Consider the following 72,089-nt stretch of genomic DNA (forward strand, 5'->3'; position numbering starts at 1 on the left):
CCGGATGGCAGTAGCTGGAGCAGTTTGTAGTTGGTGTGACTTGGGTCCCCAATGATCCTTCGGGCCCTATTTGTAAATGTCCTGAATAGTGGGAAGTTCACAACTGCAGATGTGCTGGGCTGTCCGCACCACCTGTGACCTGTGATTGAGGGAAGTACAGTTCCCATACCAGGTAGTGATAGAGCCAGTCAGGATGCTCTCACTTGTACCCCATGGAAAGTCCTTAGGATTTGGGGACTGATGCCAAACTTCTTCAATCATCTGAGGTGAAAGAGGTGCTGTTGTGCTTTTTTCACCACGCAGCTGGTATGTACAGACCAAGTGAGATCCTCGGTGATGTGTATACTGAGGAACTTGAAGCTGTTCACCCTCTCAGTCCTACCATTCACTGTGTTCTTGCCCTGGATTGTCCTGCCAAAGTGCAACACTGTACACCCATTGGCATTATTCCCCTCTGCCGTTATCCAGTCCATCTTCCCACTGGTTCAGACCATGCTGCAATCTTGCTGCATTGGTTTATTTTGATTGTACTGGTGCTTACCAGAAGCTCCCAAATAATTCTTATCAGTGCTCCGTTATCCTTCCAGAATTCTGAGATCTATCAGGTCCCCAGTGAATTGTTTTGAGCAACCTGTCATCTTTCTTTCCAGACCAGATGAAGGGTCTCTGCCCAAAATGTCGACTGTTTACTCTTTTCCATAGATGCTGCCTGACCTGCTGGGTTCCTCCAGCATTTCGTCTGTGTTGCTTTGGATTCCCAGCATCTGCTGTATTTCTCTCGTTTGTGATGCTGCAATCTTTGTTAGCCTCCCCTACTACTTTCCCGTACTTGACCTCTTCTTCAAATTTGCTCATGCAGTTTACCACATCATCTAAACAGATGATGATGAACAACAGATCCAATGCCTACCCCTGCAGCACACCCCTTGTCACAGCCCTCCAGTCAGAGAGACTTGTGTACTTCCACTCTGTCTTCTCCCGCTAAGACAATTTACTACTGCAACTTGAACACCAAGTGACTTAATCTTCAGGACGAGCCCCCTATGTGGTACTCTGTCAAAGGCCTTGCTAGAGTCCATGTAAACAAGGTTTTTCCTTCATCAACCTGCTCGGTTCTACAGACTTACCATGGGGAACATCCTGACAGGCTGTACCACTGTCTGATATGGGTGGTGGCAGGGGCACTACTGCACAGAAGTTGCAGTAAGTTGTAAAATTAGTCAGTGCCATCTCGGGTACCACCCTCCGTAGTATCCAAGACATCTTCAAGGAGTGGTGCCTCAGAAAGGAGCCATCATTAAGGATATCACTGAGGACATGCCCCCTTCTCATTGTTACCGTCAGGAACGAGGTACAGAAACCTGAAGGCACACACACAGTGATTCAGGAACAATTTCTTTCCCTGTCATCTGATTTCTGAATGGACATTGAACCCATGAACATTACTTCACTACTTTTTTATATTATTTCTGTTTTGCACTTTTAAAATCTATTTAATACACATGAAACACTCCGGTTCCGTCGGCTGTGTAAGCCTAGGGAAGACAATCTAAACGTGTGAGATTGAACCGCAAGCCCCTCAAATCCCTCTGTGTGGATGCTGCGTGATTCGTACCCCGTTACAAATAAGTACCAGAAAATAACAGACAGTACACCCCATATAATTAAATGATTTAGCTTTATAATTCTTAATTTGACTAAAGGGTTAGTAAAGAAAAAGCAAAAAGAAAAGAAATGGGCCCATTTTAATGAAATAGTCCAATGTGCACAAGTTGGAGCTCATGGTTTCCCCTTCGCTGATCCTCTTTTGATCTTCCTGGGCTATGTCGGATCAAGGCTCCGCTCTGGGTCGAGTCCTACGACCTCTTCTCTCCGGCATCTTCTCCCTTCATCTCCCGCTGAACAAAAGACCCAGCTCACACTGGTGTCAGGCACACAACACGAAAACGCACTCCCTTCATTGGACATCTCACATTCCAAAGCACCCGTTATCTCTAATCATAACCCAAACACTGCTTCTACAGAAAGACCATTATGAAACATTTCCCAGGGTGTTACACATAGGTATACTTTAATTGATTTACTTATTTATTTTTTTCTTTCTATATCATCATGTATTGCATTGTACTGCTGCTGCAAAGTTAACAAATTTCACGACACATGCCAATAGACAATAAACAAAAGGTGCAGGAGTAGGCCATTCAGCCCTTTGAGCCAGTGCCCCCATTCACTGTGATCATGGCTGATCATCCACAATCAGTACCCTTTTCCTGCCTTCTCCCCATATCCCTTGACTCCGCTATTTTTAAGAGCTCCATCTAACTCTTTCTTGAAAGAGTCCAGAGAATTGTCCTCCACTGCCTTCTGAGGCAGAGCATTCCACAGAACCACAACCCTCTGTGTGAAAAAGTATTTCCTCAAATCCATTCTAAATGGTCTACCCCTTATTCTTAAACTGTGGCCTCTAGTTCTGGACTCCCCCACCATCCTGAGCATGTTTCCTGCCTCCAGCGTGTCCAATCCCTTAATAATCTTATATGTTTCAATCAGATACTAAACCAGTGATAATAAACCTGATTCTAATTCTGATTCTGGTAATGTCCTCAAAAAACTCTTTAAGATCGGTTCAACACAGTGTACCACGCACAATGCATGTTGACTGTCCCTAACCAGGCCCTGACTATCCGGATGCTTATACATCCTGTTCAGTAGAATACCTTCCAATAATTTACCCACAATTAATATCAGACTCACTGGCCCCTAGTTGCCTGGCTTGTTCTCAGAGCCTGTCTTGAACAATGGAACAGCATTCGGTATCCTCCAGTCCTCCGGCACATTGCCCGTGGTTAAGAATGTTTTAAGTAACTCTGTCACGGCTGCTGTGGTTTCTGGACTTGTCTCCCATGAGGACCAAAGGGACACCTTGTCAAGCTCTGGGGATTTTTCCACCCCAACTTCCCTCAAGTAAACACCCCTTCATCTGTTATCTGGATACAGTCCATGGCCCCACTATTGTTTTTCCTCAGTTCTATAGAGTTTGTGTCTGTCTGCTGAGAAAGTACAGATGCAGAGAATTCATTTGAGATCTCATCCATCTTTTCCTGTTCCACACACAGATGACCATGCTGATCTTCAAGAGAAGCAATTCTGCCCATTACTATCCTTTTGCTCTTAACATATTGATGAAATCCCCTGGGATTTTCTTTCACCTTGTCTGTCAGAGCAACATCATGTCTCGTTTTAGTTCTCCTGATTTCTGTCTTACATGTTCTTTTGCGTTTCTCATACTGAAGTGCCGCATTTGATCCTAACTCCCCATGCGTAATCTTCACCTCCTCCTTCTTCACAAGTGCCCCAATACCCTGAAAAACTAAGCTTCCCTAAATCTTTTAGCTGTGCCTTTATTCCTAGCAGGAACATACAGATCCTGGACATTCAATCTTTTTCTTTTGAAGACCTCCCACTAACCAAGTATCCCTTTGCAGGAAACCAACCTATCCCAGTCCATGTCTGCCTGATCTCTTCTGATGCCATCAAAATTGGCCTTCCTCCTGTTTTCAATGTCCACTCGAGGACCAATCCTGTCCTTCTCCATAATTATCCTGAAAACGATCAGTAGAGCAAAACAGTTTTCGCCTGCACACACGTCTGTCACCTGCCCTGTCTCGTTCCCTGAGGAGATCCACTATCCTGACCTCTGCATTTTGATTAAAGAATCTTTTAAGAACACATCTGACAAACTCTATCACATGCATCGCATTTAGAGTAGGCACAGTGTCTGTATTCCTTCCACATCCGTCCCCACTCCATGGCAGCATATTACCTTCCTCCCGTACCCCCTTCAGGCCCTGCCCCTCCTCAGAATAACGACAAACCATGCAGATGGTAAAAACTATCATGGATCAGGTTACACTGATCAGGTTACACTGTGCTCTTTTGCTAGGGTTGCTTGAGCTGTTGGGGAGCATCTAAAATAACTTGCCAGGGAGATGGGAACTCGAGTGACAGGGCCGAGGATGGGGTAGTTGGTGTCCAACTAGATCCCGTGTGTGATGAGACTGTGAGGAAGGACAGGCAGATAGCAGGGCAAAATTGCATTCAGAATCAGGTTTATTATCACCAGCAGGTGTCGTGAAATTGGTTAATTTAACAGCAGCAATTCAATGCAATACGTGATAATACAGAAAAAAATAAGCAGATCAATCAAAGTAAATATATATATATTTATAAAATAGTGCAAAACAAAAATGATATTAAAATAGTGTGGTATTGTTCATGGGTTCAATACCAATTTTAAAATCGGTTGTCAGAGGAGAAGAAGCTGATCCTGAATCACTGAATGTGTGCCTTCAGACTTCTGTACCTCCTTCCCAACGGTAACAGTGAGAAATGAGATGAGTTAAAGTGAAACGGGGCAAAATCGAAAAGGGTGATGAATACAGGAGTGAAGGTGTTATATTTGAATGCACTCACAGTTTACAGAATAAAGGCTGATGGTCTTGTAGGACAATTAGAGATTGGCAGATACACTGTTGTGGGCATCGCTGAGTCATGGCTGGAAGGTGATAATAGTTGGGAGCTTAGCATCCAAGGATACACATGGTATTGAAAGGACAGGCAGGTAGGCAGAGGGTTGGAGTGGCTCTGTTGGTAAAAAAATGAAATTAAATCCCTAGAAAGAGGTCATGTGGGACTGGAAGATAAGACCATAAGACACAGGAGCATAATTAGGCTATTTAGCCCATTGACTCTTCTCTGCCATTTCACCATGGCTGATTTATTTTCCATCTCAGCCCCAATCTCCTGCCTTCTCTCCATATCCCTTCATGCCCTAATGAATCAAGAATTTATCAAACTCTTCCTTAAGTATACCCAAGGACTTACACATACACTCCAGGATATGGGCATGGGGAGCCTCCACTGGATCTGGTCCCAAGTCATCACCTGTTCCTGGATCATTTCCCCAGTATCTGATTCAGTGCCATGCCCCCTCACGACCTGCTCTGCACTCCAGGTTATGGGCACAGGGAATCTCCTCCAATACGTGATCTTGGGTACAGTCTCTAAAGTCTGCTCCATATATATTTTCCCAAATGTCTGAACGTGGTGCATTTCTGAGATGTGGGGTTGGGAATCTAATTCTCTGATTCTTCCAAATAACTGATTTTAAATTGTTTCCCTAAGATCAGTCGTGCATTCCCAAGCTCTGTCGTATTCCCTTATGAACGAGGTTGAGAATTAACCACAATTTCTGGTTCTGTGGAGGGGTATTTTTCCCATTGTCTGATCTTTCATAGTTTTCCTCAATGCCTATTCCTAGGGTATATTCTTTCAATATCTGGTCCTGTGTCTACCTCCAATGTCCGTCCCTTGGACTTACTCTGCTCAAATTAGGTGCTGGCTGTTGTATTCTATTCCCTTCTTGGTTTGTATTAATCTAGTACCTGTTTATGTTTTCTACTCCTGGTGTGTTTTCCTCAGTATCTGTTGTATTTTCCTGCATTGGCATATTTTCTCAAAATGTTCTCATTAAAATTGTAATGGTCGCTATCTAGTTCTGAGTCTTCTGTACTTGTACCATCACCTCCACACTCTGTGATGGGGGATGCTACAGGATGCACAAAGTTTCCTTCAGCTAAACACCGAGCAGGCCAAAAGCTTTGGTCCCTGCAGTGAGTTCTGTTCCAGAGCACTGATGCTGTTGTCCCTTTTCACTGACCTGAGAACAAAAATTCTGGCTGGTGTTGCTGTTCACGGTAGCAGACTCCCCATTAGCACTTATTGTGGGGTCCTTGTGTTTCAATAATGATTCGTCTCGTAGTGTCACTCAGCCAAGACATTGATGTTCTGTTGGAATTCCTATGGATAAACACTTGTTTCTGTCTCTGCATGAGATTCACTCGTTCTTCCGCTCCTGATTCAGTTGTCTGTCAGTGCATACTGTGTCAGTAGGACCCGAACATAAATGGACCCAGCAGAGGTTCAACAGCAGCTTGGACATCGGTCGGTCAGAGACAAGGGTGCCTGCTATTCTCATTGATTGTCCAGAGGCTACGTTCCAAATTTCTCACTGCAATGTTCTGAGTTTCTCTAGTGTATGTTCTGAGCTTCTCTGGTTTATGTTCAAGGTCTCCCATGGCCCTTCAGGTTTCCAAGGACTATTCCAGGTTTCTGAGTTTACCAGCCCTGTCTCGGGTTCTCCACAGCTCCCTGGCTGCCTTCGGGATGGAGGTACTGTCATGTCCCCTGTGGGCCTGTGCAACATATTTGTTAATTGCGAAGTCCTTGTGCATTCTGTTTAGTCTTGTCAAGTGTATTTTGACTGGCACTGGTTTTCCTCATACTGTGATTATTTAAAGCAGACTCCCGATTGCTGGTTATCAAGGGATCCTTGTGCTTCAAGAATGATTTATCTCACTGTGTTGCTTAGTCAATTCACTGATGTTCTGTTGGGATTCCTGGGAATAAACTCTTATTTCTGTCTTTGCATGGAGTTCAGTCAGTTCTCTGCACTGGGTTCAGTCATCTGTCAGCGCACCCTCGTAACTCCTCTGTTAACTCCCTTCCATAGATATTGGGTTTACTGTGTCCATAGTTCCCAACATTTTATTTGTAGCCCTTCTCAAATAAAGGAACAGGTCACTGATCTCCCAGAACGTATCTGAAATGTCCACAGAACTGAATTCTTGCTCCTAGTGCAAGGTTTCAGCAATGCATTAATCTACAACATCCTCCAATTTTTAACCTCACCAGCACATGGCATTGGGAATAATCCAGAGATTACCACTGTTGGGGTTTTACATTTTAACCTCTTTTCTAACTCCCTATATTCACTCCACAGCAGCACATCCATTTTTCTGCCAATTGTCATTTGAGCCAATGTGTGCAACCATTTCTATCTGCTCACCTTCCCCACTGAGAATATTCTGCAATCGCTCTGAGACATCCTCATCTGAATAATACTCTATCTGCAATTGCTCAGCCCACCCACCCAGCTGATCAAGATCCCACTGTAATTGTTGCTAACCTTCTTCACTCCCCACAATACCGTCTATTTTAGTGTCACCTGTCATCTAATACTCAGGAATATGGGATAAATTCCCATCAATGAGAGGACTCCTTCATCCAGGTATCAGCAGTCATTTGGACCAGAATAACATTCAAAGGACCAATTCTCAGTCCGTCTCCAGGGAAATGCTCCCTAATTCAGTGTTGTGTGAAAACATACTTGGATCAGATTTTGGAGACACATAGTGGGGGAAATAACGCAGGGTGCAGAGCAGGAAGTGAAGAGCATGGCCCGGATTTGGATATTGGTCCAGTAACCTGGCCTTCGAGGTGGCAGAGACTCCTTCCTTTCTCCTTCTTTCCCTCTTACTCTACGATTTCCATGTGATGTATTTGCATGGATAGAGAATTGGTTAATTAATAGAAAACAGAGTCGGGATACGTGGATGTTACTCTGGTTGGCAATCAGTAGTGAGTGATGTACCACAGGGGTCGGTGCTGGGCCTGCAACTGTTCACGATATACATTAATGATCTGGAAGAGGGGACAGAGTGTAGTGTATCTAAGTTTGCTGATGACACTAAATTGAGTGGAAAAGCAAATTGTGCAGAAGTTACAGAGTCTGCAGAGAGATATAGATAGGTTAAGTGAGTGGGCCAGAGTCTGGCAGATGGAGTACAATGTTGGTAAATGTGAGGTCATCCACTTTGGAAGGAAAAATGAAAGAGCAGATTATTACTTAAGTGGTGAAAATTGCATCATGCTGCTGTGCAGAGGGACTTGGAAGTGCTTGTGTGTGAATCACAAAAGGTTGGTTTGCAGGTGCAGCAGGCTATCAAGAAGGCAAATGGAGTGTTGGCCTTCATTGCTAGAGGGATTGAATTTAAGAACAGGGAGGTTATGCTGCAACTATACAGGGTATTGGTGAGGCCGCACCTGGAGTACTGTGTGCAGTTCTCGTCTCCTCACTTGAGGAAGGATATACTGGCTTTGGAGGTGGTGCGGCGGAGGTTCACCAGGTTGATTTCACTGTTGAGGAGAGATTGAGTCGCCTGGGACTGTACTCACTGGAATTCATAAGAATGACAGGAGATGCTATAGAAACATTTAAAATTATGAAAGGAATAGGCAGAGGCAGGAAAGTTGTTTCCACTGGTGGGTGAGACTAGAACTAGGGGACATAGCCTCTAGACTCAGGGGAGTAGATTTAGGACGGAGATGAGGAGGAACTGTTTTTCCCAGAGAGTGGTGAATCCGTGGAATTCTCTGCCCAATGAAGCAGTGGAGGCTCCCTCAGTAAGTATATTTAACACAAGGCTGGATATGTGTTTGCATAGTAGGGGAATTAAGGGTTCTGGGGAAAAGGCAGGTGGGTGGTGGTGAGTCCATGGCCAGATCAGCCATGATCTTATTGAATGGTGGAGCAGGGTTGCTGGGCTGGATGGCCGACTCCTGCTCCTATTTCTTGTGTTCTTACCTCTCCCTCCTTGCCCTTCCTCGCTTCTCTCTTTCTCTCTATCTGTCCGCCCCCCTCTCTTTCCGCCTTCTCTAAGCTCATTTCAGACCTTTAAATCTCCAATTTGCTCCCTTATTTCTCTCTGCTACCCCACAGAACACGGGGTCAGAAGCTGGCTCTGACAAGCTGCCTGCACTTTGTACAATCAGACTGTTGCAGCCATTAGCTCTGTGTGTGTGTGTGTGGGGGGGGGGGGGGCAAGAGAGAGAGAGAGGGAGGGAGGGGAGAGAGAGAGAGAGAGAGAGAAAATAAAAAGAATATTGTGAGCAGTGAAGAGTGTAAAATATACCGGAGGACTGGCAGCACGTACTCACTGAGGGAAGGAAGGAGGGAGCAAGCCAGTGTCGAAAGCTGACATTCCCAGAGGGGAGCAGAGGCCAGTGGCAGGGTAAGGTCCTCAGTTGTTGCACATCCTTGATTTCTAGTTGGCTGAAATGCAAGAGTGAGAGTTAGTCTGGCTGCTGGGCAACAGGTATTACTTATTGGCACAAAGGAAGTTGCCATGGTGGGGTGGAGGGAGGGGGAGTGGGGTGGGGGGGGTGGAGAGGAGAGGGGGAGAAGCTGCATTGACAAACTGGAAAGAAGGAATAAAGCTACTGAAGGAGGAATGGTGTTAAAATGTCAAGGGCAGAGGAATCAGATGAAAGTTGTGTGTACAAGCTGGGGAAAGAGGTTTCACGAGGGGGTAGATTGAATGAATGTGTTGGAGAATGGCAGAGTGTGTGAGTGAGATGGTTATTGTGGGTGGAAATAAACACTGGACTGTCATTGTTAATCTCTCTGTAATATGAAGCAGTACGGGCACATACAGACACAGTTTATATTACTGAGAGTTTAATTGAGAAGCTGGGTTTGTGACGTAGATATGTGAGTTCAGATCACATCACGGCAGCAGGGATGTGTAATTAAAGTCCTGGGTCAGTGACCGTGCCTTAGAGAAATGGATTGGTGTCTAAATGCATGACTGACGTGTTTCAGGGAAGGGAATCTGCTGACTTTACCTGGTCTGGCCTGTATATGTCTCCAGGCCCTCAGTAAAGTAACTGACCTTTAACTGCACTGTGAAATGGCCCAGTAATCCACCCAGTTCAAGAGCAGTTGGGATGGTAAAGAAATGTTGTTCTGCTCACATCCCGCGAATGAATAACTAAAAGTTATCCACGGTTATGTTGTATCATGACCGATCCATCATTGTTTTGTTTTTAGATCTACCTACATGATTGGGATTGATTTTTAATTACTTCGCAATGTAATTAATTCATTATTAAGAATATTTGCCCTTCCCTTGGACAACATTGGTGTCATGGAGAGGGGGGACTTGCAGCATGGGCAACTGCTGGTCTTCCATACAACCTTGCCCAGGCCTGCGCCCCGGAGAATGAAGACTTTCCAGGCGCAGGTCCATGGTCTTGCAAGACTAACGGATGCCTTTACTTTAATAATATTTAGAAGGGGGAGAAGATGGCAGCGCGACGTAGCGCGCGCAGCCGCTACGGAATGATATCTGTATTTGTTAAGTAGGGTACCATGCACAATTCTGATTTGATGGAGACAGACGTGAGAAGCACGGAGGAACATCTGGAGAAACTTCTGAAATGCCCGCTTCGCTGCCGCTGCTACTGTGCGATTGAGAATCTCCAGAGGGGAAGGCCCCAAATCCTCGGCTTTGCCTGTTGCTTAGCAGCCGGGGCCGGGGTCGAAGCACTCGGCAGAGATGGTGCTTGGTGCTCGGTGTTGGAGGCTCGAAGTTTTCGGACGGACCCAAGAGTCGGCTGTGGTCGGGTGCTTCCAGGGTGCTGCATTGGCAAGTTTGCGGCGCTGGAGGTTCATGGCAGGGAGAGTTTTTCTTCCTTCTACCGTCTGCGTGAGATGATGGGACTTTCGAGAGACTTTGAGACTTTTTTTTACTGTGCCCATAGTCTGTTCTTTACCAAATTGCGGTATTGCCTTGCACTGTTGTAACTATATGTTATAATTATGTGGTTTCTGTCAGTTTTTCAGTCTTGGTCTGTCTTGTGTTTCTGTGATATCATACTGGAGGAACATTGTATCATTTCTTAATGCATGCATTACTAAATGATAATAAAAGAGGACTGCGTGTCCTCACAATCATATTTCATGCCTGATTACTCTTTATTATTTTAGATTGTTATATCATGATAATGTAGTGAATTGTTTCCATGGAAATTCCATGGATAAGTTGTTTCTTTTTATAAAACTGTGTGTGATAGAATTCCCTCAGAGACGGCACTGGGAATGACTCTGCCAAAATTCTATTGGTCAGACTTGCCATTACATGTGACAGGTAATCTCCATAGAATCTGGTCGCAGTTATCACCGGTTCCTGCAATTACATCCCCCAGTACCTGAGTCAGTGCCATGTCCCTCACAACCTGCTCTACATTCCAGATTATGGGTGCAGGAGTCCCTTCCACTACGTGATTTTGGTTCCAGTCTCCAAACACAGTTCCATATATATTTTCCAAATGGACTGAAGGTGGAGCATTCCCTGAGAATCTAATCCTCAAATCCTTACAAATAAGAGAATTTCTTGTATAAATTGTTTCTCATACATGGGAATCACAACCTTCCGGAAGATCAATTGTGCATTCCCAAGCTCTGTTGTATTCCCTCAGGAACAATGTTGAGAATTAACCACAATTTCTGGTCCTGAGAAGGGGTATTGTCTGGTCTTTCATAGTTTTCCCCAATGTCTATTTCCATATAACCATATAACAATTACAGCACGGAAACAGGCTATCTCGGCCCTTCTAGTCCGTGCCGAACTCTTACTCTCACCTAGTCCCACTGACCTGCACTCAGTCCATAACCCTCCATTCCTTTCCTGTCCATATAGCTGTCCAATTTAACTTTAAATGACGACTTCATACCTGCCTCAACCACTTCTGCTGGAAGCTCGTTCCACACAGCTACCACTCTCTGAGTAAAGAAGTTCCCCCTCATGTTATTCCTAAACTTTTGTCCTTTAACTCTCAACTCATGTCCTCTTGTTTGAATCTTCCCCTCTCTCAATGGAAAAAGCCTATCCACGTCAACTCTATCAATCCCCCTCATAATTTTAAACACTTCTATCAAGTCCCCCCTCAACCTTCTACGCTCCAAAGAATAAACCTAACTTGTTCAACCTTTCTCTGTAACTTAGGAGATGAAACCCAGGCAACATTTTAGTAAACCTCCTCTGTACTCTCTCAATTTTATTGACATCTTTCCTATAATTTTGTGACCAGAACTGTACACAATACTCCAAATTTGGCCTTACCAGTGCCTTATACAATTTCAACATTACATCCCAACTCCTATACTCAATGCTCTGATTAATAAAGGCCAGCAAACCGAAAGCTTTCTTCACCACCTTATCCACATGAGATTCCATTGTAATGGAATTCCACATCAAGCATTTTTATGATTTATAATGGACATAAATAATCATCACAAACATCAGTAACAACAGCTTACAAATGGCTTAAGTTCCAAGAGTCAGAACTCAGCTTTCACAGGTGCTGAACTCAATCAAATTAATATATTAAAGGACGACTTTTGATGGCTTCACTCAGTGGCCACTTTATTAGGTACACTTGCTCTTTTCTGTAAATATTAAATCAGCCAATCATGTGGCATCAACTCAATGCATAAAAGCATTCAGACGTGTTTGTTGTTCAGACCAAACATCAGAATGATGAAGAAGTGTGATCCAAGTGATTTTGACTGTAGAAAGGTTATTGAGGCCAGATGGGGTGGTTTGAATATCTCAGAAACTGCTGGTCTTCTGGGATTTTCACACACAACAGTCTCCAGAGTTCATGGAGAATGGAGCAAAAAACAAAAAAAAAAAAATCAATGAACGTCAGTTCTGTGGGTGAAAATGCCCTGTTAACGAGAGAGGTCAGAGGCTGATGGCCAATATATACCCATTTCAGGGGTATATTCCTTCAATATCTGGTCCTGTGTGCATTCTTCCAATGTCTGTCCCTTGGAGTTACTCTGCTCAAATCAGGTGCTGTTGTCCATCAATGTATTCTATTCAATTCTTGGTTTGCATTAATCTAGTACCTGTTTATGTTTTCTACTCCTGGTGTGTTTTACCCCAGTATCTGGCGTGTTTTCCTGCACTGGTATATTTTCTTAAAAATGCTTTCTCTTGCTGTCATCACATTAAAAAATGTACATGGTCAATATCCAGTTCTGTGTCACCTGTACTGGTACCAACACCTCCACACTCTCTGATGGGGGATGCTGCAGGATGCACAAAGTTTCCTTCAGATAAACACTGCGAAGACCAAAAGCTTTGGTCCCCACAGTGAGTTCTGTTCCAGGGCACTGATGCTGTTCAGTCGATTTTCAGTGACCTGAGAACAAAAATTCAGACTGACTTGACTGTTCACTGTAGTACAGAGGGACAGAGGTGCCGCCTTTCGGCTGAGACATTGAAGGGAGGTTGTGTGTGCAATGGAGAAGCTCCTGTCCCCACAGCTTTATGCAACGTGGAGTGTGGAGAATTCGGATAATGTGTTGAAATATGGATTGAGACAGTCATTATGAAACATTCAATCAATATCTGTTTGTGGGATGTGTAACAGGATTTTGAGAAACTCTTCCAATGAGCCTTTGTGTTTTCCTGAATATCTTTCTCGGGGTGCAGCACCCCAGTGTTCCCACTGTGAGAAATCCCTTATGAACATGAGCAGTACGTGTGGAGCTACACTCATATATCACAGGCTGGGAATCTCTCCGATATTTGTCCCGGGATGCATTACCCACTCGTACGTGGAGGCAGATGGAATCTCTGCAGTGATGAGGGAACTAAGATGGGCTGAATGGCTTCCCTCAGTTTTATCAACTCCAGTCACTTCATTTTCTCCTTTTCTTTGTTTTTAATTAATACAATTTCAAATCATGACATGACATAAACTCCAGTGGAAAACTGGAAGAAAAGTTATAAGCAATGATTTCCAGAACATCTGATTTACAAAATTTGACTGAGCAAGATCCCAAACCCACTTTCCACCACATCCCCCTCCCCATGTCACCTTCTTGCTCCATAACAATAATAACCACTTCCTCACCTCCCCCCTCTCCATCACAAACTACACCTCCATCCCCTGCTCCCCATTCCCAAGCCTTAACCTTGCCATCCTCTCCCTTCCTGCCTACCCCCTCCAGTGTCACATATCCTGCCATTTTCCCAATGTATCATCCACTGTTGTCCCTCCACCCACCAAACCAGCTCGGTGCCCCCATTTCCCATCTGGCATCCCCGGTACATTTAGAGGTTTATTTCCTGAAATGAGCAGTTGCAGTGCAGTAGCCTCGGATTGCCGAGTGAGTGAGATGGAGACTCCATTTCCAAACATCGCAGCCACAGGGGGATTTCTTCATTGAACGTGGGGCGCGTATCTGCTGGTCACTGCTGAGCCTGAAATATAGACAGGAGAGTATGATATTGTGTGACAAGGTGCAGCACAGACATTAACCTGTGAGGACAGGTGAACTAAATAACAGACGGTCTGTCCTCATTCCAGGAGATGGAGCCCCATGAAGAGGTGTCTGTCAGTATTCCCCGAGGTCACCCCAAAACACGAATCTGAGTATCAGTTCAGACCTTTAGTGTGATCCATAGTTGGGCTAAAGTTTTATGTCCTGAGTAAGACCATAAGATAAGATATAGGAGCAGAACCCCCCATCTTTAACAATTGACTGCAACATCTTCCCAACCACCGAGGTCAGGCTAACTGGGCTAGAATTTCCTTTTTTCTGCCTCTCTCCCTTCTTGAAGAATAGCGTGACAACTACAATTTTCCAGTCCTTCAGAACTATACCAGAATCTAGTGATTCTTGAAAGATCATTACTAACACCTTCATAATCTCTTCGGCCACCTCTTTCAGAATCCTGGACTGTAGACCATCTGATCCAGGTGACTTATCTACCTTCAGACCTTTCAATTTCCAAAGCACCTTTTCCCTGGTAATAACATCTTCACTCACTTCTTCCCCCTGACACTCTTGAACTTCCGTCATACTGCCAGTGCCTTCCCCAGTGTAGTCTGATGCAAAGTGCTTATTCATTTCCTTGTCCCTCATTACTACCTCTCCAGCATCATTTTCCAGCACTCCAATATCTCCTCTCACCTCTCTTTTACACTTTATGTATCTGAAGAAACTTTTGGTATCCTCTTTAATATTATTGGCTATCTTACCTTTGTATTCCTTCTTTTTCTTTCTGACTTTATTTAGTTGTCTTCTGTTGTTTTTTAAAAGCTTCCCAATCCTCTAACTTCCCACTAATTTTTGCTCTATTATATGCCCGTTGTTTGGCTTTTATGTTGGCTTTGACTTCTCTTGTCAGCCACGGTGTCTCATCCTGCATTTTGAATACTTCTTCTTCTTTGGGATGTATCTATCCTGTGCCTTCTGAATTACTCCCAGAAACTCCAGCCATTGCTGCTCTGCTGTTATCCCTGCCAGTGTCCCCTTCCAATCAATTTTGGGCAGTTCCTCTCTCCTGCCTCTGCATTTCCCTTTATTCCACTGTAATACTGATACATCTGACCCTAGCTTCTCCTTCTCTATTTGCAGAGTGAGTTATATCATATTACGATCACTGGACCCTAAGGGTTCCTTTAGCTTAAGCTCTGTAATCAATTCCAGTTCATTGCACAACACCCAATCCAGAATAGCTAATCCCCTGATGTGCTCGACCATGACCTGCTTTAAAAAGCCATCTTGTAGGCATTATACGAATTTCCACTCTTGAGATCCAGCACCAACTTGATATTCCCAATCTACCTGCATATTGAGATTCCCCCATGAGTATTGTAACATTGCCCTTTTGTCATGCATTTTCTATCTCCTATTGTAATTAGTAGACCAAGTATTTGCCACTGTTCATTATAGGGTCTTTTTACCCTTGCAATTCCTTAATTCTACCCACAATGATTCTACACCTTCTGATCCTATGTCATCTCTTTCTATTGATTTGATTTCATTTTTTACCAACAGAGCTAACCCACCCCCTCTACCTACCTGCCTGTCCTTTTGATGCAATGGGCATCCTTGGACGTTAAGCTCCCAGCTGTAATCTTCTTTCAGCCATGATTCAGTGATGCCACAACATCATGCATTCCAATCTGTAGCTGTGCCACAAGTTCATCCACATTATTCCATATACTGTGTGCACTGAAATGTTACAGCTTCACTTTTGTATTCATCACCCTTTCCTATTTTGTCCTCCTTTTACATTGCAACTCATCCTGTCGACTGCATTTTAGTCCAATCATCAGTCTCTGCTTGCTAGCAACCTCGCTACATACTGCCTCTGTTAGTAAACCAACGACTAGATCCTCCGCCCTATCACTCCATTTCCTATCCCCCTGTCAAATTAGTTTAAACGCACCCGAACGGCTCTAGCAAACCTGCCCACTTGATATTTGTCCCCCTAAGGTTCAGGTGTTATCTGCCCCTTTTGTACAGGTCACACCTTCCCCAGAGGTGATCACAGTGATCCAGAAATCTGACCCCTGCCCCCTACACCAGTTCCTCAGCCACACGTTCATCTGCCAAATCATCCTCTTCTGACCCTTACCCTGCTGTTCTCTCAATACAACTCTTGCTTGATTTCCTTGTTTAAGTTCACAATTGTTGCCCTAAATACCCTTTCACATTCTGCCACCTTCTGCTTATCAAGGCCCAGAGGCTCGGAGTAAAGAGGAAAGGTCCAGTGTCCCTGGGATGTGAAAGGCCTCAGACTGCATTGTCTGTTGATTGTGCTGTCCTTGGGACTACAGTGTCAGAGAATGCAATGTGAGATAAGGAAGGTGAAAGTTTGTGTTTCATGGGATGTCTCTGTTAATCAATTAGTTACCTTGACAACGGTGACGAAGGTGCTGTAGAGGAAACTGATGATGAACAGAACGGCAAAGGCAGCAACTGTAAACGCATTGTCATTTCCATCCACGTGTCCCTGTTCTTCCTTCCCCTCCTCTCCTGTCAAGTCTGTGCAGGTTTCTGAAAGAATTGAGAAAGTGAGATAGTTGATGCTTCCTGAAGATCAACAACATCCTAATCACGTGAAGACAACAGGAAGACAGGAAAACAGGAGGCCTGAGTCAGTTCCACCATTCAATGACATTGTAGTTGATTTTTGACCAACTGCATTGACCTGACTTTTGCCCAGATCCATTAATCCCAGTGATTATCCAAGCCACTAAATCTCATGTTTAAAATGACCTTAAGACCTGACACTGTGGAAGACTGTTCTGAACTTCCATGAACCTCTTCAAGTTGAATGTCTGTTTTTCTTTGCATTTCCTGCACTGTTTTTTTCTCTTCCTTGTCTTGCATGATTTATGTAAAATTAGGATGCAGTGTGTTGTCTGAACCTACATGCCTGTGATGCTGCAAGCAAGTTTCTGATTTTACCTGCACGTCAAGGTACTTGTGCACATGACAATAAACTCGACTTAACTTGTTTCCTTACAGCATGTCATTTGTAACTTTGGAGCCCCTAGACAGAACCAAATGAACTAGTTTTTCCTCATCGACTATGTTCGCTCCGCTGAAAATATTGACCAGATCTTCCATTAGTGTTCTTCATTACAGATGCTACACTCTCATTTAACATTATCCCAACTTGTAATTTGCACTGGGGAGTGCATGTTTGTTCATCATCCTCTCCAAGACAGTTTGTCCTTTCCTGGATGTGGTCCCAAAACCTAGAATTGGTTCTTGCCTATTCATCTCATCGATTATCATCTCTGCAGTTAAAACACTACAGATTGCTGATAGATTTGTCAGCCTTGTGTGAGCGGCAAAGTTGTCACGTGGGTATCTGCCCAATATCAGCGCCGACTGCCTGTCTCTTGATCACTGCTGGGGATGGATTCTGTGAGCAGCCTATTGCTGTGTGTCTCGCTGTGACAGGCGGGTCGGCCTCTCTGCCTCGTGTGGTATCCCTCTCCTCTCTTTCAATGAATGTCGGTGATATCGGAGATGGTATTGTGGATCTGTGTTTATGGATTGGACTGTTGTGTTTATGGACTGTGGACATTTTCAGACTTATCGTTTTATATTCTGTGTTTTTTTTCGCCCATTCCTTTTCGGTTTTGTTGTGTGAGGGGAGGGTGTTTGGGGGTTGGTGATCTGTTAGTTTTTTGTGCGGACAAGGGGTTGCCTTTTGGGGTTTGCTGTTTCTGTTCCATTTTGTGTGGGGGAGGGTGTTTTTGGGGAGGGGGTTTGATGATCGGGTGTTCTTATTTATATGGGGGGTGGGTTTGCTGTTTCTCTCTGAACGATTTTCATATACTTTCTTTGTTTTCGTGGCTACCTGGAGAATCAAATTTCAGAGTCGTATATGGATATAGTATATTGATAATAAAAGAACCTTTGAATCTTTGATCTAGTGAATAGTGTCAGCACTGAACACATTGCTGCAGGTCACAGGGCATCACTGTCTACATATCGTCCCTTCTTTCTGTAACTCTCCACTTTCTGAATGAGTTCACCAATTGTCTTCACAAAGTTGATGAAATACCTTTTCCTGTCAATTAACCTTAGAAACTGTGGACCAATCCGGAATGTTCTATCATTTGCACAGTGGAAACTATAGTACACATTGACCAAAATCTACTTGAATGTCTGTCTGTCTGTCTACACAATGAAGCACAGAACCAACCAGGCAACACTTCCAGCCGCTCAGGTTTAAGTCACACAATTGTATCCCAAAACATACCGGCACGGAACACTGGCAGCCGAATGCTTTCCATACCTTCTTTATCGAACTTTGATTACACAAACACAGGCTGACATTCAACCCCTCATGCAGTCTACACAAGTTTCCAACACCATCAGACCTGACACAAGGAAGTTTTAGCAAGAACTGCAGGATCTCAGAAATGTTAGTAATTTATTTTGATGCATTTAATCATGAAATATATATTTCCATTTTGAGCTAATGAGAAGGACTTGCAGGTAATCTTGCTTGTTTCAGTGCAGTAAACCACACTGTTGTAGGATCAACAATCAATTGAAGGTTGACAATTGGTGTTGTTGGCCACTCTGTCCATGGGAATCTCTGCTGCAGAGAACCCAGTGACCCAACTTCTTTCCATCTCATCTGGTGGGGAAGGGTAACTTTAGAGGGTTCCTATTGGGAATGGATTTTTTAATCATTTGTTGTTTACCTGGAGTATTCTGCTCTTACTCCACCCAAGCCAATGTTTATACCACTAGCGATCTCACCGCATCTAAAATGTTAAGGCTTTTTACTTTTGGAAATGAAAGAGAAATTGTGGAAAGTGTTCAGTGGATTAAAAAACACTTGTGAACAGAGAAAGGGATAACATTGAGATAGCATCACAAGTGTACTCTGTACTATTGCTTCAGCACTAGTTCTGTTCCTGGCTGAGTACTGTGCATCTCTCTGGTTTACTGGAACTCAACAACTGTCTGTGTCCAGTTACATTCCACAATGCCTGCTCCAGTGGAACTCAGTTCCTCCAGTTCCGCTGACAGATAGACTTGCTTCATGTCTCTGAGACGTTGGTGTGCAAACATTGACCTTGCAGTCATTATTTCATCATTTCCTCACTGACAAGGCTGGCATTCCTTGCTCTGCTCCAGCAGGTCCATCACAGAGCAGTGAAGAGTTTGGTGTGGGACTGATGGATACGGGTAAACAGGGTAGGAAGGGCAGTGTCCTTCACCAAAGAACATCAGAGAAATAGTTTGTAATCTAAAACTAGAATCCGGCACAGTCACCTCTGGTTATGTGTTCACGCCATTGTCCTGAGGCTTGGGAACAGACTGTAGGTCAATGATCCTGGTACTAGTACTGAGGGAGTGCTGCACTCTCGCACATCTGTCTGAAATGTGACAGAGGGGCCCAGATGGGCACTTACAGATGGACAGACAGACCATGTGTTGGTAGTTGGGAAGAGAGTCAAGTTTTGAAAGCATCGGATAAACTCTGCTTCTTTCCCACTCTCTGCCTCTGTATTATTAATCCACTCACACAACTACAACAATGCCAGACTTGCCGTTACCTATTGACCTTGCTTGTCCCTGGGTTGTGACTGTGGCAGAGGATGTCAACAGTGGAGTGAATCTCAGAATCATACCTTGAATGTTTCTCACATCCTGCCTGACACTGGTGTTGGAGGGGGGATGAGACACTGTGCATCTGAAAACTGAGCCTTCCTTCCACTCCTCTGTGCTCACGGTCAGGACGTAGCTGGCAATGAAAGTCCCTGCCTGTTCCAGAGCAGTTGGTCTCACACTGGTGTTGGAAGAGATCAGAGAGTCCCCTTTCTCCCAGGTGACAGTTATTTGGTCCGGGTAGAATCCAGAGGCAACACACTCGAGGGTGACCGTGTTCCCACTCTTGGTCTCTCCCTCTGGCGGTGGCAGCAGTCTGACTTTGGGACTTGTTATCTCCACTGGAACAGATAGGCAAACAATGGAAATATCACACATTTTTACTGAGGTAACCAACGTTGTCCATTTTAATCGCTGACCTCTTGCCCACCTTTGGTACTTTTTGTCCGTGCTGATACTGGTGAGGTTGCAGAAGGTTGTTGGGCAGAGCAAGTGTACTCCACCCCACTGGTCCACTCCTCCACACTGGTCTGCAGTTGGCTGATCACTGTGTCTTGGGTTCCTTCCTCTCTCAGTTTTTTGGTCGCATTTGCTTTGACTTTTTCCCTCTCGTTCACCTGCCAGTGGATTTGGACCCGGCTCAGATCAGCACCCACAATCATACACACCAGAGTAGCGGTCTGGTTGATCCACATCTCTTCAATGGAGGGATTTTGGATAAAGACAGACAACTCTGTAGATTAGAAATAGAAAATTTACAAACTGGACAATATCGGCTGTCAGAAAGCTTGACAACTTCAGCTCAGATTTATCCCAAAGCTCAATTTGTACATAATTGTACAACGGAATGAAATCAGGTTTGTTTACAGAGTGGGTGCTCATCTCTGCTTACAACCTTTGACTGAGAAAACAAAATTAAACATCAAGGAACTTATTTCCTTGGGACCCTTTCGGGTCACAGCATGAACTGTGGGACAGTTGCCTAGCTACGTGACATTTAGCTGCTGGAATGCCAATAAAATGTGCTATCAGAGCTGTGAATTGGAATGAGAAATTCAGTTTCTGACCAAAGACAACATTTCCTGAAATCTTCCTGTCTCAGGAAGGGAATTTGTGGGAAGACACACCAGTCTTCATTGAGGGATCAGTAGTGGAAAGGTTGAGCAGTTTCCAGTTCCTGGGTGTTAATATCTCTGAAGATCTATCCTGAGTCAACATATTGATGCAATAACAAAGAAGGCATGACAGTGGCTGCATTTCATTTGGAGTTTGAGTACGTTGGTATGTCGGTAAAGACTCTCTCAGATCTCTACAGGTGCACCGTGGAGAAAATTCTAATTGTTTCACAATCGGAAAAAGCTGCAGGAGGTTGTAAACTCAGCCAGCTCAACAGGCGATGCCTCAGGAAGGAGGTGTGGTGTATTTGCAACCTATCTTAGTATTAATTAGACAGTGCATATATCACCACTCGATGCTTTATGCTCTGAATGTGTCTTTATTTCTCATTCTCGCTTCCATGTTCCCTCAATCATGTGATGTTCTGTCCCAGAGTGATGACATCACCGAACTTGACAAGTGTCAAAACTACATTAACTGACCTTACCATTTCAATACATGACATTGCTGCTTTCCTGAGAAGTGAACTTCAACGTTTTAGAACACATTCAACTCACAGATTTAATCATTTCAATTCAACGGTACTCTCTGAAATGCATGACTATAACCAACACATTTTCTGTTTCAACTTAATAATTCTGGAACTGAAAACTTCATTTTCAACTTACAACAGTCTACATTGTTTCAAACCCACAACTTAAGCTCTACTTCAATACAATAATGTGAAACTTCAGAGGTTGTTTCCTAACCCTTTGAGGTCTCTCTACCAGTTTCTCTTTGCTTTCAATGTCTGGTAATGGATTTTGCTCACAGTGAAGCTGAACTAATCCATAACTGTCCATCATATTGTTCTCCTGTCCCAGTATCTCATTGTGAAATCCTTGAATTTCCTCCTGTTTGCCAAAAGTCCTTCTTGTGTTGAACTTTTTCCATGTGTGGTGCTCCTTGCATACTGCACTCCAGTTGGAGATTCAACTATCACTTGATTTCTTGTTTTCCTTACCACCCTGTGTGTTGTGTTGAAAGGTGTGGCGAATTTGTCCATTTTTTCTTGCTGGATAAGCGCAGTGTCTCCAACTTTCACAGTAGACTTTTAGCTCCCTGTGGCCATCTGCAAACAGCTTGCAATTTCCTTTTCGATCTGCATCCTGATCCCGTACTTCTAGTTCTGTTGTGTGTACCTCCTTGATGTCTGGTAACTTCCCCCTCATTTTGTGGTTGTAGAGAAGTTCAGCAGGACTTTTCCCTGTGGTAGCATGTTCCACACATCTGTACACAGTCACATACTTTCTCAGTTCACGTTTCCAATCAAGTCCTTCTGCTCAAGCAGTCCTCATCCTTTCCATCAGTGATGCATTTTGGTACTCCACTTCACCATTTGCCTGAGCCCACTTTGGGCATTGTTCTCAGTCTTTTTCCCTGTAATGTTCAGATCTGAATTGAGGTCCATTGCCTGATTTGATGGATATGGGCAGGCCATGTCAACTGAAAATATTCTCCAGACTGTCAATAACTCCAAGTAATGTAAACACAGTCTGTCTGGTCTTGGTCACTGTCAGACAGTCATTGAGTCATAGAAAGCAGGCACATCTATTCACTGCCAAGCCATTTAAACTGCCAGGTCCCATTGACTTGCACCTGGACCATATCCCTCCATATCCCTCCCATCCATGCACCTATCCAAACTTCTCTTAAAAGTTGAAATTGAGCTTGCATGCACCACTTGCTCTGGCAGCTCATTCCACACTCTCACAAACCTCTGTGAAGAAGTTTCCCCTCATGTTCCTTTTAAACATTTCATCTTTCATCCTTAATGCATGATCTCTAGTTGTGCACTCAGCCAACCTCAGCGGAAAAAGCCTACTTGCATTTATGCTGTCTATACCCCCTGATAATTTTGTATATCACTATCAAATCTTCCCCCCAATCTTCTATGCTCCAAGGAATAAAGTCTTTACCTATGCAATCTTTCCTTATAACTCAAGTTCTCCAGTCCTGGTAGCATACTTTTAAACTTTCTCTGTACTCTTTCAACCTTATTTACATCTTTCCAGTAGGTAAGTGACCAAAACTGCATATAATACTGCAAATTATGCCTCACCAATGTCTTGTACAACTTAAACATAACATCCACCTCCCAAGTAAATACAGATGCAAAAAAATCCATTGAAGATTTCCCCATCCCTTTTGTCTCCATGCATAGATTACCATTCTGATCTTCGAGAGAACCAATTTTGTCCTTTGCAACCATTATGCTCTTAACGTATCTGTAGAATCCCTTAGGATTCTCCTTCATTTTGTCTGCTCGGGCAACCTCGTCCATTCTTTTAGCCCTTCTTATTTCTTTTTAGGTATTTTCTTGCATTTTTTACACTCCATAAGTACCTCATTTGTTCATACCTGCCTATACCTGCTGTTCACTTCCTTTTTCTTCTTAATCAGGGCTTCACTATCTCTTGAAGACCAAGACTCCCTAAACCTGTCATCATTGCCTTTTATTCTGACAGGCACATACAAGCAATGTGCTCTCAAAATTTCACTTTTGAAGGCTTCTCACTTACCAAGTACACCTTTGCCAGAAAACAGCCTGTCCCAATTCACGCTTACCAGATCCTTTCTGATACCATCAAAATTGGCCTTTCTCCAATTTAGAATCTGAACCTGGGAACCAGATCTATCTTTTTCCCTATTTATTTTGGAACTAATGGCATTATGATCAGTAGATGCAAAGTGTTCCCGTATACAATCTTCTGTCACCTGCCCTGTCTCATTCCTGAATAAGAAATCAAGTATTGCACACACTCTGTTGGAATTTCTGTGTACTGATTAATGAAACTTTCTTGAATACGTTTGATAGACTCCATCCCTTTTGTAGTCTGGATGTCCAAGTCAATATGTGGAAAGTTGAAATCACCTACTATCACCACCTTATTGTTTCTTGCAAAAGTCTGTGATCTCCCGACAAATTTGTACCTCTGAATCCTGCAGACTGTTGGGTGGTCTATAATATAGCCCCATTAATGTGGTCATACCTTTCTTATTCCTCATTTCCACCCATAAAGCCTCACTAGAGGAGTTCTCCAGTCTCTCCTGACTGAACACTGCCGTGACGATTTCTCTGACTGGTTACACCATCCCTCCCCTCTTTAATCCCTCCTGCACTGACGTGTCTAAAACAATGGAACCCTGGAACATTGAGCTGCCAGTCCTGCCTCTCCTGCAACCAAGTCTCACTAATGACTACAATATCATAATTCCATGCGTTGATCTGTGACATGAGCTCATTTGGCTTTCCTACAATACTTCTTGCATTGAAATATACACAGCTCAAAACATTACTCACACCATGCTCAACTTTTTAATTCCTACCATCTGATTCCACAACCTCTCCACTATTTGTCCTAACACTCTGGTTCTCATCCCCTGTAACTCTAGTTTAACCGACCCCCACCCCCGCCATGCAGAATGAGCAACCTGCCCGTGAGGATATTAGTCCCCTTCTGTACAAATGCAAACAGTCTGCCCTGACAAACAGATGTTTAACTGCGCCATTGCAACAGAACAGTTCCCAACAATGATATGTTTCGTTTAGTTAGCGACACACATGCACCAGATGAGGAGCAGCAATGTTAGTGGGGACAAGGAGCCCTCAAACAGTGATCCGACATCTTTGACACAAAGATATTGTCTGGTCAGTGGTTTCAACTCTCAACTCCTTGTCAGATAGCCGTAGGTTCTAATTTCTCTGACCATTAGTTGACAGCTGATCATTGGGACACCCTAAGTGGGAAGGGTTTAGATACCAGAGATACAAAGATTACTATTTCTCCCTGAGTGTGCGTCGTATGCCACGCTACATGTTGAAAGTTCCTTATTTCCCATCACCAAATGTCACAACAAAGACATATTCATGTCATATTTATTGAACTGGGATCGGTACATTGACACATACAAAGATTTAATACATTGTGCAGTCCCACACAGGGTTGAAATCCATTCAAATGTGGCACAGGAAGGTCTGAGAATGTACACACAAACTCAGAGATTTGTGCTGAATCATGTTTGTTGTTTAATTTGGTTCTTGACTTTAATTTCATTTTTAATTATTTTAAAAGGCCTCAGCTTTTATCATGTTTTAATCAGTTAAATAATCCTCTCTGATAATTAACAATCGTAAGACTAACAAAACTAGAGTTTCATGGATTGAATCACACAGTATTACACACAAGATTTAAAACTATCAGTCAGAACGAGTGAGACATTGACCAGGGTGGGTTTGCTGTGAGATTTATTGATGCTTCGGAACAGGTTGGTTGTGAACGACTCATGACCCACCACACAGGAGAAAGTGGTGCCGCTATTCCACTCCTCAGGAGAAACCTTCAGCTGACTGGTCATTGTGTTCCAGCCATTCCTGGGGTCTTTGGTCACCGGCTGGTTCACAAACCCTGTCTTCAGAAGGGTGTCATTGGCCATCCAGGCCACATAGATCTCTGCGGGAGAGAACTTGGTGACCAGACACATCAAGGTCACAGTCTGATCGGTGTCTACCTCATCCGATGAAGGGGGGAGGAGGTAGACATGAGGACGAGTCACAACAGCATCTGGAACAGAGAGAATCTCAGTTAAAATGAATCTTCCAATAATTCCCTACTTACCCGGCACATTGTGGTCTTGTACCAACATGAACAATTTCTGAATCTGAGAGGCTTCACTTGATCTGAAACTAAAGGCTTTTCCCTTTCTGCTCATTGTTGGGAGTTGTGGAGTGGAAATCTTAGACCTGCTGCATTTTACAACTTCCAGCGAGGTTAGTCTATTCAGTTAAATCAATGGGAGTCGCTGAACACAGTAACTCAACAGAAAGTGGAACTCAGCCCCTGGACTTGCATCATCCTGTGCTGTTTGTTCCATCTCCCCTGGAGCAGGGGTGGCAGTCTAAGCTGTGTACGTGTGAGAGGGAGTGAGAGCCTGTGGAACTCTCTCCCACAGAAAGCACTTGAAGACATCATCTAATATATTCAAGAATGGGTTGTATATACTTCTTTGGGTGAATGGTTCAAAGGATATCTGGGGAAAACAGGAACAGGGATTGAATTTCGATGATCAGCCGAGATCAGATTGAATGGTTGAGCAGATCGAGAGACCCAATGGCCTGCTCCTGTTCACACTTTCTATAGTCTATCACAGTGCTGGATTTTGATAAATCTGTCAAATTGCTATCAGACTCACACTGAATTCTGTCCACACGTACCTGTGTTCTTCCTGATTGATTCCTTCACCGGTGTTGGCAAACTCTTGTCCTGTATCACACACGAGTACTCAGCCCCACTGTTCCACTCTGCAGCAGGGACTGTCAGTCTGCTGGTGATTATGTCTTCACCTCCGTTACCGTCTGGACCCAGAGTCCTCACCCCATCTTCCCTCTTCCTTCCGTCCACTTGCCAGGTTACAGTGAATCCCTGTAAATCACGGTGAACCACCTCACACAGAATGGTCGCTGTCCTCTTTGTCCAGATCTCTTCGAAGGGAGGTTTGCTTAAAGTCACTGAGGGGCGGGTATCTGAACAGTCATCTGGGAGAAACATCACAATTATTATTTCACCATTCCCCAATGGATGAGTTTGTCACTGACAAGACCAGCATTTCCTGTTCATCTCTGGTCAATGATTTGCCAGTCCCATCAAGATGAGATGAGACCAATCTACGTTGGTGAAGAAAGGAACCTCCCTTATTGAGCGGACAGGGTAAACACCCTGAGGGAGCGTGAATGAACAAGATCGACCCTTAGATTGTTTTTGTAGTTCCATGGTCACTTAAAGTGTTACCAGCAACTTATTAAAACAAATACAGAAAATATGCAGTCTTTCAGAGAGTGTCTGTGGAACAGAAAACAGAGCAAAGTTTTCCATAAAAATATTGCAGAAAATACACTTCATATTTCAAAAATTTAAGTATGAGAAATATTTAGTTTCAGTCACAAATATGAAAAAGCACTCTTTTTCTCTATTAGGTGTACCAAAAATTTGCTGCTGCTTTGTCAGAATGGTGTGTGTTCAGGCCGCCCTCCAGAGGCTTCTACACATTGTCCAGGCTGACTATTCCCACACAGGAGCAGAGGGAGAGCTGCTCTGCTGGAAATTCAGTCACATCTGAGGCACGAATCAGAGGCTGGGATTAGGTTCAAAGGCAGAGGGAGAGAACATTTTGAAGACAAGTATCAGGGATCTCTAGAGTACCTGCCCAATGAAATGATCTGGATTCCCCTCAAGTTGTTAAAACATTTTCTTAATACAATTATTTCTGTGGTGAAGTTCTGAACGATGTCGGTTGAGAGCAGAAAACAAACAATAATTGGCCGATTTAAGTGCCAAGAGAGATTAAAAAGGTGAAGACGTTGAGGCTCAGGCAATGGAAGTTCCGGTATTCAGCTCACTTCTCGATGTGGCTTCACTCGCCTCAGCACTGAACTGACTCTGCAGCTGCGGCCTGCAGCCATCGGCACTCACCTCAGCACTGAGCCTGGCTCCACGGCCGTGGCCTGCAGCCATCGGTCTCCTGCACCGGTTGCAGTGCTGAACTGGCAACGTGGCTGTGGATTTGTTTGAATTTTTTTATTGTTTACACAATTTGTTCTTTCCTTTTCACACATTGGATGTTTGACTCTGTATTCTATTGTGTTTCTTTGTTTTGTGGCTGCCTGCAAGAAGAGAATCTCAAGGTTGTATCTGCCTGCAAGAAGAGAATCTCAAGGTGCACATACTTTGATAATAAATGTACTCTGTACTTTGAAATTTATCAGTTCACTCACATAACTAAACCAGGGCTGCACCATGATTCAGTGCTGACCTTGAATTAATAGCACAATGTAAACAATTTCAATAATGGGGTGGGTCTCAGGAACCTACCTTGGACATTCTTCACTTGCTTCTTGATACGGGTGTTGGATGGGGGATGAATCACTGTACAGCTGAAGACTGATTCTGACTTCCACTCCTGTAAACTCACGGTCAGGAAGTGTCTGGCACTGAAAGTCCACTCCTGCTCCAGAGCGGTCGGTGTAGCGCTGGTGTTGGAGGTGATCACGGTGCTGTCTTTCTCCCAGGTGACACTTATTTCATCTGGGTAGAATCCAGAGACCACACACTCCAGTGTGGCTGTTTTCCTATTCTTGGTCTCTTCCTGAGCTGGAGGCAGCAGACTGACTTTGGGACTTTTTATCTCAACTGGAGTAGACAAGAAAATAAAGGAAATGTCAAACATTTTGACTCAGGTAACTAATGCTGGCCATTTAATCGTTGGTCTCTTGCCCACCTTTGGTACTATTGGTCCGTGCTGACACTGGGGAAGATGAAGGAGATTCCTGAGCAGAGCACTCGTACTCCACCCCACTGAACCACTCCTCCACACTGATCTGGAGTTCACTGAGCACTTTGTAACGGGACCCGTCCCTCTCCGCTTTGTGGGTGAGAATTCCTTTAGTTTTCTCCTTCCCGCCCACGTGCCAAGAGATGTGGATATCTTCGGGATCTGTACAGATAATTGTACACTTCACGGTAGCAGTCTTGTCGATCCACATCTTTTCAATGTCGGGATTTTGAATAAAGACACACAATTCTGTGGGTTAGAAATGGAAATGCTCAGAATCTTACTGGAGATATTTCCATTGGTTGTGTTAGGTCCAGGAATATCATCAGTACTTGACAGCTGCATTTAATGCAAACAGAATAACAGAAACACCCAGGGCTGAATCATATTCCTATAAGTTTTGATTGAGAGAAGAAATTCAGAACAAAGGATGTGCTAACGAGGTTTCGAATCCCTTTCTAATAACTGTACCAATCGGTTCACTGTGAGACGGAGCTCTGTGAGACAGAGAAGCATGCAGATTTCTCAGCAGAGACACAGCTCAGTAGATTCTATGCTTGGAGACTCAGTGCCATTGATTAGTAACAATGAACACTGTGAATCAATGCAAATCCCTTTCTCCATCTGGCCTGAGCCTGGGGTTCACTCAGTTTAATAACTTCACATCCCGACATTCCAGTCTCACTGTGGCTGCACCTCTCCTCATCTCTGCAACCTTCACAACTCATACAAACTTCAGAAACCATCATATTCTTTCAACTCTGCTCACTCATACACCTGCACTACTTCTGCTGGTGCCTGTGGTTTTAGCATTCTTGCTGACAAACACTGAAACCTCTGTCTCACTTGAAATGAGCAGCCATGGTCAGAGTGTATCCATAAGTTAGGGACTGATGAACTGGCAAATGGTTTCAAGTCCCAACCCGGTGGATGGGAGTTTAAATTCAATTCATCAATGCTTTTTGGAATAAAATGAAGACTCTGGAAGAATTTGTAGTGATATTTGCTGTGGTAACTTCTGAAAAGAAATCTCATCTGGGCTGACTGCTATGTGATTCCAGACCTGCAGCAATACAGCTGAACCTGAATCACCATCAGGAATGAGCCAGCAAGTCCCACCGTTCGAGAGCAATCAGTGATTGATAGGAAATGGTAAATTAAATAAATAGCCCTTTGTTCAGGTTAGTGTCACTTTTGTGTGATTACACTCAAGTGAAGTTGTTGAGGTCGTCTCCCAATGCACTGTTGGCCAGAAAGAACTACCATCTCTAGATCAGTGAATTTGGACCAGGGATCATTTCCAAATAAGAAGACACATGCGAGATGTCCTTTGGTTGGATATAACATGCAGGTCTGTGACTGTTGGGGTCTGTCTCTGCCTTGTGTGATCAAGCTGATTGCCGATTGAGAACAAAGAGCCATAGATTATTAGATGTCATTCCTCGATCAGAGCCAATAAGAAGGTGTTAGAGGTCAATCAGGTGACTATAGCCAATATCACTGGAATGTAACATTTGAATTAGTAAGGAATGAATTTAAAAGCAGGTGCTTCAAGTGTGCTGGCAGCAGTGGCTCTGTAGGAGATTCACTATCGTGGATATGAGGTGCCTCACGGATGTGGAGATTCAAAACGGGGCACCAAGGAACACGTGGCTAGCAGTAAAGTCTCCTTTTTAACTGGTATAATCTTTTTAATATTTGACTGTTCATGGAAGGTCAGGGAAACTCAGCAGGTGTGCACACAGGTATTGGTTGTGTAAGTTCACATGTTCTTGCATTGAGACAATAAAGGTATTTGTCGGTAAATCCAATTCTCTCTGTGCCTCCCTGATCATTATTACAAGAGGTGATATTTGTAACATCACCATCATCTGTTCACTTACATTGCAGCTCTCTGCACTTTGTGTTCACCATTTACACACTTGGTCACCTTCAGGCATGTGGGATGTTTTTGCTCTTTGACATTTAGTGTGGAGCTGATTGTGTTTGTGTCACAGTTGAGACCTTCAATGAGACTGTGAGTCAGTGTCTTTGTCTGAAGAAAGAGCAGATGTAACACACACGGTTCCAGTCTGACTGGGACGGATCATCTGACAAAGTATGATGTGTATTTCTCAACATTCCTCATTTCATAAAGATTATGAGCAATTTTCTTTTAAAACAGAAAATCTGTGGGTGTAGTCTAGATGATCATTGTTGTCGTGTAATATCATAAATATGCAAACCTAGGTGTACACTGAAGGGTTACTGAATTATGAACCTCAGTTTAATCAGCACTGTGATGTTGTTAAGCATGTTTTCTGCAGTTTTCTCAGTTGTGTCCAATATCAGCACAGTCTTGAGGTTCAGCAGTCCCTGGGAAATGTGATCCCCACATAAAACCTGACAGAGGCAGGATCGCTCCCCTTATTGCTGAATGCTGGCATTATTCCACAAGAAGCATATAATTCTATCAATGCTTGGGTAGTTATAACAAAACATTCTCCTTTCTGACATTCCTTGGGATCACTGAGTTTTCCTCTTGGACTGAATTCAGTGTCCGGCACGTGGATCAATGTAACTTTAGCAATTTGTCTGGTCCAGGATTTACACACAGAGCATGCCAGATTGGACAGGAGACTGGTCGGACCCCAGTGTCTTGTCTCACCAATTTGTCTTGTGCACAACATTTTCAAAGGGTCATGGTCCTTTGACTGAGCAAATTTGGAATTTCAGCCCTGTTCACCTTCATCACCTCATGCCTCACAGCCATTGGGTGAAAAACAGGTTCCAGTTCTTGCTGACTGGAGTCAGACGGGAGGGAATCTGGCCAAGGAAACTGGAATTGGGATCTGAGTCACACTGAAGCAACAATGTACACAAATGAATGAGTGTATGGACAACCAGAAACACAAGAGATTCTACAGATGCTGGAAATCTTGAACAACACACACAAAGCGCTGGAGGAACTTGTCAAGTCAAGGCAGCATCTATGGAGGAGAATGAGCTGCTGATCTTTCAGACCAAGTGGCTTCACCGGTACTGGAAAGGAAGTGGGCAGAAGCCAGAGTAAGAAGGTGGGTGGAGTAGAAAGGAATACATTCTGTCAGATGAGAGGTGAGACCAGGTGAGGGGGAAAGTGTGTGGACGGGGGAGGCAGTATGAAGTAAGAAGCTGGTAGGGATAAGTGGAAGAGATAAATGGCTGAAGCAGAAGGAGTCTGACAGGATAGTGGACCATGGAGGAAAGTGCAGGAGGAAGGGAACCAAATGGAGATGATGGGCAGGTGAGGAGAACTGAATGAATGAGGGTGTATCTAGTATGGGAATGAGAAAAAAATGGGAGAATAAAGGAGCGGGGTGGATACTGCTGGAAGTTGCAGAAATAAGTATTCGTGCCATCAGGTAGGCAGGTATCTGGATGGAATATGAGGTCCTGACTTTGGCCTCACCCTGGCAGTAGAGAAGGAAATGGACAGACATGTCAGAATGGGAATGGGAAGTCAAATTGAAATAGCTGGTCACAAGGATATTGAAAAGTCAAATTGAAATGTGGAGGGGAGAGGTAGTCATTTTAAATAACGTATTTTCATCACTGTCTGTGAAACTTCCATCCCAATGGATACCAGAGGCAGGTCTGGAATCCAGTAAGTGGATTGTAAAAGAATTCATTGATGAATTGTATATACAGCCAATCACTTTATTTCACACTTTCCTGCTGAACAATGATACTGTTGGATAGAACCATCGGAGAATGTTGCATTGAGATTACTCTGGTAAAAGAACATTGGCACAGGCTCCGAAAAGCAGCTGGGACATTTTCTCATCATGTCAGCAGAGGAGGCCATCGACAGACATGTCAGAATGGGACTGGGAAGTCAAATTGAAATAGATGGCCATGAGGATATTGGAAAGTCAAATTGAATTTTGGAGGGGAGAGACAGTTTAAATCATGCGTTTTCTTCTCTATCAAATGTCCATTCCAAAGGATTCCAGTGGCAGGTCTGGAACCCTGTAAATGGATTGTAATGAAATTCATTGACGAATTTTATAGAGAACCAATCACTTTATTTCACACTTTCCTGCCGAACAATGGTACTGTCGGGTAGAACCATCTGAGAATGTTGCATTGAGATTACTCTGGTAAAAGAACATTGGCACACTCTCTGAAAAACAGCGGGGACAATCTCCACCTGGAAATAGAAAATTCATTAATGTCAGCATTAAATATTTTCACCTCTTTTCCTGTGCTTGGAAAAAAGAGAGCCCCACATATTCCCACTCTCTATTCTCTGTATTGCATCCTATTGGGATGAGGTTGTGTCAGCCATGATAAATGAATGTGCTCTCTGAACCTGGCCGAGGATCTGAGGACACAAGATCACAATATTCACTCGAGGATTGGGCATCAATTCAAAAATAATCCAGGCACCGACATTTCAGTGAGTGGACAATCAACAGAAGAGTCTCTCAGGAAACACTGGAAACAAGACTCTGGGGACTGAAGCAAATACAAAATTGCAATGATATGTTTTTGAGGAACTGACACTGAAGAGACAGTGAAAAGGGAAAATGGAGATTTTCTCCAGATAGCAAAGCATGGGCGTGAGCTTTGCTCACTAACTTATTTTCATTATAACTGCAGAGATAACTAAAATTATTGAGACAGAATGGACAGGTGACCTAATCTTACACCTTTCCTGCCCAGTAGATGGGGTTAAAACTTCTCGATGAGGCTTCACTCGCCTCAACACTGAACTGACTCTGCGGCTGCGGCCTGCAGCCATCGGCACTCACCTCAGCACTGAGCCTGGCTCCACGGCCGTGGCCTGCAGCCATCGGTCTCCTGCACCGGTTGCAGTGCTGAACTGGCAACGTGGCTGTGGATTTACTTCAGGGGGCTCTGCGGTTCAGTTTCTGTGGATTGTTTGTTTGAATTTTTTTATTGTTTGCACAATTTGTTTTTTTCACACATTGGATGTTTGACTCTGAATTCTATTGTATTTCGTTGTTTTGTGGCTGCCTACAAGAAGAGAATCTCAAGGTTGCATATGGTGCACATACTTTGATAATAAATGTACTTTGTACTTTGAACTTTAATAGTTCACTCACATAACTAAACCAGGACTGCACCGTGATTCAGTGTTGACCTTAAATTCATTGCACAATGTAAACAATTTCAATAATGGGTTGAGTCCCAGGACCCTACCTTGGACGTACTCCACTTGCTTCTTGATATGGGTGTTGGAAGGGGGATGAGTCACTGTACAGCTGAAGACTGATTCTGTCTTCCAATCCTGTAAACTCACGGTCAGGAAGTGTCTGACACTGAAAGTCCACCCCTGCTCCAGAGCGGTCGGTGTAGCGCTGGTGTTGGAGGTGATCATGGTGTTCCCTTTCTCCCAGATGACATTTATTTGGTCTGGGTAGAATCCAGAGACCACACACTCCAGTGTGGCCGTTTTCCAATTCTTCATCTCTTCCTGAGCTGGAGGCAGCAGAGTGACCTTGGGACTTCTTATCATGACTGGAATAGAAAAGAAAACAAAGGAAATGTCAAACATTTTGACTCAGGTAACTAATGCTGGCCATTTAATCGCTGGTCTTTTACCCACCTTTGGTACTATTGGTCCGTGCTGACACTGGGGAAGATGAAGGAGATTCCTGAGCAGAGCACTCGTATTCCACCCCACTGAACCACTCCTCCACACTGATCTGGAGTTCGCTGAGGACTCTGTATCGAGCTCCGTCCATCTGCGGTGGTTGTTCGACAATTCCTTTAGTTTTCTCCTTCCTGCCAACATGCCAAGAGATGTGGATATCTTCGGGATCTGTACAGATAACTGTGCACTTCACCGTAGCGGTCCTGTGGATCCACATCTCTTCAATGTTGGGATTTTGAATAAAGACAGACAATTCTGTGAATTAGAAATGGAAATGCTCAGAATCTTACTGGAGATATTTCCATTGGTTGTGTTAGGTCGAGGCAGATCATCAGTACTTGACAGCTGCATTTAATGCAAACAGAATAACAGAAACACCCAGGGCTGAATCACTTGGCAGTCTGCTGGTGATCATGTCTTCACCTCTGTTGCTGACTGGACCCAGAGTCCTCACCCCATCTTCCCTCTTCCTCTGTCCACCTGCTGGGTTACTCAGAATCCCTGTAAATCACTGTGAACCACCTCATACAGAATGGCTGTTGTCCTCTTCGTCCAGGTCTCTTTGAATGAAGGCTTACTTAAAGTGACTGAGGGGCAGGTATCTGAACAGTCATCCGGGAGAAATTATTATTTCACCATTCCCCATTGGCTGACTTTGTCACTGACAAGACCAGCATTTCCTGTTCATCTCTGGTCAACGATATGCCAGTCCCAAGAAGATGAGATGAGAATAATGTACATTGGTGAAGAAATGAATCTCCCCTGTTGAGCAGACAGGGTAAACACCCTGAGGGAAAGTAAATGAACAAGATTGGCTGTCACATTGTTTTTTCAGTTTCATGGTGACTAAACTGTTACCAGACACTTTTTAAAACAAATACAGAAAATACCCAGCATTTCAGTGTGTGTCTGTGGAAATGGAAAAGGAGTAAATTTCATGTAAAAAATTCCACAAAATTCACTTCTTATTTCAAGTTTTAAGTATGAGAAATATTTAGTTTTTGTTACAAATATTAAAATGCACTTTTTTTCTCTATTAGGTGTAAGTAAAATTTGCTGCTGCTTTGTCATCGGGCCAACCCAGAGCAAGACAGCACCATTGAAAACTATAACAGGCGAGACCATCAATGACAAAGGCAAGTAGATGGAGAGATGGGTGGAGCATTACTTTGAACTCTTCTCCAGAGAAAACAGCATCTCGGACAGCACGCTAGATGCTGTGGAATGCCTGCCTGTCATGGAGGAACTTGATGCATTGCCGACTGCTGAAGAGTTGAGTAAAGCCATTGACAGCCTGCCCACTGGGATGGCACCAGGATTGGGTGGCATTCCAGCAGAGGCCATCAAATGTGCAAAGGGTGTCCTGCTAAACCACCTGCATAAACTACTGTGCCAGTGCTGGATAGAGGGAACAGTGCCACAAGACATGGGAGACTGCAACATTGTCACCATATATGGGGACAAAGGGGACAGAAGAGACTATAACAACTTCAGGGGAATCTCCTTGCTGAGCACTGTTGGGAAGGTCTTCGCCCGTGTGGTCCTGAACAGACTGCAGAAAATAGCCAAAAGGGTATATCCCGAGTCTCAGTGCAGTTTCAAGTCAGAACGCCCCACAATCAACAGGATCTTCTCCCTTTGACAATAACAAGAGAAATTGCAGAGAGCAAAGACAAACACTCTACGTCGCTTTCATTGACCTTACGAAGGCCTTCGACCTTGTGAGCAGAGACGGCCTGTTCAAAATCCTTGCCAGGATTGGTTGTCCCCCGAGGCTCCTCAGGATAGTTCAGTCATTCCACACAGACATGAAGAGCATCATTCAGTTCGACGGCTCTTCTTCGGAGGCCTTCAACATCCACAGCGGTGCGAAACAAGGCTGTGTGCTTGCCCCCACCCTGTTTGGCATCTTCTTCGTAGTCATGCTGAAGCACGCCTTTGGAACATCAACTGATGGTGTCTACCTCCACACCAGATCAGACTGGAGGCTGTTCAGCCTGTCCCGGCTGAGGGCGAAAGCCAAGGTTTGTGAAGTACTCATCAGGGACATGTTGTTTGCAGACGACGCAGCACTGGCAACACACTCTGAAGAGCAATTGCAACGCCTCATGGACAGCTTCTCAACAGCTGCCAGGATTTCAGCTTGACCATCAGCCTGAAGAAGACCAACATGTTGGGCCAAGGCGTTGAGCACTCCTTGCCATTACCATCAACAACTACGAGCTGGAGGTAGTTCACAAGTTTACATTTCTAGGCTCCACCATCACGGACAGTCTCTCCCTAGACCCCGAGATCAACAGATGGATTGGACAAGCAGCCTCAACATTCACCAGGCTGACAAAGGGAGTCTGAAAGAACAGAAAGCTGACGACGCACACCAAGGTTGCAGTCTACAGGGCCTACATCCTCAGCACACTGCTTTATGGCAGCGAGACCTGGAGCCTCTACTACAGACGAAAGAGGCGTCTCAATGCCTTCCACCTTCGCAGCCTGAGATCCATCCTGGAGATCAAGTGGACTGACCTAGTCACCAACAATTAGGTCCTGGCCCACGCCCAGATACCCAGCCTCTTCACCCTGCTCCAACAACGCCGTCTCCGCTGGCTGGGCCACGTACACCGCATGTCAGACGGGAGGATCCCGAAAGACCTGCTGTACGGGGAACTGGCCTCCGGCAAGAGAGCACAAGGGTGACCCCATCTTCGTTTCAAAGATGTCTGCAAGAGAGACATGAAATCACTGAACATGAACATCGAGAGGTGGGAAATCTACGCAGAGGTCTAAAAAGAGGAGAGAGAAGCTGAGGCTTGCTGTTGAAGAAAAGCGTACTCGTCGGAAAAACAGCACCAAGACAACACTGGAGGACAGTGCCTTCAAGTGCAGTCGCTGCCGCTGAGACTGTCACTCCTGTGTGGGCCTCTACAGCCACAACAGACACTGCTCTACCAACACAGACTGAAGCAATACTTTCCGGGCACAGATCCAAGGTCTCGCGAGACTAACGGATGCCACCAATTGTCAGAATGTTGTGTGTTCAAGCCGCCCTCCAGAGACACATTGACCAGGCTGACTATTCCCACACAGGAGCAGAGGGAGAGCTGCTGTGCTGGAAATTCAGTCACATCTGAGGCACTGATCGGAGGCTGGGATTATGTTCAAAGGTAGAGGGAGGGAGCATTTTGAAGACAAGTATCAGGAGTCTCCAGAGTGCCTGCCAGTGAAATGATCCGGATTCCCCTCAAGTTATGAAAGTATTTTCCGGGATACAATTATTTCTGTGGTGAAAGTCTGGATTATGTTGGCTGAAAGTGGAGAACAAACCTAAGATGGGATAATCTTATCACCTAGGCAGATTAAAAAGATGAAGACTTGACACCAAAAGTGAAGGCCAAACTGCCGTTCATCTTACTACTCTATGAGGCTTCACTCGCCTCAGCACTGAACTGACTCTGCAGCTGCGGCCTGCAGCCATTGGCACTCACCTCAGCACTGAGCCTGGCTCCACGGCCGTGGCCTGCAGCCATCGGTCTCCTGCACTGGTTGCAGTGCTGAACTGGCAACGTGGCTGTGGATTTACTTCAGGGGGCTCTGTGGTTCAGGTTCTGTCGATTGCTTTTTTGAATATTTTTATTGTTTGCACAATTTGTTCTTTTTTTTTCACACACTGGATGTTTGACCCTGAATTCTAGTGTATTTCGTTGTTTTGTGGCTGCCTGCAAGAAGAGAATCTCAAGGTTGTATATGGTGCACAGACTTTGATAATAAATGTACTTTGTACTTTGAACTTTATCAGTTCACCCACATAACTAAACCAGAACTACACTGTGAATTTAGTGTTGACCTTGACTTCATAGCACAATGTAAACAATTTCAATAATGGGCTGAGTCCCAGGACCCTACCTTGGATGTTTTTCACTTGCTTCTTGATACGGGTGTTGGAGGGGGGATGAGTCACTGTACAGCTGAAGACTGATTCTGTCTTCCAATCCTGTAAACTCACGGTCAGGAAGTGTCTGGCACTGAAAGTCCACCCCTGCTCCAGAGCGGTCGGTGTAGCGCTGGTGTTGGAGGTGATCACGGTGCTGCCTTTCTCCCAGATGACATTTATTTGGTCCGGGTAGAATCCAGAGACCACACACTCCAGTGTGACCGTTTTCCTATTCTTGGTCTCTTCCTGAGGTGGAGGCAGCAGACTGACCTTGGGACCTTTTATCTCGACTGGAATAGACAAGAAAAGAAAGGAAATGTCAACATTTTTGCCCAGGTAACTAATGCTGGCCATTTAATCACTGGTCTCTTGCCCACCTTTGGTAGTATTGGTGCGTGCTGACACTCGGGAAGATGAAGGAGATCCCAGAGCAGAGCACTCGTACTCCACCCCACTGAACCACTCCTCCACACTGATCTGGAGTTCACTGAGGACTCTGTATCGAGTCCCGTCCGTCTGCGGTGGTTGTTCGAAAACTCCTTTAGTTTTCTCCTTCCCGCCCACGTGCCAAGAGATGTGGATATCTTCTGGATCTGTACAGATAACTGTGCACTTCATGGTAGCGGTCCTGTGGATCCACATCTCTTCAATGTCGGGATTTTGAATAAAGACAGACAATTCTGTGGGTTAGAAATGGAAATGCTCAGAATCTTACTGGAGATATTTCCATTGGTTGTGTTAGGTCCAGGCAGATCATCAGTACTTGACAGCTGCATTTAAGGCAAACAGAATAACAGAAACCCCCAGGGCTGAATCATTTGGCAGTCTGCTGGTGATCATGTCTTCACCTCTGTTGCTGACTGGACCCAGAATCCTCACCCCATCTTCCCTCTTCCTCTGTCCACCTGCCGGGTTACTCAGAATCCCTGTAAATCACTGTGAACCACCTCATACAGAATGGCTGTTGTCCTCTTCGTCCAGATCTCTTCGAATGAAGGCTTACTTAAAGTGACTGAGGGGCAGGTATCTGAACAGTCATCCGGGAGAAATTATTATTTCACCATTCCCCAATGGCTGAGTTTGTCACTGACAAGACCAGCATTTCCTGTTCATCTCTGGTCAATGATATGCCAGTCCCAAGAAGATGAGATGAGATGAGAATAATGTACATTGGTGAAGAAATGAATCTCCCCTGTTGAGCAGACAGGGTAAACACCCTGAGGGAAAGTAGATGAACAAGATTGGCTGTCACATTGTTTTTTCAGTTTCATGGTGACTGAACTGTTACCAGACACTTTTTAAAACAAATACAGAAAATAGCATTTCAGAGTGTGTCTGTGGAATTGGAAATGGAGCAAATTTTCACGGAAAAAAATCCCACAAAATACACTTCATATTTCAAATTTTAAGTATGAGAAATATTTAGTTTTTGTCCTAAATAATAAAATGCACTCTTTTTGTCTATCAGGTGTAACTAACATTTGCTGCTGCTTTGTCAGAATGTAGTGTGTTCAGGCCGCCCTCCAGAGGCTTCTACACATTGTCCAGGCTGACTATTCCCACACAGGAGCAGAGGGAGAGCTGCTCTGCTGGAAATTCAGTCACATCTGAGACACTGATCGGAGGCTGTGATTAGGTTCAAAGGTAGAGGGAGGGAGCATTTTAAAGACAAATATCAGGGATCTCCAGAGTGCCTGTCCAGTGAAATGATCCGGATTCCCCTTAAGTTATGAAAGTATTTTCTGGGATACTCTTATTTCTATGGTAAAAGTGTGGATTATGTTGGTTGAGAGTGGAAAACAAACCGATGATTGGCCGATTTAAGTGCCAAGAGAGATGAAAAAGATGAAGGCATTGAGGCTGAGTCAATGGACAAACCGGTATTCAGCTCACTTCTCGATGAGGCTTCACTCGCCTCAGCACTGAACTGACTCTGCAGCTGCGGCCTGCAGCCATCGGCACTCACCTCAGCACTGAGCCTGGCTCCACGGCCGTGGCCTGCAGCCATCGGTCTCCTGCACCGGTTGCAGTGCTGAACTGGCAACGTGGCTGTGGATTTACTTCAGGGGGCTCTGCGGTTCAGTTTCCGTGGATTGTTTGTTTGAATTTTTTTATTGTTTGCACAATCTTTTTTCACACATTGGAAGTTTGACTCTGAATTCTATTGTGTTTCTTTGTTTTGTGACTGCCTGGAAGAAGAGAATCTCAAGGTTGTATATGGTGCTCATACTTTGATAATAAATGTACTTTGTATTTTGAACTTTATCAGTTCACTCACAAAACTAAACCAGAGCTGCACCATGATTCAGTGCTGACCTTGAATTCATATCACAATGTAAACAATTTCATGAATGGGCTGAGTTCCAGGACCCTACCTTGGACATTCTTCACCTGCTTCTTGATACGAGTGTTGGAGGGGGGATGAATCACTGTACAGCTGAAGACTGATTCTGACTTCCACTCCTGTGAACTCACGGTCAGGAAGTGTCTGGACCTGAAAGTCCACCCCTGCTCCAGAGCGGTCGGTATAGCCCTGGTGTTGGAGGTGATCACGGTGCTGCCCTTCTCCCAGATGACATTTATTTGGTCCGGGTAGAATCCGAAGATCACACACTCCAGTGTGGCCGTTTTCCTATTCTTGGTCTCTTCCTGTGATGGAGGCAGTAGAGTGACCTTGGGACTTTTTATCTCGACTGGCATAGACAAGAAAAGAAAGGAAATGTCAACATTTTTACCCAGGTCACTAATGCTGGCCATTTAATCGCTGGTCTCTTACCCACCTTTGGTAGTATTGGTCCGTGCTGACACTCGGGAAGATGAAGGAGATTCCTGAGCAGAGCACTCGTATTCCACCCCACTGAACCACTCTTCCACACTGATCTGGAGTTCACTGAGCACTCTGTATCGGGACCCGTCCCTCTCCGCTTGATGGGTGTGAATTCCTTTAGTTTTCTCCTTCCCACCCACGTGCCACGAGATGCGGATATTTTCGGGATCTGTACAGATAACCGTGCACTTCACGGTAGTGGTCTTGTGGATCCACATCTCTTCAATGTTGGGATTTTGAATAAAGACAGCCAATTCTGTTGATTAGAAATTGAAATGCTCAGAATCTTACTGGAGATATTTCTATTGGTTGTGTTAGGTCCAGGCAGATCATCAGTACATGTCAGCTGCATTTAATGCAAACAGAATAACAGAAACACCCAGGGCTGAATCGTTAGTCAGTCTGCTGGTGATCATGTCTTCACCTCTTGCTGACTGGATGAGAGTCCTCATCCCACCTTCCCTCTTCTTTCCGTTCATCTGCCCAGGTGACACTGAGTCCCTGTAATTCACTGTGAACCACTTCACACAGAATGGTCACTGTCCTCTTTGTCCAGATCTCTTCGAAGGGAGGTTTGCTTAAAGTAACTGAGGGGTTTCGTATCTGAACAGTCATCTGGGAGAAACGGCTCAATTATTATTTCACCATTTCCCAATGGACAAGTTTGTCACTGACAAGATCAGCATTTGCTGTTCATCTCTGGCCAATGATCTGCCAGTCCCATCAAGACGAGATGAGACCAATCTACATTGGTGAAGAAAGGAATCTCCCCTACTGAGCAGACAGGGTAAATACCCTGAGCAAACGTAAATGAACAAGATTGGCCCTTACATTGTTTTCGCAGTTACATGGTCACAAACTGTTACCAGCCACTTATTAAAACAAATACAGGAAATACCCAGCATTTCAAAGTCTGTCTGTGGAACGGGAAATGGAGCCAAGTTTCACATGAATATCTTCCAGAAAATACACTTCATATTTCAAAAATAAGTATTAGAAATATTTATTTTTTTGTCACAAATATTTAAATGCACCTTTTTCTCTTTTAGGTGTAACTAAAATTTGGTGCTGCTTTGTCAGAATGTTGTGTGTTCAGGCTGCCCTCCAGAGGCTTCTACACATTGTCCAGGCTGACTATTCCCACACAGGAGCAGAGGGCGAGCTGCTCTGCTGGAAATTCCGTCACGACTGAGGCACTGACCGGAGGCTGGAATATTGTTCAAAGACAGACTGTCCAGTAAAATGGTCTAGATTCTCTTCAAGTGATGAGCCATTTTCAGAGATGCAATTGTTTCTATGGTGAAGCTTCTGGATTATGTTGGTTGAGAGCAGAAAACAAACCAAAGATTGGCTGATTTTATTACTGAGCCAGATTAAAAAGATTAATGCGTTGAGGGTGAAGGTGAAGTAGGAGCCAGTATTCAGCTCACTGCTCTATGAGGCTTCACTCACCTCAGCACTGAGCCTGGCTCCACGGCCGTGGCCTGCAGCCATCGGTCTCCTGCACCGGTTGCAGTGCTGAACTGGCAACGTGGCTGTGGATTTACTTCAGGGGACTCGGAGTTCAGTTTCTGTGAATTGTTTGTTTGCATTTTTTTATTGTTTGCACAATTTGTTTTTTTCACACATTGGATGGTTGACTCTGAATTCTATTGTATTTCTTTGTTTTGTGACTGCCTGCAAGAAGAGAATCTCAAGGTTGTATATGGTGCACATACTTCGATAACAAATGTACTTTGTACTCTGAACTTTAATAGTTCACTCACAAAACTAAACCAGAACCACACCGTGATTTAGTGTTTACTTTGAATTCATAGCACAATGTAAACAATTTGAATAATGGGATGCGTCCCAGGACCCTACCTTGGACATTCTTCACTTGCTTCTTGATACGGGTGTTGGAGGGGGGATGAGTCACTGTACAGCTGAAGACTGATTCTGACTTCCATTCCTGTAAACTCACGGTCAGGAAGTGTCTGGCACTGAAAGTCCACCCCTGCTCCAGAGCGGTCGGTGTAGCCCTGGTGTTGGAGGTGATCACGGTGTTGCCTTTCTCCCAGATGACATTTATTTGGTCCGGGTAGAATCCGAAGATCACACACTCCAGTGTGGCCGTTTTCCTATTCTTGGTCTCTTCCTGTGATGGAGGCAGCAGAGTGACCTTGGGACTTTTTATCTCGACTGGAATAGACAAGAAAAGAAAGGAAATGTCAACATTTTTGCCCAGGTCACGAATGCTGGCCACTTAACCGCTGGTCTCTTACCCACCTTTGGTACTATTGGTGCGTGCTGACACTCGGGAAGATGAAGGAGATTCCTGAGCAGAGCACTCGTACTCCACCCCACTGAACCACTCCTCCACACTGATCTGGAGTTCACTGAGCACTCTGTATCGGGACCCGTCCCTCTCCGCTTGATGGGTGTGAACCCCTTTAGTTTTCTCCTTCCCGCCCACATGCCAAGAGATGCGGATATTTTCAGGATCTGTACAGATAACTGTGCACTTCACGGTAGCAGTCTTGTCGATCCACATCTCTTCAATATTGGGATTTTGAATAAAGACAGCCAATTCTGTGGATTAGAAATGGAAATGCTCAGAATCTTACTGGAGATATTTCCATTGGTTGTGTCAGGTCCAGGCAGATCATCAGTACAGGACAGCTGCATTTAATGCAAACAGAATAACAGAAACACCCAGGGCTGAATCACGTGCCTCATATTCCTATAAGTTTGATTGAGAAAAGAAATTCAGAACAAAGGATGTGCTAACGAGGTTTCGAATCCCTTTCTAATAACTGTACCAATCGGTTCACTGTGAGATGGAGCTCTGTGAGACAGAGAAGCATGCAGATTTCTCAGCAGAGACACAGCTCAGTATATTCTTTGCTTGGAGACTCAGTGCCATTGATTAGTAACAATGAACACTGTGAATCAATGAGAATCCCTTTCTCCATCTGGGCTGAGCCTGGGATTCACTCAGTTTAATAACTTCACATCCCGACATTCCAGTCTCACTGTGGCTGTGCCTCTCCTCATCTCTGCAACCTTCACCACCCACACGAGCTTCAGACAACATCGTATCCTTTCAACTCTGCTCACTCATACACCTGCACTACTTCTGCTGGTGCCTGTGGTTTTAGCATTCTTGCTGACAAACACTGAAACCTCTGTCTCACTTGAAATGAGCAGCCATATGGTCAGAGTGTATCCATAAGTTAGGGACTGATGAACTGGCAAAGTGGGTTCAAATCCCAACCCGGTGGATGGGAGTTTAAATTCAATTCATCAATGCTCTCTGGAATAAAAAGAAGACTACGGAGGTATTTGTAGTGTTATTCTCTGTGGTAATTTCCGGAGAGAAGTCTGGTCTGGTCTGGCTGGTTTGTGACTCCAGACCTGCAGCAACACGGCTGGAGCTGAATCACCATCAGGAATGAGGTAGCAAGTCCCTCAGTTCCAGAGAGATCAGTGATTGACGGGAAATGATAAATGAATAAAACAACTCTTTGATCAAGTGTTGAGTCACCTGCCCTCTGGGTTAGTGTCAGTTTTGTGTGATTGCACTCAAGTGAAGTTGTTGAGGTCGTCTCCCAATGCACGATCGTCAGTTCACTTACATTGCAGCTCTCTGCACTTTGTGTTCACCATTTACACACTCGGTCACCTTCAGGCACGTGGGGTGTTTTTGCTCTTTGACATTTAGTGTAGAGGCTGATTGTGTTTGTGTCATGGCTGAGACCTTCAATGAGACTGTGAGTCAGTGTCTTTGTCTGAAGAAAGAGCAGACGTAACACACACAGTTCCAGTCTAACTGGGCCGGATCATCCGACAAGGTATGATGTGTATTTCTTCACCTTTCTCATTTCAGTAAGATTATGAGCAATTTTCTTTCAAAACAGAAAGTCCGTGGGTGTAGTCCAGATGATCATTGTTGTCGTGTAATATACAAATATGCAAATCTAGGTGTACACTGAAGGGTCATTGAACTGTGAATCTCAGTTTAATGAGCACTGTGATGTTGTTAAACATGTTTTCTGCAGGTTTCCCAGTTATGTCCCATATCAGCACGGTCTTGATGTTCATCAGTCTCTGGGAAATGCGATCCCCTCATAAAACCTGACAGAGTCAGAATTGCTCCGCTTATTGCTGAATGCTGGTGTAATTCCACAAGAAGCGTATAATCCCTCAATGCTTGGGCAATTTGAACAAAACATTCTCCTTTCTAACATTCCTTGCAGTCACTGAGTTTCCCTTTTGGACTGAATTCAGTGTCCGGTACATGGATCAATGTAACTTTAGCAATTTGTCTGGTCCAGGATTTACACACAAAGCATGTCAGATTGGACAGGAGATTGGTTAGACCCCTGTGTCTTGTCTCACCAACTTGTCTTGTGCCCAACATTATCAAAAGGTCATCCATCCTTTGGCTGAGTCAATTTGGAATTTCAAACCTGTTCACCTTCATCACCTCGTGCCTCACAGTCATTGGGTGAAAAACAGGTTCCAGTTCTTGCTGACGGGAGTCAGACAGGGGGGAATCTGGCTAAGGAAACTGGAATTGGGATCTGAGTCACACTGAAGCAACAATGTACACAAATGAATGAGTGTATGGACAACCAGAAACACAAGAGATTCTACAGATGCTGGAAATCTTGAACAACACACACAAAGTGCTGGAGGAACCTGGCAAGTCAGGCAGCATCTGTGGGGGGAATAAACAGCCAATCTTTTGTGCCAAGTGGTTTAACCGTACTGAAAGGAAGTGAGCAGAAGCCAGAATAAGAAGATGGGAGGAGTAGAGAGGAATACATTCTGTCAGATGAGAGGTGATACCAGGTGAGGGGGAAAGTGTGTGGATGGAGGAGGGGTATGAATTAAGAAGCTGGTCGGGGATAAGTGGAAGAGATAAATGGCTGAAACAGAAGGTATCTGAGAGGACAGTGGACCATGGAGGAATGTGCAGGAGCAGGGGAACCAAATGGAGATGATGGGCAGGTGAGGAGAAGTGAATGAATGAGGGTGTATCTAGTATGGGAATGAGAAAAAAATGGGAGAATAAAGGAGCGGGGTGGATACTGCTGGAAGTTGCAGAAATAAGTATTCATGCCATCAGGTTGGCAGGTATCTGGATGGAATATGAGGTCCTGACTTTGGCCTCACCCTGGCAGTAGAGAAGGAAATGGACAGACATATCAGAATGGGAATGGGAAGTCAAATTGAAATGTGGAGAGGAGAGATAGTCATTTTAAATAACATATTTTCATCACTGTCTGTTAAACCTGTATCCCAATGGATACCAGAGACAGGTCAAGAATCCAGTAAATGGATTGTAAAAGAATTCATTGATGAATTGTATTCTTTATTTCACACTTTCCTGCTGAACAATGATACTGTTAGGTAGAAGCATCGGAAAATGTTGCATTGAGATTACTCTGGTAAAAGAACATTGGCACAGGCTCCAAAACACAGCTGAGACAGCTTCCACCTGGAAATGGAAGATTCATAGATCTGTACATAACATCCTATTGGGATGGGGTTGTGTCAGCCATGATAAATGCATGTTGTCTCTGAACCTGGCTGAGGATCTGAGGACACAAGGTCACAACATTCACTCGAGGATTGGGCATTAATTCAAAAATAATCCAGGTACCTACATTTCAGTGAGCGGACAATCAACAGGAGAGTCTCTCAGGAAACACTGGAAACAGACTCTTGAGACTGAAGCAAATACAAAATATGCAGAGATATTTTTTGAGGAACTAACACTAAGCAGACAGTGAAAAGGGAACAGGGAGATTTTCTCCAGATGGTAAAGCATGGGACGTGAGCTTTGCTCAGTAACTTATTTTCATTATAACTACAAACAAAGACAACTAAAATTATTGAGACAGAATGGACAGGTGACCTGATCTTACACCTTTCCTGCCCAGTAGATGGGGTTAAAGCTGCTGGTGATCTGAACTGATTCAAAGTGCAAAGATCAGCTGTACATCACTCAACAAGATTGACAGTAGGGACAGGAATTTGTGGGAGTGTCAGTTAATTAGTTTAGTGCTGTAAGATAATAAATTTTTCTTCAGCCATCACTCACCCCCTTCATACATCATGTTGACCTGCCCACTGAAACCGGAAGGTGTGTGATTCACTTCACAAGTATATTTCTGTTTCTTGGTCCATTCCTGCACAGGCACTGTCAGGTAAGAGATTGTTTCAAATCCACCATCAGATCTCGGAGTGGAAGGGAGAATGATGCCTTTTTGGGCAGATCCAGCTTTTTTCCAGGATACTTTAACGTTGTCAGGAGCGAATCCAGATATCACACAGCCCAGAACAGCATTTGCTTGACTGTGGATTGCCTCCCGGGATGGAACAAGGGAGCTGAGCTTCGGAGCTGTAACACATTTAATATCTGTCAGTACATGATTGCTTTACCCATGTTTTGGACTTCATTCCCCCTCATCCCGGGCAAGTTCCCCAATTCCAGCCCTCTCAAGAATGATGTTAATTTACAGCTGATCTGATGATCTGATGGCTCACACCAGTGAGTGGGAGGGCTGGGTGTATAACTTGGGCCTCCCAGCAGTGTGTCCCACTGTGCTATGATAATGCAGAGAGGTGGGTCATGGGGTTGAGGTGCAGACCTGCCATGATCTAATTGTTTAATGGAGAATGACTGATACCAGCTCCTGTGAGCAGGAGTACATGGTGTGGGACTGTTTCCACTGACAAGTTTGGGAAACACAATTTTACTTTCAATGAGAAAGAAGAACAGATGGACAGGAAGAAATTATTTTGTTGTAACGGCAAAGGCTTGTTCAGATCTGTGAGAAAGTTGTTAAACAAGGGCAGTAGAGTGGATTCCTTCATCACATTCACAAGGGATTGTTTTTACCAGAAGAGGGGGAAGCTGCAGGGTGGGGGGGGAAAGTGCAGGAGGAGTGGGGTAAAGTTTAAATTGTTGTTCTGTGTGCAGGGGCACGATGGGCCAGCGGTCTCTGTATGTGTACAGGAGCTGATCTGTAGGGAGTGTTTAGTGGGAGGGGGTGGTGGAGAGGCTCCTGAAATTAGCCAATGGAGCGGATACAATGGAGGCCGATCCTAATACTGAGTTTCACTGCCCATATTGACTTTTATACATTTTCTCGCTGCTGTTGTAAGAGCAGAAGAAAGGAGTTAGTTGCCATGCTCCTGCATTATCTGACAAAGCTTCCTGCTCCAGTTTTATGCTCTGACATCAGTGCAACTTTAAATATAAATTATTTCTGATACTAACATTGAGGTTGAGGTTTCTGCCACTGCGATGTCACACTCCCTGCCTTGCAGGAGTAGACTTTATTCTTCTTCCAGTCCACCGCAGAGACTTCGAGCAAGCTGGACATCGTGTACTTTGAATTTTTCCCCAACACCGCTGGGTATTTCTTGATTCCAGTGGTGATGACCCCACTGTTAGTGGACCATGTCTGACTGATGCTCTCAGGCTGATAGTCCTTGACCAGACAGAGGAGGCTGATCTTTTGGTCAGATTCTGTGTTGCAGGAAGGAGTGATGTAGACTGATGGCAATGACTTGACCTCTGAAATGGAAAGAAAATCACAGATGGTTCTCTGAATAAATGCATTACTGGTAGAGAAAGGAGATGTAATATAAAGCAGTAATTTTTAAAATTATTCACCCGATTGTACAAAGCCGATATCACTTTTAACACTCAGCTGTGAGTCTGTGTCGCTGAGGCAGGAGGGTGTGGATCAATCCCACAGTGGCAACTTGGACTCACAATCCAGGCCAACACTCCAGTGCAGGACTCAGGCAGGGACCCAATGTCCGATCGGTGGGATTTCAGTCAAATACCAAAGTGACAATCTGTCTCTCATCCAAATACAATTCCTGATTCTGAGAAGTCTGTTAGCACTTGATCAACGAAGTTTACAAAAAAAGTAAGATTTAGAAGTAACTTATTGGAATAATTCTGACGTGTTCAGTGTTGCTGGTGATGAGAGGAGTGAGTGGTGTGGATATAGTGGTACCAAGTCTCCAGCACCATGTGTGCAATATAGTGGAGGTTGGGAAATGGACTCTGCTTCTGAAATTAAACTCAACAGACTACATGATGCAGCTGACACTGCCTCACATATTTACCGTGTGTGACTGAGCAAGAATTACAACCCCACTGAGTCTGTGGAAACTTCTGGCTAACCGGGAGGGAATGGTAACTTGCATCAGAAAGGACAGAGGAACTGTGGAAATACATTAGCCCAGACTCTGTGGAGAAGTGTTGGCTAACACAACCGACAGTGACGATGAGACTCCTGGGCAGATGCAGAAATCTCAAAATGTCATTAGATGTAGGTGATATTCTTAGTGAAAAACCAGCCCAGAGAGTCCAGTGAGGAAATGCAGGTTGTGGCAATTCCCAAACACTTAACATGCAAAATACACTTGAAAGCACTGGTTCCCAATTCATTTCACTAGAAAAGGAGAAGTGTTGACTTACCACGGTAAGTAAAAGTGTGAAGATCAATTAACTAATTGACCAATTGACAGTTTTGACAGGTGGATACGTTGAGGGGATGTGGTTTGACCAGTTGTCAGAATTACCTTGAACAGTGTTGCGTCATGATTGACACTGTCAATGACAGATTGTTACTGGTGGATGAGGTTAAAATCACCCAAAAAGACTGTGTGGACACAGCAGAACATGCAGGAAGTCTGGGAGTAGGACACTCGTGGGAGAGTATGTGTCAGACAGTGTGAATTGCAGTAGATGAGGGCTTTGTTATCCAACAGTAAGATGGTCAACTGACACACACACAGGTTTCAGATTGATTCTGGTATCGGCAGGGCAGCAAACTCAACATTTGGAGTGGAAGTGGAGTGGTCACAATTTCAATCAGGAGCAAAATAATGAAATTTTCACCTCACAGTCATCACTCTGGGATGAAGGGCATAAAATATTGAAATCTGGGTTTCAAACAGAATAAATATAAATCAATAAATATAACAAGTAAATAGGAATCGATATAATGTAACTGGTCAGTAATGACAGCTGCATTGTTTTGAAACATTTCCAGGTGACACTGGGGACTGTGAACTCAGAACATTTGCCTTCCTGAGCAAACACAGGTGATTCAGGTTGACAGGACAGGCAGGGCAGAGAAATGGTCCCTTTCTCATTCCTTTCAGACTGAGCCTGAAACAACCAGTGAAATGCTGACAACAGACTCCCCATCGGGGACACAACTTCTGTCAAACAGCGGGACAAGCCGACCCGTGCTGTGGGTGAAGTGTCACAGGAGAGAAAGTACAGGGCACGGTGCCAACTGGCCCATGTCCACACAGACCGGGCTGAATGGTGCTGGTTTAACCTGCTGGGACTCTCCCCACACTCCTACACAGGGAAAGCTGCAACCTTACTGGGCCTCTGGATTCTGAAGACCTGGGGTGAGATGTATCGAGGCCTCAGCATCAAGTAGCCTCAGACACAAAGTAAACAAGGGGTGGAGGCTGTCTTGTGTCAAAGCTGTCATGTAATTAACAGGTTTTAAACATCTTGGAGACATTGAGGTAAATTTCTGTAGAACAGATAATTTCTTTTATTTAAAATAATAAATCTATATGACATTTAAAACACAGAAATAACTCGTAACTAATTACTTTCCCGACAGCTGAGAATCCTCAGTCATTTGGATGGGAGCTGTGATCCTTGCCAGGTCCGGCCTGTGAGGGAATTGTTGAGGTGGATTTCCCAGTGTTACCCTGGGGAGTCCAACAGGGTCCAGTACCACGTGTTAGAGTGTGGTGACAGCTCTGGTGGCATCTGTCACTCAGTAAATCCCGGGGTACAGTGGTCTGTGGAACTGTGAGACTGACTCCAGTGTAAGTGACTGAACACTGGTGATTCCCTTTGGAATTGCCAGTCACAGCCAGCACCATTTCATCCACACCATCCTCAGCCTCCCGGATTCACAGGGATGGGCTGGTCAGCTGTGGTATGAGGAACCTCACTGCTCTTTATCAATGTTCACTCCTGACAACTGGGGAATTACTGAGCCAAAGACCTGTGACCATTTGGACGACCTACAACCAAATAGCATCTGTCTATTCATCTACTGCACAATCAAGATTCAGATGAGGAGTTCCCAGTGGTGTGGAGTTTTAGGAATTGTAGGGTAAAAGAGACCATTCCCTTCCAACATCACCCAAACAGACTAGATTGTCATGTTGTAGTTCAGATTGTGGGAACAAGATGCAGAGAAGTTGGATGTTTAGTCCCCCCATATGAAGTGACACACTGCAGAAGTACTTGCTGGGTTGGGAAAGGCTCTGGGATGTTCTGGGGTTGCAGAAGTCAGTGAAAAACAAATTGTTTTCATCAAAATAAATTCAGTAAAATAAAACTGGAAACAGTGTAGTGGCCAGAAATCAGACTGACAGAGTTTGGTGAAGGATCACTGATGTGAAACATTAACTCTGTTTCTCACCCACAGATGTTCCCTGAGCTGCTCAGTGTTGGCAGTGCAGGAGGCACAATAATGTCAGCCGGTGAGATTTGCAGCTGAGGATCTTTTACATCCCGGGACCAGCAGGTGGTAAGTACAGTTCTGTCTGGATCAGTGTTCCTCTGGGTCTTTATAAAAACACCCTTCAAACTGACAGCAGGATGCTGGTGTGAAGAGGGAAACTGGATCTGGGTGGGTCACAGTGTGCTGGTGTGAAGAGGGAAACTGGATCTGATCCAGGTGGGTCACAGGGTGCTGGCATGAAGAGGGGAACTACATTTGGGTAGAGGGCATTTGGAGACAAACACATTGATGGGTCAGGAGTCATAAATAGGCTCGAAAGGTAAGGATGAAGAATCTCCTTCTCTGAGGGACATCAGTAAAACTGGAGGGTCATCATTACTAATGATTAGATTTAAAAACAATACCAATTGTTAAGATGTTGGAAATCTGACCACAGATCCAAATCTGTTGCAGATTATTATGAACTGAGTTTAAATTTGTCAGTTTTGTTGTGGTGGTATCCGTGGACTGTTCATCCATCCCTCTGCACTACTCATCTGCTTTGATGTACTCTCGAGGAAATCTGCAGATGCTGGAATTTCAAGCAACACACATAAAAGTTGCTGGTGAATGCAGCAGGCCAGGCAGCATCTATTGGAAGAAGTACAGTCCTGATGAAGGGTCTCGGCCCGAAACGTCGACTTCCAGTAGATGCTGCCTGGCCTGCTAAGTTCACCAGCAACTTTTATGTGTGTTGCTTTGATGTACTGCTCTGTTTCCCATCACTCTGAATCCAGTCTTGTGCCTGTCCATTGGATCACTGTGTCCACAGTGTCCTGGACAATATTTCTCCTTCAGTAACATCACCAGAACAGACTGTCTGATCGTTCTCGCCTTGCAGTTTGTGGATTCTGCTGTGTGCAGAGTGGCTTCATATTCCTGACTCTACAACAGGGCTGTACTTTGAAACTACTTCATTGCCTGTGAAGAGCTCAGGGACACCATGAAAGGTGCTCTGTAAATGTCATCACTTTATCTCACAACCACTTTTACTGAATCACCAGCAACACTGGTTAATGCAGGAAAGCGCTTGTTAAACAAACCCAGTCGGGGGATGGAGGAGGACAAGAAATTAGAGCAGTTGCTCACAAACTAGAAAATTTGCAGCTGCTGGAAATCCAAACAACACACACAGAATGCTGGAGGAACTCAGCAGGCCAGGCAGCATCCATGGAAAACTGTACAGTCAATGTTTCACACCAAGACCCTTCATCAGGACTGGAGAAAAAAGATGAGGTCAGAGGACGAAGATGGGGAAGGGACAAGAGGAAGAACCACACGGTGATCGGTGGAACCAGGAGGGGGGAGGATGTGAAGTAAAGAGCTGGGAAGTCATTTGGTGAAGAAGAGGAAGGGCTGGAGAATGGGGAATCTGATAGGTGAGGACAGAAGGTGATGGAAGAAAGGGAAGGAGGAGTACCAGATGGAGGTGATGGGCAGATAAGGAGATAAAGAAGAGAGGAAATGAGATTGGGAAATGGTGAAGGGGGGTGGGCATTATCAGATGTTTGAGAAATCGATGCTCATACCATCGGGTTGGAGACTACCCTGATGGAATATAAGGGTGTTGCTGCACCAACCTGAGCGTGTCTTCATTGTGGCAGTAGAGCAGTCCATGGATTGACATGTTGGAAAGGGATGGGAAGTGGAATTAAAAGGGTGGCCACTGGGAGATCATGCTTTTTCTGTTGGACGGAACGTAGGTGCTCGGCGAAGCACCTGGAAGGACTGTTTAGGGCCTCGAATAGTAGTGAGGGAGCAGGTGTAGTGGCAGGTGCCGTAGTTGTTCCACTTGCAAGGATAAGTGCCAGGAGGGAGATCAGTTGGGAGGGATGAATGGACAAGGGAGTTGCGTTGGAAGTGAACCCTGCAGAAAGCAGAAAGTGGGGAGTGGGGGGTGTAGAGGGAAAGGTGTGCTTGGTGTTGGGATCCCCCTGCAGATGCAGAAGGTGCAAAGAATTATGTACTGGACAGGGAGGCTGGTGGGGTGGCAGGTGAGGACAAGAGGAACCCTATCCCTGGTGGGGTGGTGGGAGGACGAAGTGAAAGCAGACGTGTGTGAAATGGAAGAGATGCGGTTGAGGGCAGTGTAGCTGGTGGAAGAAGGGAAGCCGCTTTCATTGAAGAAGGAGAACATCTCCTTAGTTCTGGAATGAAAAGCCTCATCCTGAGAGCAGATGCAACGTAGACAGATGAATTGAGAGAAGGGGATGGCATTTTTATAAGAAACAGGGTGGGAAGAGATTTAATTCAGGTAGACATGAGAGCCAGTGGGTTCATAAAAAACATCAGTAGATAATCTGTCTCCAGAACTCAGGGTGTGAACTGAGAATAAGCAGCTCATTAGAACAGTAAAGCTCAACTCATGTCCCATGAGTGTGTGATGGGACAGGTTGGGGGAAGCTTCACTCTGTGTCTAATCTCTGCTGCCCCTGCCCTGGGAGGGATGGAACAGTGCAGAAGGATATTTATGTCTAATCCATGGCTGCCAGCACACGACATGGGATCTGTAATCTGCATCTAACTCATGCTCTGTGTACTCTGGGGTGCTTGATGGAATCCCTTTGAGGAAAAAATTCCCAGATTTACAAGATAAATACTGAATCCATTGAATGACAGAGCAGAGAGTGAGGCCATTCATCTGACAGTGTCTGTGCTTCCCTTTAGCTGAGCAAACCTAATAAACCCATTGGTCTCTCTGCTCTTCCCTGTATCCCGACAAAAGGCGGATCTCCTCCTGTTCCCTCTCTATACTCACTATTGGCCAATACCATCATTCAGGCAGTGTGTTCCAGATCACAAACGTTCATCAACAAACCTTCCCTTAAATGCTCCCCTATTACACATTATTGACTTGAACGCTTCCCTCCCCACCCCACCTGCACCACTCCCCACTCCCCCACCCACCAATGCAAGGCTGCCCGGAATGTGTGAAGAAATTGTGATTTCAATTCCCTGCCTTACCTTTCCTGCACCAATTCCTCACTGCCTTCCCAACTCCAAAATTCGCCCCCTCCTCATCCATCAGGGAATAAAACTGAAACCTTAATCCCATCAATTAATCCTGGGATATCGCCGATACTTTTGCTGTATCCCGGGACGGACCTCACGCCGGACATTACATGATGGGACTGACATCCACCTGTATCCTGGGGATATTGAGCCATCAACCAGATCATACATGTGTACACCATTCCCTCAGATTATGTCTGAATTCCATTACCTTCAACATGAAAGCAGCCGACAGTAAAACCCGATCCCAATAACTAGACACTGAACAGATCCATTGTCGTCACTGACAGGGAACAAGTTCAACTGCACTGAAACGCTCAGCCCCTGAACGTGACTTCAGTTGGTGCTGAGGATCAGAAGCCAGACTTGAACCAAACACTGAGCTCACTCAGCACAATCGGCCGGTGTCAAGACACAGTCTGGTGACAAGATCCGACCCCATTCCCCTGAGCCTGTTCCCGGTCTGTGGACAGTTCACTGGTGGGTGGGGTGTGTACCCTTGTACTGTTACTGGGCTCCAGAGAAACCCGCCGGTTCGGGGAGATTCCTGTACTTTCTCTAAATATCTCACTGATTTCAGGTGAATCACCGAATTCACCAGAACCGTAAATAAATAAAATACTAGCGCGTGAAGATACAATTGAGAAGTTGGTCTTACCTGAAGTCACTGTCAGCGAGGTTCCTCCACCCCAGTAGTCAAGATCGTCACAGTGCTCCGTCTCCCCATTCACCCAGTGCGGTAACTTCACTTGCCCGTCACATCCAATAATCTCAGCAAAATGTCAACATGATCCCTGTCCGGACCGGGAGCCACCTCTTCCTGGATTTCCATCCCAAACTCCGTCCTTGTCTCTTGTTGGTGTGTGAATAAAGGCATTTTTACAATTTTCCCGTCTGTGGACAACGGCTCCCGCCGGCTCCCGCCATCTCCGGGAATCAGAGTCGAATCCTTTTGGGCTTTTAATTGTCCAGAAATGGACATTTGCGCCCAGCAGTCCGGGTGAGGCTTCTGGGATTTGACTCTGGGAAGCAGCAATGCGGAATCCGAGGAGACAGACTGCGCTGCAGACGCTCCTTTGTGGGGACCAGTTTCTGTTCAGCTCCCCATCAGCGTGGTCCATAGTATCTCGCACAGTAATAGGTGGCCGTGTCGTCCAGTCTCAGGTTGTTCATTTGCAGATAGACGGTGCTGCTGCCCTTGAAAACCTCGAATCGGCTCTGGACTCCAGTCGCGTAATTTTTGCTACCACCACCCCATACAACGGCCAGCCACTCCAGCCCTTTCCCGGGGACCTGTTTCACCCAGTACATGGCATTGCCGCTGAGGCTGAACCCACTGACCGCACAGGTCAGTCTGTGGGACTGTCCGGGATTTACCACCGCTGACTCGGGCTGTGTCAGTACGACGGCGGACCGCACGCCTGTCAATAAAAAAGAGCAGAAATTAATAAAATGTTCCACCGTCAGAGGTTCACAAAGCCTCCGAGAACAGCCGGTCCAGGTTGGGCGACAAGCCGCGGGACACCCACCTGCCAGACAAGACAGGAGGAGACAGAGATAAGGAACGACCCCCATCGCCCTGAACACTGAGCCGGACTTGGACACTTTTGAGATCGGCGACAGCAGCTCAGGCCGGCTTTGTCCGGAGCCGCAGTGAGCGCTGTTTAGATAGGAACGTGGGCTGTGAGTGAGAGAGGGAGCCGCGGTTTGAACAGGCTCTCACACACTGAAACCAGAGGCGCAGCTTCCTGTCCCCACCCACAGCAGCGATTTCAATTCCCCAAAAGATGTTTGTCCCTGCAATAGGCGGCAGGTCAGCGGCAGTGACCAGATCCGGATTAAAGATCTGTCACACTCTGCTCGATTCATCAATTTCAGCGATGAACAGTTTGTGTAAACTGAAACACACAGAATCCCAGCGAGAGAGAGAGATTGAGAGACATAAGCTCCCGGTCTGGACATACAGAGTGGGGAAGAGGGGAGAAATGTGGTAATTGGGGATAGTATAATCAGGGAAATAGACAGTTCCCTGTCGTGAGCGTCCCTTAGGCTGTGCTGCCTGCCTGGTGCCCGAGTTTGGGACATCTTTATCTGACCTACAGAGGAATTTGCAGTGGAGAGAAAAGATCCAGTTGTTGATGTCCATGTGGGTACCAAAGACATAGGTAGAACGAGGAAAGAGGTTCTGCGGAAGAATTTGAACAGTTTGGGACTAAATTAAAGGACAGAACTAAAAAGGTGGTAATCTCTGGATTGCTACCTGAGCCACATGCAAATTGGCATAGGGTCAAGAAGAATGGAGAGTTAATGTGTAGCTCAAGGATTGGTGTGGGAGAAGTAGGTTTGAATTAATGGGAAATTGGCAGCAGAATTGGGAAAGGAGGGAACTGTACCAATGGGATGGGCTCCACCTGAACCATGGTGCGACCTGGATCCCAGCAAGTCACATAACCAGGGCTGTGGATTGGGCTTTAACCTAAATATTAGGGAGAGGGTGGGTTCAACAGATTGGAGAAGTATGGATAAAGTAAAAGAAAAAAAGTGTCGATAAGATAAAGTAAAAGCAAAAGATAAAAAAGAGGAAAGTAAGAGTGGAGTGAAGAGAAGTCAGGTGCAAAAGAGAAAAAGATTACAAGATTTTAAAAACACAATGAGTGTAAGGTCACTTTATTTGAATGCCTGTAGTATTCAAAACAAGGTCAGTGAACTTGTGGCACAAATCACTACAAAAGGGTATGATTTAGTGGCCATTACAGAGGTTGCAGGTGGAGAGGATTGGGAATTAAATATCCAAGGATATCAAGTAATACGGAAAGATAGGCAGGAAGGTAAGGGAAGTGGGATAGCACTCTTAATTAAAGATGAGATCGGGGCATTAGTGAGAGATGATATAAGATCTAAGGAGCTGAATGTTGAACCCATCTGGGTAGAGATTAGGAATAGTAAAGGGAAGAAATTACTGGAGTTGTTTATCGGCCAGTGAATAATAACATTACAGTGGCTTAGGCAATCTTATATATCTGAGGTACATAAGAATGGAACAGCAGTTGTCATGGGGGACTTTAACTTGCACATCGATTGGGTAAATCAAGGTGGTCGAGGCAGTCTTGAGGAGGACTTCAGAGAATACATCCATGATTGCTTTCTTGAACAGCATGTTACTGAACCTACAAGGGAACATGCTATCTTAGATACGGCCCTGTGCAATGAGACAGGTAAAATTAGTGATCTTGTTGTTAGGGATCCTCTTCGAAAAAGTGATCACAGTATGATTGAATTTTTCATACAAATGGAGGGTTCAGTAGTTCATCTGAAAACAGTGTATTATGCCTGAACAATGGAGACTACAATGGGATGAAAGGAGATTTGGCTAGTGTAGATTGGGAACACAGGCTATATGATGGGATGGTTTAAGAACAGTGGGAGACTTTCCAAGATATTTTTCACTTGCTCAACAGAAGTATATTCCAGTTAAAAGCAAGGATAGTAAGGGTGGGAAGAGCCAGGCTTGGATACTAAGGAAATAAAAGAAGGTATCAAACTAAAAGCTTGTTTGTACAGTCACCAAGAGTAGTGGGAACATGGAAGATTGGGAAAACTTAAAAAAGCAACAAACAACCACTAGGCGAGCAATAAAGAGAGGGAAGCTGGATTATGAAAATAAAATAGCACAAAATATAAAAAAAGGATGGTAAAAGTGTTTTATAATTATATAAAGTGGAAAGGGGTGGCTAAAGTGAATGTAGATCCCTTGGAGGATGAGAAGGGGGAATTGATATTGGTTAATGAGGAAATGGCCGAGGCTTTAAATGACTATTCTGTGTTGGTCATCATGGTGGAGGACACGTCTAACCTGCCAAAGAGAGATGTTATGGATGCTATGGGAGGTGAAGACCTCGATACAATAACTATCACTGAAGAGGTAGTGCTGAGCAAACTTGTGGGCCTGAAGATAGATAAGTCCCCTGGTCCTGATGGAATGCATCCCAGGATACTGAAAGAAATGGCAGAAGCTACAGTAGAGGCTTTGGTGATAATTTGCCAAAATTCTGTGGACTCGAGGCAGGTCCCGGCGGAATGAAAGATGGCAAAAATCACATCACTGTTCAAAAAAGGATGTAGGCAAAAGGCAAGTAACTACAGGCCAGTTAGTTTAACATCTGTAGTTAGGAAAACGCTTGAAGCTATCATTAAAGAAGAATTGGCAAGGCACCTGGAAAGAAATGGATCCATCAGGCAGATGCAATATGGATTCAGCAAAGACAAGTCCTGTTTAACAAACTTACTGGAGTTCTTTTACGATATAGCCAGCAATATAGCAATAGAGGGGAGCAGATGGATGTTATTTACTTGGATTTACAGAAGGTGTTCAATAAGGTGCTGCATGAAAGAATAATTCATAAGATAGGGATGCATAGAGTGGGGGAGGGAGCGGTGATGTATTAGCATTGATAGAGGATTGGTTAAATAATAGAAAGCAGACAGTTGGGATACATGGGTGTTATTCTGGTTGGCAATCAGTGGTGAGCAGTGTGATGCAGGGGTCGGTCCACGATATACATTAACGATTTGGAAGAGGGGACCGAGTGTAGAGTACCTAAGTTTGCTGGTGGTACTAAATTGAGTGGAATAGCAAATTGTGCAGAAGATACGAAGAGTCTGCAGTGATATATAGATAGTTTAAATGAATGGGCAAGGGTCTGGCAAATGGAGTACAATGTTGGTAGATGCGAGGTAATCCACTTTGGAAGAAAACATGGAAGATCAGATTTCTACTTAAATGGTAAAAAATTGCAGCACGCTGTTGTGCAAAGTGACTTGGGAGTGCTTATACATGAATCGCAGAAGGTTGGTTTGCAGGTGCAGCAGGCTATTGAGAAGTTAAATGGAATGTTGGCCTTCATTGCTGGAGGGATTGAATTTAAGAGCAGGGAGGTTATGCTGTAACTGTACAGGGTACTGGTGAGGCTGCATCTGGAGGACTGTGAGCACTCTGGTCTCCTTACTTGAGGAAGCATATACTGGCTTTGGAGGTGGTGCAGAGGAGATTCACTAGGTTGATTCCAGAGGTGAGGGGATAAGACTATGAGGAGAGATTGAGTCACCTGGGATTTTACTTTCTGGAATTCTAAGAATGAGAGGAGATCTTAGAGAAACATATAACGTTATGAAAGGGATAGGTAAGAAAGAGACAGGAAAGTTGTTTCGACTGGTAGGTGAGACTAGAACTAGGGGACATAACCTCAGGATATGGGGGAAGTAGATTTAGGATGGAGATGAGGAGCAACTGCTTTTCCCAGACAGTAGTGAATCTGTGGAATTCTCTGCCTAATGAAGCAGTGGAGGCTACCTCAGTAAATATATTTAAGACAAGGTTGGATAGATTTTTGCATAGTAGGGGAATTAAGGGTTATGAGGAAAAAGCACGTAGGTGGAGATGAGTTCATGGTCAGATCAGCCATGATCTTATTGAATGGTGGAGTATGCTCAATGGGCCAGATGGCCTACCCCTGCTCCTTATGTTTTTATGTTCTTACGTCAGTGGACAAATATCCCACTGAGAAGCAGGGACTGAGATACACCAGTCAGTGGTCAGATATCCCCCAGAGAGACAGGGACTGAGAGACACCAATCAGTCCATAAACCATAAGACCATAAGATATAGGAGCAGAACTGGGCCATTTGGTCCATCAAGTCTGTTCCAACATTTCATCACGGCTGATCCAATTTTCCTCTCAGCCCCAAGCATCTGCTCCTCCCCTTATCCCTTCATTCCCCGACCAGTCAAGAAACTATCAACCTCTACCTTAAATATACAAAAAGAATTGGCTTTCACAGTTGCCTATGACAAAGAATTCCCCAGAATCTTCATTTTCTGGCTCAAGAAATTCCCCTCCATCTCCATTCTAAAAGGACAGCTCTCTATATCCTCTCTACATCCACTCTATCAAGGCCTTTCACCATTTGATTGGAATCGATGAGGTCACATCTCATTCTTCTGAATTCTAGTGAATATAGGCCTAGATCCATCAAATGTTCTTCATATGACAAGCCAGTCAATCCTGGAATCATTTTCATGAACCTCCTTTGAACTCTCTCCAGTTTCAGCACATCTTTTCTAAGAAAAGGGACACAAAACTGCTCACAATACTCCAAATGATGCCCCACGATTGCTTTATAGAGTTTCAATGTTACATCCTTGATTTTAGATTCCAGTCCTCTTGAAATGAATGCTAACATTGTATTTTCATGTAGTTTCATTTCTTCTGCCTCTCTCCCTTCTTGAAGAGTGGAATGACATTCACAATTTTCCATTCTTCCAGATCCAGTCCAGAATCTAGTGATTCTTGAAAGATCATCACTAATGTCTCCGCGATCTTTTCAGCCACCTCTTTCAGAAAGCCTGTTTGTGTACATCATCCAGTCCAGGTGACTTATCTACCTTCAGACCTTTCAGTTTCCCAAAAACCTTCTCTCTAATTGTGGTAACTTTACACACTTCATGACCCCTGACACCTGGAACTTCCACCATACTGCTAGAATCTTCCACAGTGAAGACTGATGCAAAATACTTATTCAGTTCATCTGCCATTTCCTTGGCCCCCATTACTACCTCATCGTTTTCCAGTGGTCCAATATCCACTCTCACCTTCTTTTACACTTTATGTATCTGAAGAAATTTTGATATCCTCTTTAAAAATGTTGGTTGGCTTACTTTTGTATTCCATCTTTACCTCCTTAATGACTTCTTTAGTTTCCTTCTGTTGCTTTTTAAAAGCTTCTAAATCCTTTAACTTCCCACTAATTTTTGCTCTATTATATGCCCTCTCATTGGATTTTATGTTGGCTTTGACTTCTCTTGTTAGCCATGGTCATGTCATCTTTCCTTTGGCAGACTTCTTCCTCTTTGGGAAGAATATCTCCTGTGCCTTTCGAATTGCTTCCAGAAATCCCAGCCATCGCTGCTCTGCCGTCATCCCTGCCAATGTTCTTTTCCAATCAGTTCTGCCCAGCTCCCCTCTCATGCCTCTGTAATTCCCTTTGCTCCACTGTAATACTGATACATCGGACTTTAGCTTCTCCTTCTCAAATTTCATGTTGAATTTCATCATATTACGATCACTAAACAATTCTGGTTTATTGCATAAAACCCAATCCAAAATATCCGATCCCTTCATGGGCTCAACTACAAGCTGCTTTAAAAAGCCATCTCATAGGCACTCTTGAAATCCCTTCTCCTGGAATCCAGCACCAACTTGATTTTCCCAGTCCACCTACATATTGATATGCCCCATGACTATTGTAACATTGCTCTTCTGGCATGCATTTTCTATCTCCCTTTGTAATTTGTAGGCGACATCCTTACTGCTGTTTGGGGGCCTGTACACAACTCCCATCAAGGTCTTTTTATCCTTACAGTTCCTTAGTTCTATCCACAATGATTCAACACCTTCCAACCCTTCATCATCTCTCGCTAATGATTTGATTTCATTTTTTACCAACAGAGCAAAGTCCCTCCATCTGCCTTTCTGTCTGTCCTTACGATACAATGTGTATCCTTGGATATTACGCATCTAGCTAGAATCTTCTTTCAGCCATGATTCCATGACGTCTACAACGTTATTCCTACCAATCTGCAAATGTGCTGCAAGTTCATCTACCTTATTCCATAAACTGCACATATTTGAATATAACACCTTCAGTCCTGTATTCACCCTTTTTGATTTTGTCTGCATTTCTGTTGCAACTCATCCTTTTGACTGAAAGTTTGCCCTATCAAGAGCCTCTCCTCACTACACATTGTCTCTGTTTGTAAACCAACTACCTCATCTGCAGCACTATTATCCACCTTTTGTATGATACTTCTTGCATTTAAATATAGGCAGCCTAGGACACTAGTTGCACCATGCTCAACCTCTTGATTCCTAATTACGTCTGAGGTCTTACCAACATCTGCCTTCACAACCTTTCCATTAACTGTTTTGGCACTCTGGTTCCCATCATCTGCAGCTTGGGTTGAAACCCCACACTGCAGCATTAACAGACCTTCACACTAGGATATTAGTCCCCCTCCAGTTCAGGTGCAAGCCATCCCTTCTATTCAGGTCCCACCCTCCCTGGAAGAGTGCCGAATGATCCAAAACTCCTACCTCTCTCCTACACCAACTCCTTAATCTTCCTAGCTCTGGCCTCACTTGCATGTGGCATGGGTAGCAATCCTGAGATCACAACCCTGAAGGTCCTGCTATTTAACTTAGCACCTAACTCCCTGAACTCCCTATGCAGAACTTTGCCATTTGTCCTTCCCATGTCATTGGACCACGACTTCTGGCTGTTCACCCTCTCACTTAAGAATGCTGAGGACTCGGTCCAAGATATCCCAGACCCTGGCACCCAGGAGGCAACATAACATCCTCGAATCTCGTTCTCGCTCACAGAACCTACTGTCCATTCCCCTGACTAATGAATCCCCTATCACCACAGCGTGTCTCTTCTGCCCCCTTCCCTTCTCAGTCACAGAGACAGGCACAATACCAGAGAACTGATCACCATAATTTTCCTCTGTTAAGTCTCCCCCCCCACCCCCACCCAACAGGATCTAAAGTGATATACCTGTTGATGAGGGGGATGGCCACTGGGGTACTCCATACTGGTTCCTTAGCTCCTTTCCCCTTCCTGACTGTCACCCAGTTTCCTGTGTCATGCACCTTGACTGTAACTACCTCTCTGTATGTCTTATCTTTCAGCCTCTCAGCCTCCTGAAGGATTCAGAGTTCATCCAGTTCCAGCTCGGACTCTTTAACGTGAATTGTTAGAAGCTGCAGCTGGATTGACTTTTCACAATTGTAGTCATCAGGAACATCCCTGCCTTTCCACATCCCACATGAGGAGCATTCAGCTTCAGCCTGGCTTCTCTACTGTCCTAGCTGAACAGATATAAAGAAGGGAAGGAAAAAAACCTAGATTTTTTCTTTTCTTTGCCTTCTTTGTCTGAAGCCTCCCTTCGTAGAAGCCTCAAAGAGTTAAAGCCTCCAGATCACCACTTTGACTCTGTCCACTCCAATGATGGCCATTGATCTTCCACCTGCCTTCCTTTAATTTGGTTTTGCTAATCAAACCCAAATGCTGACTGGTCACTGTTAGGGTCATATACTGTGTTCGGTGCTCCCGGTTTGGTCTCCTGTACACCAGTAAGACTCTACGTAGATTGGGAGAGCACTTCGCTGAGCACTTATGCTTCATCCAGCAGAAAAAGTGGGATCTCCTAGTGGCCACCCATTTTAATACCACTTCCCATTCCCATCTGTCCATCCATGGCATCCTCCACCATCATGATGAGGCCACACTTGGGCTGGAGGAACAACACCTTATATTCTGTTTGGGTAGCCTCCATCCTGATGGCATGAACATCAATTTCTCAGACTTCTGGTAATGCCCCCACACCCCCTTCACTATCTCACACCCCCTTTTCTATCTATCGCCTCCCTCTGCTATCCTCGCCACTTTTCTTTCTTCTATATCCTTCTGTCTCTTTCACCAATCAGCTTCCCAGCTCTTTACTTCATCCTTCCCATTCCAAGTTTCACCGATCACCTCGTGTTTCTTTCTCGCCTCCCCCACCTTTTATATCTGCTCCTCAGCTTTTTTTTCTCTAGTCCTGCTGACTGAATCGTCAACTGAATTCTTTTCCATAGATGCTGCCTGGCCTGCTGAGTTCCTCCAGCATTTTGTGTGTGTTGCTCGGATTTCCGGCATCTGAAGATCTTCTCTTGTTTGTGATCAAATAATGATTTTAAAATCTAACACAAAACTACTGGTCTATCAGCTACAGTGATCTCTGTCCTCCTGTTTGCTTCTGAGACTTGGACTACCTGTACTCAGTGGTCACTTAATTCGGTACACCTGTACACCTGCTTGTTAATCGAGGGAGTTAGATATGGCCCTTGTGGCTAAAGGGATCGTGGGTATGGAGGGAAAGCTGGTACAGGGTTCTGAGTTGGATGATCAGCCATGATCATATTGAATGGTGGTGCAGGGTCAAAGGGCCGAATGGCCTACTCCTGCACCTATTTTCTATGTTTATATGTTAATGCAAATATATAATCAGCCAATCATGTGGCAGCAAGTCAATGCATAAAAGCATGCAGGCATGGTCAAGAGGTTCAGTTGTTGTTCTGACCAAACATCAGAATGGCGAAGAAATGTGATCTAAGTTGTAACGAGAGAGCTATGGATGGTGGTGAATCCAAGTGCAGAGTAACGTCTAGAATTAACTCAGACTAGAAATAAACAAGACAAAACAAATAAAATCCAAAGGCGAATTCACAAACAGTGGAACTAGAAATAGTACTCTTATGATTGAGCACTGAGTGCTCAACATGAGGCCCTTAAGTACAGACTTTCCATGGTGGAATGCGGCAGGCAATAATTGGCAGTCTAACTCTAAAAGGGACAGCGGCAGCTACCCATGTTCCGGGGAACTGGAGTGCCAAAACTTGGATGCCTGCTGCTGCTCATCTGGATCATGACACAAAGTGATTTTGTCGATGGAATGATTGTTGGTGCCAGACAGGATGGTTTAAGCATCTCAGAAACTGCTGATCTCCTGGGATATTCGTGCAGAACAGTCTCTAGAGTTTATAAGAAATGGTGTGAAAAACAAGAAACATCCAGTGAGTGGAAGTTCTGTGGGTGAAAACACCTTGTTAATGAGAGAGGTCAGAGGAAAATGGCCAGAGTGGTTCGAACTGACAGGAAGACTCAAATAACCATGTGTTTCAACAGTGGTGTGCAGAAGAGCATCTTTGAATGCACAACATGTTGAATCTTGAAGTGGATGGGCTACAGCAGCAGAAAACCACACCAGGTTTCACTCCTGTACTTAACAAAGTGGCCACTGAATGTACATCACACACTGTTTGTTTATTCAGTTTTGGGATCTGGGGATTGTTGGGAAGGCCAGTGTTAATTGTCCATTCAGGGATGTTCTGGAGGTGGTGGCAAGTGGTGTTATTGAACTACGGTAGTCCTTCAGGAGAAAGTGCTCTCACACTGCTGTTGGACAGGGAATTTCTGATTTAGACCCAGTCATTACAAAGTATTGATAGAGTATTTCCAACTCTGGATAATGAATGATGTGCTGTTGGTGATGTTCTTATGTACTTTGCCTTTGCTAGTTCAGCTGTCCCTTGGCGGAGAGGCCTATTGCCATGATTTGTCAAAGGCAGTCAGTCAGTCTGATCTCATCTCTGGAATTCAGCTCTTTGGCCTGTGCTTGTACCAAGGCTGTGATCAACAAAGAACCAAATGGTCCTGGCAAAACCTGAACTGGTCACTGGTGATAAGGTTATTTTGTGAGTAAGTGCCACTTGCCAACACTGTCAGCTATGGTTCCCACCACATTACCGAAGATTGTGTAGACTTGTTTTGCAATTATTGGCTGATTAGATTTGTCCCTTATATTGAGAGTGGGCATACAGTGCAATTTTTCCGATTCTTGTGTAGATGTCAGTCTTGTATCTGTACTGGAGCAGTTCAGCTGGAGCAACCCGTCTAATGGGATTGGGCCAGAGCACAAATGTTCTGCTTTCAGCAGAAATAAGCACTAACTTGAATCTGAGCCCAATTCTGCTTTATTCCCAAGAGATACCAATATTAAATTTTGGTTCACGACAGCTTTGTGCTGTTTCTCTCCAGAGGACATATGTCTCCATGGTTGCATGGACCCTTTTTCTCTTCAGACTTTCAGCCCCATTAGTCAATCCTCTTTTACAAGGATGTTGCCTGAGCTTGAGGATCTGAGTTATAGGGAAAGGCTGAATAGGTCAGGACTTTATTCACTGGAGGGGAGGAGAATGAGGGGAGATTTGACAGAGGTATACAAAATTATGAGGAGTATAGATTACGAAGACATGCAGTCCTCCTTTATTGTCATTTAGTAATGCATGCATTAAGAAATGATACAATATTTCCTCCGGTGTGATATCACAAAACACAGGACAGACCAAGACTGAAAAAACTAACAAAACCACTTAATTATAACATATAGTTACAACAGTGCTATGATACCATAACTTGATGAAGAAGTCCATGAGCACAGCAAAAAGTTCAAAGTCTCTCAAATGTCCCACACCTCACTCAGACGGGAGAAGGAAGAAAAACTCTCCCTGCCATACCCGACCACAGTCCGACTCTGAGTCATCCGAAAACTTCGAGCCTCCGATCAGCTCTCCGACACCGAGTACTGAGTGCCATCTCTATCTGAACGATTCGACCTCAATCTCGGGCAAATATAAGCAGACTTTTTCCACTGAAGTTTGGTGAGACTAGAACTAGAGGTCATGGGTTAAGGATGAAAGGTGAAATGTTTAAGGGAAACAATAGGGGGAACTTCTCCACTCAGATGGTGGCGATAGTGCGGAATGTGCTGCCAGTGGAACTGGTGGATGTGGGTTCAATTTCAACATTTAAGAGAAATTTGGATCGGTACATGGTGAGCTGTGGTCTGGGTACGGGTCAATGGGACTAGGCAGATTAATAGTCTGGCATGGACTAGATGGGCTGAAGCATCTGTTTCTGTGTTGCAGTGTTCTAGTTTCTATGACTCTACAAGAATTGCTTATTGGTATTATCTTCAGTAGCATGATTTTTCTTTTTAAAAAGTCCTTTTCCTCTGGAATATCCCTTGTTCAGATTAAGTCAAACTGATATCTCCTACAGGAAGCCTGAGAAGGAAATATCCCCGATATCACTGCCCAGTTTTGCCCACCTGTGAAGAATGAAAATATGAAATGTGTTTCTGGTAAATCAACAGCTGCACACAGAGATTCTGTTCAAATTTATCCCGTGCACTGTGTCAGAAGGAGGTTGCTCAGCCCTCCAGTCTTGACCATTTCCACGGAGAATTCCAAATATCCAATGCCCTGAATATCCTGGCACTGGAATAAACAGAAGAAGCAACAGATTCTCTCTGTTATTCTTCTGCACCATTCTTCAAGGATTTTAAACTTCCCAATTACATTAGCCTTCAATTTTCCACACTTCAGGGACCAAAAACCAGACCTAATATTCCATCCCAATCCCAATTGCACTTCACTGTGCCTCATCTACAAAACCCCTTCTCCAAGGAAGACATATTCTTCCTGAGGGTTGATGCCAAGAATCACAGCCAGTGCTCCACATATGGTCTAATTCGATCTCTACTCCATAGCAGTGTAATATCCACCCCCCCCTGTATCCCTGTTTTCCCCATTAACTGCAGCACATTGAGACCTTTAGCTTAAATTCATCCTTAGGATTAATTGAAACCCAAACCTGCCAGTGGTCTCTCACCAAAAGTAAACCTTCCACATTCCCTCTCTGTCTGCTGGGATTGGTTATTCCCTTATGGAATCTGTGTCAGTCAGCTGACACAGCAGAAACAAGACCTGTCCAAACAACAACCTCTGTGACTGTGGGTCGTTTACTTCCGTATGTTTCTCACCACACATTAGTATTTTCGTATGTCCCTGACTCAGTCTACCGTTGGCTTGTATTCATTACAGGTTGTTTAAACTTAGAATCATAGAAACTGACCCTTTGGCCCATTTAGTCTATGCTGAACCATTTAAATTGACTCCCGTTGACTTGCGCTGGGACTATAGCTTTGCATACCCCCACCATCCATGTACCTATCCAAACTTCTCTTAAGTGTAGAAATTGAGCTTTGAATGCACCACTTGTGCTCGCAACTCATTCCACACTCTCTCAACCCTCTGAGTGAAGAAGTTTCCCCTCATGTTCTCTTTAAACTTTTCACCTTTCACCTTTAACCCATGGCTTCTTGCATTTACCCTATCTATAGCCCTCAAAATGTTGTTTATCTTTCTAGGCTTATGGCTGTAGGATAAAAATCTCACAGCTTTGTCTGAATTGGGACATGGGCCATGCTCTGCTCTACTTTACACCATTGACTATGTGGCAAGGCACAGCTCAAATTCCATTTACAGATTTGTCAATGACTCAACTGTTGTTGGCAGAAGCTCAGATTGTGAAGAGGAGGCGTACAGGAGTGAAATAGATCAACTAGTTGAGTGATGTCACAATAACAACCTTGCACTCAACGTCAGTAAGACCAAGGAATTGAATGTAGACTAGGAAGAGGACGTCGAGGGACTACACACCACTCATAGTCAGGGGAGCAGCAGTGGAAAGGCTTAGCAGTTTCAAGTTCCCATATGTCAGCATCTCTAAGGGTCTCCCCCGGGCCCAACATATTGATGCAGTTACAAAGAAGTCACGTCAGTGGCTATATTTCATTTGGAGTTTGAGATAATTTGTGATATCACCAAAGAGTCTGGTAAATTTGAAAAGATGTAATGTTGAGGGCATTCTAACTGGTTGCATCAATATCTGGTCCCAGGAAGAGATAAAGAGAGTGGGAGAGGAAGATGGTGAAGGAAAGGAAACTCAATAGATTTTGTTAATCTCTCGTGACTCTGGTACTGCACAGAGTTAAATGAAACGTACAACACAGGAGCAGATTCTGACCAATTATTTCATGTCATTGTTTATTTTCCACATGAACCTCCAGTCACTCCACCTTTGTGCAACTGGGTTAACTTCTCCTTCTGTTCCCTTTCCCTACATTCACATCTGTTGGAGAGATCTATATTCTCCCCAACCTCTGGATGAAAAATCCAAATTGGATGATCAGTGATTATTTACAATAGTTTTGTTCCCCACCACCCCCACCCCTGCAGATGGAAGCATTTTTGTCCTCCACCCAATCAAGTATTTTTATTTGAGCACCTAAACCTTTCATATATTACTAATAAAATCAAAATTTCCCTGTTTGCACAAGAAAAAGCCCAGAAGTTGAATCCTGTACATTCCAGCATCAAGAAGACAGTGTCCCTGCTGGGAGAATTTCGTGGGACCGGGTAAGGGGAGAGTACAGATTGCTTTTTGTCCAAGTTAAAGCATAGATTTTCATGTCTGTATTAACCTGGGTGAAACTTCATGAACCCTCAGTTCTGGTTGCTCCATTGTAAGGATGTGGAGGCTTTGCAGAGGGTGTAAAAGACGTTCATGAGCATGTTGCCTAAATTGAAGAATATTGGCTGTAAGGAGAGTTTGAACAATATTTGACTGTTTACTCTGGAGTGTCGGCTGAGGGGCAACCTGATAGAGGCTTATAAAAGTAGGACAGTCATCCATAAGGTTGGCAGTCAGAGTCATTTTCCCAGAGTAAAATGTTATATCCAAAAGGACAGAGATTTAAGGTGAGGGTGTAACATTTAAAGGAGATGTGCGGTGTAAGCTTTTTCTTTAAACATGGAGAGTGGTAGGTGTCTGTAACACACTGCCAGGGGTAATGGTGGAAGCAGCATGACAGGATCTTTAAGATACATTTGAAAAAGCACATGACCATTCAGGATATGGAGGAATATGGATTATGTGCAGATAGTTCAGTTTAGATTAATTTGGTGTTCTGGTTGTCACAGTCATCATGGGCTGAAAGGCCTGTTCCTGTGCTGTACTGTTTTGTGTTGTAGGTTTACTTGAAGCTCAGTAACTATGTGTTATTAATAGCTGACAGATGTCTGAAACTCTGCGATAACATTAACACTCAGTCCTTACACTTCCTCTCGGGTTTCACAGGCAGGTTTAATTTGAGCAGGGGGCCCTCCCAGTGGAGCTGTGTTACTAAAAAGAATAAACACACTGCTTTACACATGGAAATACAATTCTAACATTGTGCTTTGCACCAACAAACAGGTTGACGTTTACTACACAGAATGAGACAAAATGAATCAAAACTAAAGGGCAAAAGATGCAGAGACAACAAGACCCTCTCCTCGGTACAGAGCATTTGCCACATGTCAGAAACAGGCTCACTGTAATGACGATTGGCTGTTACTGATTGATTTATTGATTATGTAATGGGAATGAACAGTTCAAATGTAGGTACACCTGCATTTTATGTTCTGAAGCAGTTGAGAGAATCCCACCAACAACTGAAAGTGTGTTTGCTCAGACTGAGCACAGAAGTCCATCCTGATGTCTGTAATTCAGGTGATCAGATAATTGTGAATTGGCAGCAATAAAATGGAACATAAGGACAAATCACAAGATGCCATGGACTGCCTTATGAACATTCCATTGATGGGCAGAATCCCGGTGTGACATGCTGGATGGAGCAGGTGTTTCCTGATGAGAACGAAGGCTGCCTGGTGAATCAAGTTTAGACTGAAACAGCAACACAGACCACAATCACTATGGATCACTGTGGGAGCTGGGGGTTATCATTGGCCTGGAAGCTCTCAGGCTCTGAAGATCAAGGATAACAAATGGGTATTCAGAGAGAACCAATAATCTGTTATCCAATTGTCATTGAAATATTGTCAGCTGATGAGGTGTGCAAGTATAGATATCAACTAAACTTTTCTTTCTGACATCTGGACAGTAAACTGTGTAGATTTACTCTTGTAAGGGCCTTGGACCCAGTACCTTGCTATTTGATTTTTGTGTTCACCTTGAATAAAATAAAATCACCTGAACTGATCCGCCTTAACAAGATTCAGCCCAGGTTTAAATTTTGAACAATGAATCCATCAGACAGGCTGGGCAACCCTAGATAAACTCAGTTAAAATCTACACGAACCGTTAACCACTGAGTCTGTACTAACCATTACCCACCTATTTACATTAATCCTAGTGTTTTAATTCCCTCCCATGTTATCATCAATTCCCACATCCAACCCCCTCCCACAGAAGATTCTACTCTTCACTTGCACTGATATTTGCTTCATCATTAGTTATGGATGAGATGCTGGAAGACTGGATGGTAGTGAACGTCATGCCTTTATTTAATGGCTGCAGAGAAAAAGATTGTGAACCATACAGCAGTAAGTCTAACCTGTCTGTGGTAGGTAAGTTACTGGAGAGGATTCTGATGGATAAAATATACATGCACCTGGAAAGATGGGTTGACTAGTAGACACCACAGCTTTGTGCATGGGAGATCATGTCTTATGAATTTGATTGAGTTCCACAAGTTCAATGAGAGCAGGGCAGTGGACAAGGTCCATACGGATGTTGGTAAAGCCTCGGATAAAGATCCCATATTGTTGGTTGCTCAGAAAGATTCCATTATGTGGAATCCATGGCAAGCTGGCTTGTGCAATTGGATCCTGGAATTCCTTACCTGTAGACGCCAGTCTGTTCGGATTGGCCACTACATCACCTCCACGGTTTCCACTACACAGGTGCACCATAGGGCAGTGTGCTTAGCCCCTTTTCACTCACTTTACTCCTCTGTGTGGCGAAACACAGCTCCAATTCCATTTTGAAGTTTGCTGATGACACTTGCGGGCTGAATCAAACGTGGCAATGAATAGGCATACAGGAGGGAGAGTGAAAACTTGGGTGAGTGGTGCCAGAAAGGCAAACTCTCACTTAATGTCAGCACAACCAAGGAACTGATTGTAGACTTCAGGAGAGGGAAACAAGAGGTCCATGAGCCAGTTCTTATCGAAGGATCAGAGGTGGAGAAGGTTAGCAACTTTAAATTCTTGGGTGCTATTATTTCAGAAACCCAGTCCTGGACCCAGCACACAAGTGCAATTCCAAACAAAGCACGACAGTGCCTCTACTTCCTTTGGAGTCTGTGGAGATTTGGCATGAGATCTAAAACCGTGACAAACTTCTATGGATGTGTGATGAAGACTGTATTGACTGGTTGCATCATGGCCTGCTATGGAATGACCATTGTCTTCAAATGGAAAATCGTCCTAAAGGTAGTGGATTGGGCCCAGTACATCACAGGTAAAGCTCTTCCAACCATTGAGCACATCTACATGAAACACTGTTGTAGGAAAGCAACATCTGTCATCAAAGATCCTCACCACCCAGGCCATGCTCTTATCATGCTGTTGCTACCAGGCAGAAAGTACACATGCCTCAGGACTCACACCACCAGGTTCAAGAACAGTTACTACCCTTCAACCATCAGGCTCTTGGAC

General features: G+C 44.4%; 1 protein-coding gene across 1 annotated transcript; it reads right to left on the minus strand.

Annotated features, from left to right (window-relative positions):
* Nucleotides 1–13,679: 13,679 nt before the first annotated feature.
* Nucleotides 13,680–55,741, minus strand: LOC134352726 (titin-like). The gene is made up of 19 exons (XM_063060127.1): nucleotides 55,614–55,741; nucleotides 55,216–55,505; nucleotides 54,743–54,797; nucleotides 47,787–48,086; nucleotides 46,605–46,904; nucleotides 42,782–43,084; nucleotides 42,377–42,694; nucleotides 40,467–40,769; nucleotides 40,062–40,379; nucleotides 38,064–38,366; nucleotides 37,659–37,976; nucleotides 33,711–34,013; nucleotides 33,305–33,622; nucleotides 28,064–28,366; nucleotides 27,658–27,975; nucleotides 20,064–20,366; nucleotides 19,657–19,974; nucleotides 16,404–16,546; nucleotides 13,680–13,958 (listed from the first exon to the last, which is right to left on the minus strand). The coding sequence occupies exons 1-19, from the start codon at nucleotides 55,657–55,659 to the stop codon at nucleotides 13,947–13,949; spliced, it is 4,872 nt and encodes a 1,623-aa protein (XP_062916197.1). The 5' UTR covers nucleotides 55,660–55,741; the 3' UTR covers nucleotides 13,680–13,946.
* Between the last annotated feature and the right edge of the window lie 16,348 nt (nucleotides 55,742–72,089).

This window comes from Mobula hypostoma, chromosome 10, assembly GCF_963921235.1.
Source record: "Mobula hypostoma chromosome 10, sMobHyp1.1, whole genome shotgun sequence".
Lineage (NCBI taxonomy): Eukaryota > Metazoa > Chordata > Chondrichthyes > Myliobatiformes > Myliobatidae > Mobula > Mobula hypostoma.

Coding starts and splice junctions, on each gene's coding strand:
- LOC134352726 (XM_063060127.1), bottom strand. CDS start 55,659: ATGGGGGTCGTTCCTTATCTCTGTCTCCTCCTGTCTTGTCTGGCAG. Junction 42,695..42,781: donor ACGCACCAATAGTACCAAAG/GTGGGTAAGAGA, acceptor TGTCTATTCCAG/TCGAGATAAAAAGTCCCAAG. Junction 38,367..40,061: donor GCAGGTGAAGAATGTCCAAG/GTAGGGTCCTGG, acceptor TCTAACCCACAG/AATTGTCTGTCTTTATTCAA.